This window comes from Pagrus pagrus (assembly GCF_965226575.1).
Source record: "Pagrus pagrus genome assembly, chromosome: 20".
NCBI classification, from domain to species: domain Eukaryota; kingdom Metazoa; phylum Chordata; class Actinopteri; order Spariformes; family Sparidae; genus Pagrus; species Pagrus pagrus.
In genome coordinates this window covers 3,480,560-3,551,044 of record NC_140207.1, presented here as the reverse complement: position 1 = coordinate 3,551,044, position 70,485 = coordinate 3,480,560, and the positions used below count along the sequence as shown (strand labels likewise).

The 70,485-nt window shown below is 43.1% G+C and overlaps 1 protein-coding gene across 3 annotated transcripts; it reads right to left on the bottom strand.

Annotated features, from left to right (window-relative positions):
• Positions 1–12,596: 12,596 nt before the first annotated feature.
• On the bottom strand, positions 12,597–62,008 carry rnf152 (ring finger protein 152). Of its 3 annotated transcripts, XM_084339815.1 has the most exons (3): positions 61,589–62,008; positions 36,050–36,110; positions 12,597–19,890 (listed from the first exon to the last, which is right to left on the bottom strand). In XM_084339815.1, the coding sequence occupies exon 3, from the start codon at positions 19,695–19,697 to the stop codon at positions 19,053–19,055; it is 645 nt and encodes a 214-aa protein (XP_084195941.1). In that variant the 5' UTR covers positions 19,698–19,890; positions 36,050–36,110; positions 61,589–62,008; the 3' UTR covers positions 12,597–19,052. The 3 variants fall into 3 exon arrangements, with proteins under 3 accessions (XP_084195941.1, XP_084195942.1, XP_084195943.1); XM_084339816.1 differs by lacking the exon at positions 36,050–36,110; XM_084339817.1 differs by lacking the exons at positions 36,050–36,110; positions 61,589–62,008 and adding an exon at positions 24,630–24,767.
• Between the last annotated feature and the right edge of the window lie 8,477 nt (positions 62,009–70,485).

Below are 70,485 nucleotides of genomic sequence, written 5' to 3'. Positions count from 1 at the left end.
AATGAAGGGTAGAGGTAAGAAATTGAGCCAAAAACAAGAGTGTGGGAGGTACTAACATCTTCTCAGAGGCCTGAGATGTGGACATGCAGGTCGGGTGATGACTTTGACGATGTGGGATTTACAGAAAACGGCTGGCTTAAGCTTTTTCCTCCCTAACTGATGGATTAGACAAGCCGGAGCCGGAGCTGCGATGAAAAGCGGACCTTTCTCACAGCGAGCGAGTTGTGCAGGTGTGTGTTTGCTTCTGTGTGCATAATTTTGCTTGTCTGCCTTTTATGATTGTGAGCATAAAAAATTGCACTGCTTGCAGAAATTGGCTTGCAGGCCTGTGTGATGATGGCACAATAAAGGTTTCCACAGTCAATACTTCCAGTATAGTCCAATAATTTGCACAGGGCCATGCATCGCTGGGAACCATCTGAATCAATAAGTGAGTAAATAAATTAAACCGGTGATGGGACGGTCGTGGAAATATACCGCCAAACGGCGAAAACGTCAGTGAAAATGAAGGGAGCAAGCGCTTTGCTCCTCCGCCGGCGCTGGCAGAATTAATTTCAGTTTATGCCTCTTTGAACTATCAAAACATGCGAGGCTGTTAAGAGCGTGTGGGTGGAGGAGAGAGAGCAAACTAAATCCACAACCACGTTCCTGATGTAAAAATATGCAAATGTACGTTTCTACCACCTACAGCAAAGGTCGTCTCGGTACAGCATCGATCCTGCCACGCGCGATCGGCCCGTTTTACAGCCCTGTCGCCACTGACGGCAAATAATCTGTGCCACAAATCTAATTAAGAAACAATCTAATTGAGGATGAAGTGCTTTGCCTGCTGGAAAAATACATTTAAACAGCCTCCTGGGACCAGCGAGGATCAATGCTGTCTTCACTGGCGCTGCGAGCTTTTTGCTGAATTCAGGAGAGAGGAGGAACAAATTTGATATGGCACCTTTTTGATGCTATAAATAATGCAGGCAAACCAAGATGAACGGATGAGACGCACGAAGAGAAAAAAAAATCTATAGTGGGCTGTCAAGACGGATATTTGCCAGATGAGTGTGTCTCTACATCAACACGTAATCAACACAGGCTCCGAAAAAAGGAGGAAAGATGGTGGAAAGATGGTTGAAATCCGGCGCCCAGTGGGACGTCTGAAGAGGACGAGTGGACTCGTACGAGGGCCGCTCGCGTCAGAGTGGAGGAGCTGAGATTTGAGCGATTACAGGCGCAGAGGGAAAAGAGTTTGTCATTCTGAGTGGACGGCAAAGGAATGAAAAGCTGGCTGAGATGTCTGGCGTCAGGGGAGGTTAGCTGTCGTTTGATGGACTGAGGAGAGAAAACAGGCAGGAAGACATAAGTGAGCGCTGAAGTTTGGACGACTGAGCGACTGCAGCAGCTGCATCAAGATCAAGAATCAGCCAGAACAACAAAACAACAGAGTGAGAGGAGGTCTAGTCCAGTGAAAATGGTTAAGTGTTCGTTGTACAAAAAATGTGTATATACTTGTTATTCAGCCCAGTCGCCAGGATAGCAAGTTTGCGCTTGATGTTTCTACAAACCACCAATACTTTCTCATTCGTACGTGTCCATGTGCCCCATTGACATTTCAAGAAAACTAATCATATCACATTCTCGTTACATGTTAATTACCCAACTCGCATTTCTGCAGGTGGAGGGGATGGTGGTGAGTCACAGGCGACCAAGTGTTGTAGAAAAACTACTCAAGAGTATTACTTAAGTAAAAGTAAATCGTGTTGTCCTCTGAGGTCAGTTTGTTTATTCAGTTTATTCAGTCATGAAAATAAAGAGAGTTTGTAGATTTAGTTTGTTTATACAGTGAAGATCTTTCTCTTCTGATTACATTCAGGTTGGCTGTGGTCGCACGACGTCATCGCAGCCCGCCTGGAGGCGTGGCATGCACGCTTAACCCCGACTCTGGAGATGGAAAAGCACCATAGATGAAAAGTCAGAGGATCACTAAAGCTATTACAGTTCATCCTGAGGGGAACATGAATGTGTGTAGCAAAATGTAAGGCAATCAGTCAAATTTCACTCAGAGCCTGTCAACTGTCAACCTCATGGTGGCGCTAGAGGAAAAGTCAGGGGATCATCAGAGTTACTGAGGTTCATCCTCTGGGAACCAAGAATGGCTGCACCAAATTTGAAAGAAATCCATTAAATGGTTGATGAGATGTGTCAGTTCGTACAAAAGTGGTGGAAACAACCAACAGTCAACAGTGCCAGCCATCGAGCCGTGATGCTAGCGTGGCTAAAAACAAAGAAAAAGATGCGCCACACATTCATTTACATAAAATTGTTTTTAATTACGACCATGAGTTTTTTTGGGAGCCATATGTTTCCATTATTTTAGATATGATGTTGAAGTTGTCTTGCCACAAGCAAAAACTCAAACAGCAACTCTTTGTTGGTGTGTTCAAGGACGCTCTGACATCTGACATTTCGGTCAAATGTCAAACAGTGACCTTTTAAATGTAGTAGAAGAATAAATTCACATTATCCTTCAAGGTTCATGTTTATTAATCTTGTGTCCACTGGGTAAAGTTGGAGAATACGATCGTTTTTGGCAGCACAGATTTGCCAACAAGATTTTATAAAATGGTTGAAAACCAAAGATGAGGGTAATAAAAAAGTCAGTTTGATGGATTATGAATCTCGAGCAGCTTCAATTTTCTCTCTTACTTTAAATCTATTTCGTCTCCGTTGACAGGATTGCCAAACTTTCTAAAAAGAAAGATCACTGCGTGAATTTGCTCTCTTCAAACCCTGGTTGTCATCTGCAGAGACGCAGCATCGAAGCCATGAAGGACGAGCGCTCCGTCACAAAGACTGACGCCAGTTGATGGTTTGCTCTCCAAACCACAAAGGTCAGACTGAAACAAGCCACTCAGCTCTTCTTGGCTTCGACCATCAGAGGAGCCTCATGGAAACACTCCAAGCAGTGAGAGTGTGTGAGAGTGTGTGAGAGTGTGTGGGTGTGTTCACACATTAACACACAGTTTAACTTGTTTTGAGTCGTACTAGCGCCGTGTTTGGATCGCCAGATTGGTTGATCAGTTGCTCAATCCATCACTTTGGTCCAGACTTCAATAACTTGACAACTACTTGATGCATTGGCACAAAACTTTGCACAAACATTCATGATCCCCTGGAGATGAATCCTACTGACTTACATGATCCCCTGATTTTTCTTTTATCACCACCCTGAGGTTCACATTTGTAGCTGTGAAATGTTCCTGTCACTGTTGGATAATCGCCATGAAGTTTGGTTCAGACATTCATGTTCCCCTCAGGATTAATCATGATAACTGTGTTGCACCAATTCTCCTTTTGGTATAGGTGGAAAAAAAACGCTCTGGATGTATTTCTGTATTTCTTTAAACCAATCACAATCATCTTCGCCCAGAATACAGCGATGGTGCCCCTGCCTGCAAAATAGCATCGCATGCCTCGATTCATTTTACTTTAAAAGTGCAAAAAATAACTTAAACATGCGTTTGATAAAGTAAATATCTGAAACTACATATTACCGAAATTAAACATGAGTTAATTTTAGCTTTTGAGATACAGCCACATCTGTATCAAACTAGAGGGTATTTATGTGTTAGTCACAGAGGTTTACTCGTTTTATCATCTTCCAAAAGAAAACGTAAGAGAAGAACAAGTTCCTTTGATCCCTCGTGACTAACGACTTCAAAAAGGATGTTAATAAAACCTTGTGGCCTCGTACTTTGACCGATTAGAAACATTTAAACAGATTTGTTCCTGGGCATGAATAAAGTATACTTATTTATACTTTTAGGTTAATTAATTGTTTATCTAAATGTCCCACTGTCCTCAAAGCCCGAGGTATCGTCATTTGTTTGTTTGTTTCTTCTGCGATTAAAGATCTTAAAGGATTTCGTCTTTGATGATATCAGAAAATCCTGAACCCTACATAATGTTTTGCATTTTATGTTAAATTACTTCAAAAAGAATCAATCAATTATTAAATAAAAGTGTTGAATAATTTGCTGCATCACTACTTTTAAACATCTCGCGGTGAGCGGGGCTGTTAAATGTTACATAAGAAGGCCCGTCAGCGGGTGAAGCTAAAGTGACGGGTTAAAGAGAAGCCTGCAGGAAAACAACACGCACTGACATCCATCTTGTCTCCATCTCCATCTCCATCACCGCCGACTATCCCTGCAAAGATTGACAGAACTCTCCAACAAAAGGGCCACTTCTTACACAAGCAACGCTCTCGGCTGTTTAAACTCCTAATTAAGCCTCCTCTTAACGGGTATCCCTCTGATCCTCGACACCCCTCCTGGAAGATAAGAAGACACTGATGGGCACGGAGAGACAGCCGAGGAGGGAAAACGAAAAACCATGTCTATTAAATCAGTAATTAAGTCGGAGCGGCGGAGTCAATCAGAGAGGTACAAACCTGGAGAATCCCGGGGCAAAAGGAAAAAAAGCGGCGAGTGTCAACCGGCGTGATTAAGTCCTTCAAGTGTAATTGCACGAGGGAATCGGGGTATTGTCGGCGTCAGAGAGGGATTTCCAGGAGTGAAGCGGGAGGGAGGGGATGGGAAATGACTGCCTGTACACACCTCAGGCCCTGGAGCTCGGGGAGGAAGGAAGCCGGTTCGAGGCGACACTCGAAGCAAACAATACTTAAGTTCAAAGAATAGCACGAAGGCTGAGCGGAGGAGCCGAGTGCTCGCCGTTGATAAAGCGTACCATCTGTTGTTTACACCCCATCGTTACCTCGCGGGCATCCTCTGTGAAGAAAATGAGACGAACACAAGGGAGCTGCTATATCCATTTAAATTACAAGCTCTATTTTTCTTCTTTTACAGTCCCCCGATGAGCTCTCGGTTACCTCTCGAACTTTCGTGCCTTTTCTTTTGTGGAGTTAGCGACGGCCACAAACTTCTCGCACTTGTTTCTCACACCAGATGTCGAGACGGAGGAAAAATTGGAGGCGTTTCAGGGTCTGTTTGGCCATCTGCCCCGCTCATGGCAAAGGCCACAGTGAGAGTTTGTCTGAGCGTAAAAGGTCTGAGGCTGTCGTGCCTCGAATCAAGAGGAAATTAAGGAGCAGGAAAAATGAGATGATCGTTTCCTGAGATAGGCATCAGGGTGTTCTGAGTCATCTCAAATGCATGTCAGCCCTTTTATCTATTCAAGCAGAGATATTGTTTTAGAGCCCGTCACTGTAACCCAGTTTTACTTCAGTGCATCAAAACATCATGAATACTTTAGAGTAACCTGACTGGCGAGGATATTCCTCTGGCAGGGAAACATTTTTCCCCTTTCAGGGCTGGTTTTCACCTTCAGTGTGAGATCTTTGTTTTGAATACATTGTGATTCAGAAAATCAGATCCGTTTATATATCACAAAGACTTGTACTCAGTGTGTGAAAACAATGGAGACAATAATCCTGATGGTGTAATCAGGCTTTTGACTCCTTATTTTATTTTTTAACAGAGTTGGGGGATGTAATAAAAGATGTTACTGAGTCGCTTCACGGGAAAAGCAGTTGTGTTGCAAATTTACGTTTGTTTAGGTTCAGTTTACTATTTTATCGGTCTTCACGGTCTGGTTAGGTTTAAGCACAAACACCAGATCATGTTCCGGCTTAAAATACCTGGTTTCGCACTTACAAATGTTGGAACACTGTCTCTCTTAACAGTGGTCCCCAGCTTCCTGTGTGAAACCAGAAGTCAATGCTAACTTATTTGAACGTCACGTACGTAACATTATGAACGAAACTTGAGTTAACTTAACTCATTTAAACCCAACTGTGATCTTTTCCCAAATCAAACGTAGTAGTAATTATGGTGTCTAAACCTAACCAAGTAGTTTTGGTGCCTAAACTGAACCAAACTGCGACCATTTAACAACATAAACTACATGATGATGAGGGTCCAGTCGTTGGTACTAAGGTATACGGTAGGTTATGTTGTTTTGGGAGTCCTTGGCAACCGACCTATTTAGTCATTTAAATATGAGGATGTGTTGGCAATTGGGTACTAATTATAAGGAAAAGGATCTCACTGTTTTATCAGCACACTTCTAATTGATTAATTCCAATACAGTGCTAGTTTTAAATCAATGGTCGTAGAGGCAGTCATGACAGATTTCAGTCGTTCCTTCATGCAAATTTCTTGTCAAATCAGTCTGAAAACAGAAGTCCAAACATAAGAACACTGTCCCTTCATTTTAGTTCATACTAAATTAAAAATACATCTATATTACTTTGTAACAAATGCAATTCATTCTCATTCTCTCATATAATTTGTATGAAGCAATCTTAAAGTAACTACAGCTGTCAGATAATTGTAGAGAAGTACGAGAATAAAGTGATGTGAAATGGTAATACTCAATTTGTGTAGTTTTTAGGAAACAGGAATACATTTTAAGTCAAGACACATTTTATTTGAGAGGAGACACTCGGTGTAATATGTTAAAACAAGTTGCACAATAAAAATAATTAGATTAGAAAATATTCTGACAAACTAAACCAACAAACTAACCCTTTTTACTTGTTATTATTATTTCACAACAACACCTATCTTCTCCCTTTGGCGCCATCAAATCACCATTTAACATGAATCTGTTGAATGACATTCACACTTAATTAAACCCGCCGTCAGTCAAACATTTTATTTGCTTTGCAGATCTGTTGCTACTAGCTACAGTCTTCTCTGGATGGATCACCAGAGGAGATCAATAACTTCATTTCACTCCTGCACGCTGGCAGAATAATGTACCTGTGAGAGAGTGACACGCTACACGAACTCTTCCCACGCAGCGAAAACAAAAAACAGGCAAAAACTCTCCTCACATTTCCATATTGTTTTCTGTTTTCTTGTGTTTCATGCAGCCAAGAAAATGAAGTGTTAGAGATCTGAAGAATTCTCCAACAGCTTGTTTGTGTGAAAAGTTGCAGCTTTGATTGGAGTTTTCTGTTTTTTTGATAACGAACCACCGGCTCCTCCTGGATTTATCTACCTACAGCAGATACGTTCTCAGCGGTTCGGCTGATCATTTGCATGTTTTGTTCGAAGTCAGAAAATTCCTGCTTCCTCACTGGAACGCAGTGTGAAATGCCAGGTTTGTCACAGGAACTGTTTTCTTGTATCACCACAGTATTATGTGAGCGCTCTCCAGGGTGTATCATGGATTGTTGGCATAAGCTTTGGAGACCGTCATCTGTTTAAGCCTGGCAGCAGATGAGACTTCTTTTCCTCACGCTGGAGGAAAAAAAAAAAAAAAAGTTATGGTTCTTATTTGTAGGAGGCAGCGTTGGGTGACAGTGTGCAACGGACTGAGTAAAAGCAATATCAATTTTTCAGAAAACACTCCTACAGTATGTCAGACAGCTGAAAAGTTAAATATTTGAAAGGATTAGAGGACAAAGTTTCACAAAGATGGAGGCGTACAGTATGTCGTAAGCGGAGGCAGCAGCTGGGAAGTCATTAAAGTAACAGTCTGTACCGGTGAGGGCGATGTGTTCTTGAGGGGAAACTATTCATGTGTAAAAATACAGTGAATATACTACAGTATTATTTAACCCGTTAACACTCACAGCAAAAAAGCATTCTCATAAACAACTGAAGAAGATGGGGACTTGTTTTAAAAGGTTAAGCTTGTTGTTAATGTTTATGCGGCTCAAAAAAGACGTGTTCCAGCCATGTATAAAACTGATATTTCTGACAGGGAGACATCTCCATCCATGTTTTGTGGCGACAAAACCAGGATTTTTTTGACAAGACCTTGAGAAATTTCCAGTGATGGTTACAGCAATAACAGCGGGTGTTTCTGACGAGACTTCTGGGCAATTTCCAGCTGTTTTTGTGGAGACCACAATCGGATATTTTTGATGGGAACTCAGAGCATCTCCAGCTGTGTTTGTGGCAACAAAAATCCAAATTTTTTTAATGGAAGGTGAGGATAATTTCCAGCCATGTATGTGGCAATAAAAACTGGACATTTTTGACAAGAAGTTGGGACAATTTCCAGCTGTGTTTGTGGACACTAAAACTGGATATTTTTGATGGGAGTCAGGACATCTCCAACTGTTTGTGGTGACAAAACCGGGTGTTTTGAACAAGACCTCAGGACATTTCTGGCAGTGTTTGTAGCAATAAAAGCAGGTGATTTTCACTAGACCTAGAGACAATTTCCAGCTGTGTTTGTGGAGACCAAAACCGGAGTTTGTGGCGGCAAAAATCAAATATTTTTTTATGTGAAGTCGGGACATCTCCAGCCGTGTTTGTGGGGTTAAAACTAGGTGTTTTTCACGAGGCCTCTGGGAATTTCCAGCTGTGTTTGTGGAGATTAAACTGGATATTTCTGATGGGAAGTCAGGAAATCTCCGGCCATGTTTGTGGCGACAAAAAACATTTTTTTTTTAACAAGACCTCAGGACATTTCCAGTGACGTTTGTGGCAATAAAAGTGGGTGTTTTTGACAAGACAGAGGGACAATTTCCAGGAGTGTTTGTGGAGACAGAATTCTGATATTTTTTGAAGGGAAGTCAGAACATTTGCAGCCATGTTTGTGGTTACAAAACTGTGTTTTTAACAAGACCATGGGACAATTTTCATCTGTGTTTGTGGAGACCAAACTGGATATTTTTGATGGGAAGTCAGGACATCTCCAGCCGTGTTTGTGGCAACAAAACCAGGTTTTTTTTTAACAAGACCTCAGGGTATCTCCAGCTGTGTTTGTGCAGCCAAAGACAAACAAGAATGATATTTGTGGCTAAGTCTCAGCAGACATTAGGCCGTAAGCTTTGTCAGAAGATAAAGACCAGCACTGTACAGTCGGTACTGTATGTCTGGGCTCTCGTCTCTGCTTCCAGGACAGAAGCTGCAGTCTGACACCGCGACGATCAAACAAATTGAAATATGACAGCGTAATAAAACGACCCCCACTTAGCAGCAAATTCAGCGAACAGACGAGGAGGAAAATCAATCCTGTTACTGCGGCGATCGTTCTTTGGGAGTGCAGGTGTGTGTAATGACAGGTTAATTAGTCTGTGTGTGTGTGCGTGTGTGTGTGTGGCTGCACTTGCATACATGCGACCCTCATTCTCAGGGTTTTCACAGTATGATGGTGCTCATTTGCATTTTGACAGCGTCCACCATGCATTACCAATCAATCCCACGCTCGTGAAATTCAGAAGCTAATCTTTTTTTTCTGGAGGCCAGCACCTGATGGAGAGCTCTTCATGGAGCACTTCAGATGTGTTCCTGGCTGTATCACTGTGTGAAATAAAAACATGAAGTGGAGACTAAACGTCAAGAACAATTTAGGTTTCAGTATTTTAAACCAGTCTTTAGAGAATCAGACCTCAGTGTTGCTGTGCCCTGTTGATTTTTACTCCCACTGACGGACCAGATTTAGCCGCCTGCTAATTTAAACGGTCGGAGCAGAATTAATAAACAGTTTCCTTCCAGATACTTTAAAAAAAAACGACACCCACTCACTAAAAATGAGCGCTGGCATTGAAGTAGAAACATTTTGGCTTGTTTTTTTTAAAGTAATGAGTCATCCCGAGACCTCTGCTCGCATGATTTCTTAATGATGTTAATGAGAGAAAATGTGTTTTAACATTCTGACCCGTGACACTCAGACTTCTTCAGACATTCAAACTGGAAACGCACCCTCATAAACAAATCACTTGAGTATTCATCGTGAAACTACTTGACACTGTGATCCTCGACCATGTGAAGAAGCTCTCAGCAGTTCCTGCACTCGTTTCATTTCACACTACGTGGCCAGAAGTATGCGGACAGGCAGCAAAAATGTGTTTTTAAAAATACCTGTGTTCGTGTAGGAGGAGAGAGAAACATCTGTCGTCACGACTGTTGAATTTTACTTGAAGGCCGTTGACTTCATAATCCAGGTTTGCCGAAACTTTTTCTCACGATCAGACATTCGTCCCTCGTTCTCTCCGTGGCACTTTAACATTTTAAAGCATTCATGTGCTTTACACCTGGAAACACTAGCTGAGGATCTCGCCGGTGATTAAACATTGTTCAGTTTGTTCTCGACTGTCTGAAGAGCTCGTTAGAGATATAACCGATCACACATCCCTCTTTATTGTGGCGGCTTCCTCTCTTATCGTCCCTGTGAGCCGCCGACTGTCCATCCAAGTCTCTGCTCGCCCGTCGAAACACAATATACCGATGACAAGCTGACAAACTACCTCCTCCGGCCTCAGCACGGCCGCTCAGCTGTGTAATAAATTACCTGCAGATTACCTCCAGCAGAACAAAAGGACCGACACGTCCAACGTTCACAGCATGTCTCAGCTTGAGCTGCTCTCCCACTTGATTGTTTTTTCAAACGTCCGTTTACAGCTTCAGACCAAAATTTAGTGATTGAAAGTAAAAACAATATAGGTCGACTGTGGAAGCAGCTTATCGTGCGGCGACCTCTAGTGGCTGTGGTAATTATTACGGCAGCAAAGGAGGAAGTCAGGCGGAGTAGTACGAAGAGCGACAAAGTCCGTATAAGTTAAAATGTGATTATTCTTGATAATTTAATCAGTTATGGTTCTGTGTCCAGATAGGATGGTGTCTGGGTCCGAACCTGGACTGCGGTCCACAATCTCAGGCAGGATGAAGAGGGATGGTCCCTGGACGTCCCTCGAATCATCGACTGTTCATAACTGAAGCTTGATACGGACAAGCTACTGTGCATACATGTGGAGTTATTTTAAGACTAACCACGATGCTTTCTCAACTAGTTTTGACTGTTTATCTCAAAATTTGACTTTTTTTCCTTATGATTCGACTCTTTATTTCATTATTTTGACTTTTTATCTCATAGTTGTAATTTTTTGTCATATTTTGACTTTTTATTTAATAATTTTGACTCTATCTCATAATTTTGACTTTTTAACTCATAGTTGTAATTTTTTGTCATATTTTGACTTTTTATTTAATAATTTTGACTCTTTATCTCATAATTTTGACTTTTTAACTCATAGTTGTAATTTTTTGTCATATTTTGAATTTTTATTTGATAATTTTGACTCTTTATCTCAAATTTTAACTTTTTTCTCACGATGAAATTTTTTCTCATATTTTAGCCTTTGTATCTCATAATTGTTACTTTTTCTCATAATAATGAATTTTTGTCATAATTCGACTTTCTCACAATTAAAACAGGTAATAATTTTTTTTTTAATAGTCATCTTAAAAACAAGTCGTTATGTGTCACAGCATGAAATCAAGTAATTAGCCGGATGTCTACAAACCTTTTGAAAAAGCTGGAAAAAATAATAAGTGAAACCTGAAAACATCATTAAATCGACACTCTTTCAGGGATAATTGCGGCGGTTGGAGATAAAACGCTGCTCCGCGGTCGTTACAGTGAACAAGCGATCATTAGCAGCGAGCAGCGACGGCTGGTTGTGGCTCTGCTGTCCGTGATGAGCCCGGTCATCATTAGCGGCCTCCTGTGAGGAATCGAGGTGTTTTTCTGCAGCGACGCGGCTGCAGTTGGTCCCCGGAGAGCGTTAATTACCTCCCTCACACTATATCAATAAATATTTGAGGAGAAAAGAGGCTCCTGAGGGTAAACAGAGAGAGGAGCTCACTCAGCCGTGAAGTGTGACTTCAGTAAGTAAAGCTACGAGGAATCCGCCTCCTTATCTCCGAGTGGAAACAAAGAAACGTTTAACGGGACGTTATCTGTGTTTCTGAGGCTGTAAATGTCAACGTGTTTCTCTAATACTGGACATTTATGTTAAAGCTGGTCCAGAATGAGACATTTAAACTGAGGCCCTGAAGGTGAAAACTACCTTTTTTCTTGCCCCGGTCAATTATGAGATCTGTTTTCAGACTCAGGAACAAAATGCAAACTAAAGTCATAATTATGAGATAAAAAGTCAACATTTAACTCATAAACATGACGTCTAATCTCATATTTTGACTTTATGGTTCATAACTCTGGCTTCTTATCTCATAATCTTCTCATAATTGACTTTTTATCTGATATTTTTGACTTTTTGATCTAATAATTTTGACATTTTATAACATCATTTAAATTTTTTGTCCATAATTTCAACTTTTAACGTCATGATAATGAATTTTTGTTATAATTATGACTTTTTTTTACTTATAATTACAAATTTTTATCTCATAATTTTGAGTTTGTATCTCAAATTTAAACTTTTTTCTCATAATAATCAATTTTTGTCCCATAATCATGGCTTTTTTCTCATTATTTCGACTTTATTTCTCAAATTTAGGCTTTTTCTCTCATTTTTTTTTTTTTCCATTTCATATTTGTGACTTTTTCTCTCATAATTAGTTTTCATCAATCTATTTTACTGGTGTAAATGGGCTTCCATCAGACTTAATTGAAAGAAAATCATCCATAAAACACGTGCAAATGAGGGCATATTTAATAAAATAGTCTCATTTGCTCATTTAAACATAGAAAACTTAAACTCTGAATGTGAGTGATCAACTGAGGAGGTTTCATGAAGATATCTGCCAGATAAAATGTTTCATTACATTCACCTGTCGTGTCTCTTGGTATGAAAATAAAGACGTCGGGACTCGTCGTGGTTCAGATTCAGAGCGTTTTGCTTTAATAATTCACCAAAAACAGCTGCTGCTTGCGTCGTCAGCCGTCGTCGACCCGACACAAACAGGAAACTACAACAGGAACTTCACGGCATTTTACAAACACACAGGCACAGAAATGACAAGCCTCCTTTTCTACTTCTGCTTCTCAAGTCGTCTCTCTTTTACGTTTCTGTAAAAAAAAAATGTCTCACAGGGCAGTTCTTCATTTAACAAAAGCAAAACAAGACTCACGGAGGACTGGGAGGAGATTCAGAGGCGTGATCTTCTCTTAAATCACAGCAAATGTGACGGAAGTGATGAATGTTTAAGAACAGATGGTTCAGTCGTATCCTGGATGTTTAAATTCAACAAGGAAATATATGAAAAGCGATAACCAAAAACAGCTGCTGTGCCTCTGTATACCTTGTGTTTGTCCTTGGTTTTGTGCCTGGCAGCGTTTTACAGAGTTTGCCTGGAATAATGATGGGATTTCACCGCCTTCAGATCAATAATCTCATATAATAAGCGAACAAACGAGGCGCAGTTGTTTCTCCACTTCCCCCCGCTCCCCCCAACTCGTGCAGAGCCTCGTTCATGATGGATTGGCAGAGGGAAAAGACTAAAGACAGGTTCATTCATCATGAATGGAGCGAGCCCAGTGTGTGGATGATCACCAAGGGCGCGTTCCTGCTGGTTATACTGGTTTCTGCAGGAAATCGAGCATTTTAATCGGTTATTTCTCCTGATTTCCTGTTGAAGTTTCTAAAGATAGCCTGAAGGTTTTGTGAGACATCTTTAAGATATCGAAACTGTACGTCAGAGATCTGCAAGCGTCCATGTTTTATTTTTATGTTGTCTGTGAACGCAGCTTATTATGATTTATGAAGCATTAAAGGGTAACTCCACCAATTCCCCACATTAAAGTGTGTTCACAGGTGAGTAAAGTAGGAAGCTGCATGTAAGCTGATAAACTGCCTCCAGTGATGTCACACAGTTGCCAAGATGCATTGTGGGTAATGTAGGCGCCAGGTTTTGAAAAGGAAGAAGAATGCGTGGAATAAAAAAAGGCGATATCTCTGATTCTGCTCTATCGATTTTGATTATTTGTTTTGCTGCTTTTCAAAACCTGGCGCCTACATTACCCACAATGCAACTTAGTAGTTGAGCTAAGTAGAGCAAAGTTTATAAAGTCTCTCCTAACTCAACAAATCACAAAATTGAGCGATTTTTAAAAGGGAGTCTGGTGACTTCACGGGCGACAAAGAAATACTTCTATATTTGGAAAATTCAACGTTTACCGTCAATAAAATGTTTCTTCTTTCATAAATTGAGTGTAAATGGTGAAATCAGTGTAAACAGTGTGTTCAAACAGCCGCTAAATGTTGGCAGGTAAGACTTTAGCACTTTAGACCCAGAAGCAGACAGGCTGGTACAGCCATGCTGCCACAAACTGACACTTTTTACAAGGAAACAACAAATTTAATGATTTGCATTTAATGCTGAATTTAGGCGGAGGTCCCATTGTATCAGAATTTGTGGTAGTCGTTTCACAAATGTTTTTTAGAGTTTCTCCTCACTCAACAACTCTGAAAATCAGACGATTTGTTAAGGGAGTCTGGTGATATTGCGGACATCACTGGAGGCAAATTATCAGATTACATGCAGCTTCCTCTGGAGCCGATGAAGACTCGGTACCACTTAATAGCACACTTTAATGTGTAAAATTGGTGTTGTTACCCTTTAAGTGATGATTACGACTACTAAAATGTGAAGTTACTCATTAATAAAACGGACATGTCACGTATCTTTCATCAAGATTTCCCCAAAAATGATTCATCTTTTTTTTAACTGGGATCTCTGAGTGGATCTCTGAGTGGATCTTGAGCGGCGACAGAAAACCACTTCACCCTCAAGTGCCGAGAAATTATCAAGTTTTCACAGAGCGCCGAGCGCTCGGAGCTAAAAATATTTCAACTTTTCAGCCGAGGAGCGCCGCACTTCAAAAGGGCCTTCAGTACAGTCTCATAGCAACAGTGGGAGCTGCAACCAGCAGGCATGTCCCACAAGAACCGGCTCAGATGAACCGAACTCCGTCTCTCGCTGCATCTGTAAAACAAGTAGCTGCACTGTTGTAGCCTGAACGCTCTCACAACGTGTGCAGGAAGCCTCGAGCTGAAAAGAGCTGCATTGATTTAAATGTCCAAATCTATTTTTCTCTTAATATATCAGAATTTTTTGGGTGAAATTAAGCTGAGATGAGAATAAATCAAAGACAAATTCTGCTCACTTTGTAAAGAAAAAAGGTTTTAATCTCTTGTTACGGTTGAGACGAGAGTAAATCTCAAGACTTTGCTTTGGGGGAATTAAGCTGATATGAGATCAAATCAAAATAAATTTGGCTCACAGATGATATCTGCTCATTTTTAGAGAAAATGTTCAATCTCTCTTTACGGTTTAGTAGAGAGGAAATCTCCAACTTTGCTTCGGTGAAATGTGGTGAAATCAAGCTGATGTGAGACGTCGAATCAGAAAAAATTTAATAAAATTTAACAAAATCAAAGACAAGCTCAGCCAAAAATGAGCTGAGCTTGTCTTTGTTGAGCAGAGAGAAAAGCTTTCCTGATACGAGATGCCAAATTAAAATAAATTAAATAAAATAAATCTAAAGTTTTAAACAAAATCAAACAAGTTTCTGCTCGAATACGAAAAGAAAATGTTCGATCTCTCTTTGCGATTGAGTCAAGAGAAAACCTCAGACTTTGCTTTCCTGATAAATCAAAACAAATTAAGTAAAATAAATCCAGTGTTTCAACAAAATCTGCTAATTTTAAAAGGAATTTGCTGAGATTTTGATGTTAGGCGGTAAAATCACGTTGATATGGAAGAAAAGCCACATTTTTATCCCTCAGTGACTCGATCCTCCACAGTTTAGACGTATTAAATAAGGTGATAAATGCATTTCTACATAACATTTTGGTTCAGTATATAATCTTTTCTCTTCTTTCTGTCCTCATGTCGTGCATCTGTTGTGTCATAATAACTCTGAGCGCCCTGAAGTGTAACTGAACACACACAGCGAGCTCCCTTAATCTCAAATCAGACTCTTTAAACAAACACGTCAACAAAAACCCCAAAGTTATCTGAAAAAGACGAGGAGATTACAATCATTCTGTACATGACGAGGCTGCTGTACAAAAGAGTTCGCCCTGTCTGTGTGCACTGTACACTCCGTCGCTTCAACCACACACAGTAAACAGACGAATCGCTTGCCTCAACATATAAAAGTGAAAAGAAAGAGAAACATCCATCTCTGCGGATGCGAGAGATATTCAAAAGCAGATAAATCGATACGGTCGTCATTAACTGGAGCCCTGCAGCGGCCGCCCACTCCTGACCCGTTACTGACCCATTACTCACACACACAAACACACACACCGTCGCACCGTTGAGCCCATATCCACCAGCTTTCTAAATGAGGGAGAGGTATGAAGATTGAGGGGAGTCGATAGCGTGTGGGCTGCCGGTGAACGCCTGGTCAAAGAGTGAAGAGTTGACGGTGGTGGTCTGCAGGTCGGGGTGAAAAGGAGACGGATGGTTAGCTGATCAACGAGAGCTAATACGCTAAGCAGCCGTGGAAAAATACAAAATGGATGCACCGCAAGAAAGGAACAAAGAAGGAAAGGTTTGCTTGTCCAATAGTGCTGAGGAGTAAGTTAGCATCTTCTGGTTCCCTTGTCTCAAGGTCAATGGGTTTTTGGTTGGATGCCTGAAATAAGGTGCAATATGTATGAATTTTGTTTGAAAAATGACAGTTTTTACATTATGATGTTGATATATTGTGTTGGAAAGCATGTTTAGCATGCTAGCCAGCTAGCCCCGTCCCGTTGTAAAGCTCCTGTGCGAGCCAAGCCCCCAGAAACTGGGTCGAGGTTTGAAGCCAATTTTCGTAGTGGCTGAACCGTGTGACTACAGCATCACGTGATACCCCGCGGCCCAAAATTACTTGTACTCGTAAGCTTACATGGTGAAAGAAGTCATAATTTGAGTCTAATAACATTTGGAAAGTCTAGAAGAAATTATTTTATCTTCATTCAAGTTAGCCGGGCGCTAAACAGGAAGTTAGCCGGCTCAGTTGGCTGAAGTCTTTAGTGCGTACACTTTATGGGCCGCACAATGCCGGTTTCAGATCCATGGTGCAAGCGGAGTACACATCAACACTTCTCTGGGCTGCTAGCAGCATGGCTAACTGAGCTAACTAGCCAACTGCAGTATTAGTTAGCAGGTAGTGCGGTTACAGTGGTGATATTTGTTTGGAGTGTGAATTCGGAACGTAGCCAATTCTTACATATTGCACCTTTTTAATACCTCATTCGTGAATTTCGAGGCTTTTACGTGCCTAAAAGGAAGTAAGTTGCTAACAAGTGGCTAACTTAAATGTCATCACAATGACGTGTTTCATACATTTTTGTTTGTCACAGTGCAATTACCCAAAAAAAACATTTGCTTTTTGTCGAGGGAAATGGGGCAATGCTAACTTCCTGCAGCACTCTATTTTCAATGATGATTATTTAAAGTATCTGTTGACACTACGCTTATTGGTCCTTTCTCACCAGGAGTTAATAGAGATCAATATCACTCTCATAGAGCTACAGCCAGGATGTGATTAGCTTATCTTAGATTATCTTAGCATAAAGACTGGAAGCAGCGGGAAACAGCTAGCCTGTTAAAAAAAAAAACATACTTCTTAATAACACCAACAACACCTCTTAAGTTCAGAAATTACTTTAGCACGTTTAATCTTGTGTGTATAAGTTGTGGTTTTATGGGAAGTTACTGTAACTACCACACAGCGTTAGCATGTAGCACGTCCCCAAACTGCCTGGGTGCAGGGATAAACAAAAAGCTTTGCTTTCTTCAAAGTTCAAAAACACACCTACGGTTTTCTGTAGTTTGTTTAACGTGTACAAAAAAACTAAATCAGACTTGAAGTTGTGGTTTTAAAGTTATAGGCAGTTATGTGCTGTAGCTAACGTGGCATGTAGCACCGAGCATGACATTAGCGTACAGCTCTGTTTGTGCACATATTAAACAAATACACATGAAGATACAGCATAGTAATAAGTGGACTTGAGAGGTGCTGATAAATTGTAAAGCTTTTTAACACTTGAGAAAGCTAAGCTAGCTGTTTACCCCGCTTCCAGTTTATGCTAAGCTAAGCTAAGCTAATCACCCCCTGGCTCTAGATCCGTATAACGCACAGACATGAGAGTGGTGTCGATCTGACTCTTGCGCAGTGCAAAAAAATGTATTTCCCAAAATGTCAAACTTTTCTTTGTAGATTTTAATCTTCACCCAATTGTACAAACAATATACTAGTAGATGTCTGCACACAGTTAATTCAAAACAGGACACTGAAAAGATTAATCGTTTATGAAGATATTTGCCAATTCTGAGAGCCCAATTATTATCTTCAAATTAGTTGTGTTGTCCAACCAGCAGCCCCAAACCAAATGATACTGATTTTACAATGATATAAAACAGAAAAAAAGAGAAAATTCTCATATCTGAGAACCTAAAAACAACAAATGTTTGTCCTTTTTTTGCCAAAAAATCTCTCAGGACTCTCCAGCTTCTAAGCCCTAATACAGAAACTCACTACTAGCAGTGTTTTGAGTGTAGGCCTGTAATATGCTGGCATGAATGAACAATACAATCCATGTTTTGTCTTTTTTTTTTTTTTTTTTTTTGACAACAGTCCCTTTACTAACCACACAGAGCCATCTCAAGAGTTTGTGCTGAACAGGAACAGGTTGTGTAAAGAAAAGAAAAACAGAAAATGAAAGCTGTGTTGATTTTTTAAGTTTCCCAGATGATTCAAACGGGGCCCAGAAGTGGATCCTGCACAGTTAATTCCTGCAGCACCAGAGAACGAAGAGCAGCCAAGTCCGAACTCTTTGTACCGCAGCACCAGCTGGAGGCGCCGCACTTAGAACCTACACTCAGCTAAACAACACTATGATAACTGATGTACTTCTACAAACCACAGACAGCGTGAGTGTCAAATCGGCTCTGAGCCAAAAAACATATCAGCGATCCAAAAACATTTCTGGAGTAATTCCCAAAGCGTTCTTTCAGAGGAGATGGAGGACGGGAAAAGGGGCGAGATATTCAGGGCCTGTTGGACAAGAGGAAAGTCAAGGTTTGTTTCTGTATTTCCATTTTAATTTCAGTCCCCCAAATAAAAAAGAAAATTGGGACACAATGGCAGACCAGTTGTGGATCTCCTCCCTGCCCTCTTCTTCTTCTGTTCTCCCTACGTTGCTCTGCAGTTTCCTTAGACGCCCATGATGTGAGTTAAGTCCGCTCTCCTCGGCAGAGTCCGGCCCTGAGGAGAGGCAGGGCTAGTGGGGGAATCCAGGGGGGGTCCGCGGCAGTCCGAGCAGCCTCCCCTCGCCCTCAGCCGCAGGAGATGACAGTGAAGCGTTTGGAGATGCAGGACATGTTGTGCAGCACGATGCCCAGGAGGAAGAGCAGCACGCACGCCACCAGGATCACTGTGCACACACCGGACCATGTGGAGCCCTTCCCTCCTCCGCCCCCCGGCCCGGTGACTCTCCTTTCCCCCTCGCCTCCATCCAGCCCCATCCCCACACCCTCCAGAGCCATACCCAGCCCCAGAGGCTGCTGCTCGGGCACGGTCACCACCGTCACCCCCTTCTGCTGCCCGCCGGGCAGGAAGCGACATCCCAGCTCCCCCGGCAGGCCGAGCGCCCGCTCCTTGGAGACGGGCAGTGGCAGCATGTAGCAGCCGTTGCTGGGGAGGCGGATGAAAACTGGCGTGTGCTCAGAGGCGTGAGGAATGGCGATGACGGTGATGATGTCCGGGTCGTCCGGGAGCTGGGAGACGGACAGTCCTGGCGGGAGCTTGGTGACGCCGCGGCACCAGGGACAACGGATCTCCTTCTGGCTGCTGCGCATCTGGGTCAAACACACCGAGCAGCATGTGTGACGGCAGTCCAGGAGTTTGGGCCGCCGTCGGGGGCTGTAGTAGTTAAAGCAGATCTGGCACTCCAGGATCGAATCTTGGGAAAGAGTCTCCATGGTCTCTTATTGTATTTCCCCCAATAAGAAAAAAACAGCAAACAAACAGATCTTGTAGAAAGGTTGCACAACTCCAGGCGAAGCTATGAAATCACAGCTGGCTCCTTGATGCTTGATGTACCTCCACCGTCCACGATGTCACAGTGATGTCACAGTGATGTCACAGCTCGCCACTGGCCACATGGTCCGTCACCTGCAACAGAAGTGAAGAGAAAGGACTGTTGAGACGAGGGCAATCACAGTACGAGATACAAGTACCTTGATAAAGACAAGAAATTGGTAAGTCAAGGAGATCCTGCTGACAAACGACAAATATAACCTCCTTGGCGAGGGTAATAAGATAAATCAAAAACTTGGAAACATGTTGACGTGGTCCTTTAAATCCCTGTAAATGATGCCAAACATCCCAAACATCCAGTAAGAGGAGCAAATTGCACTTTACAGACGACTCATCTCCACAGTCCTGGATGAAGCAGTCAGATAAATAAACATCATTATTCTGTACATCATACATTAAACATCTCTGCCTCCAGCCGGCTGCAGCAGGGCTGAGTTCATGAGACCCCTTCGCCTCAGTATCTGTGTTAAGTATATCTAATTCTTTTAAGCGTCTCCTTCAGGCCACAGACTCCATAAACAATCTATTCCTCCTCCTACTCCTCTTGCATAATCGCGTCTACCGTGTTAATCCATGCGGAAGCGGTGATAGTTTACTTTTACAGATGATTAAACCCTGTCAAAATAGCACCAAGGAAACAATGAATACCAAACAGGGCCCTGCCGACTTTTTATTTTATTTTTCTGCCCCAAATTGTCAAGTGTGAAAACTGCTGAAGAGGAAATACGAGTAAATTTTCTCTTTTTCCGTCTCTCTGCCGCTGCCATCGCAACCGAGCCGGTGTCCCTCCGGCTGATGGAGTGAAGGATGAGACGGATGGCGGAGGGGGAGGCGGAGAGGAAAGTGGTGTCAGAAATGGAAAAAGGTGACCACTGATTGCCCTGCGACACTGTACATCTCAGTGCTTTATCAAAAACAAGATCTCAGGCAATTAAACTCCCCGCGGCACCCCGTGGGGACGTGGCAATGACAGATAAGAGTGTGTTCACACCAGGTGTGCTGGGAGCAGTTTGCTCACACTGGACTCCTTTTAGTTTGGTTCATTTTTAAAAGGCGAGAGGATGAACACATTCGACCTTGGGCGCTCGTAAATAACCGTAACAAGACAAGGTTTAGGATTCTGCTTATCGAGCCTGAATCCTTCTGAAAACATCTCATCGATCGATCCGTCAATATCCAGGCGCCTGACGTCACTGCAGCAGAGTAAAGATGATAGCCGAGATGCCCTTGTTGGTAGCTACGTCCTCCAGCTCTTCCTGGGGGATCCTGAGGCATTCCCAGGCCACATGGGATATATAATCCCTCCAGTGTGTTCTGGGTCTGCCCTGGGGTTTCCTCCAGGTCGTCCTGAACAGAATAACTGCTCCAGAGGCATCGGATCAGAAGTCTGAGCCAACTCGACTCTAGGCCGAAGTCTCTGCAAATGGAAGAGATCCTCAACACACATAGTATAGCCCATATACAGTATGTTGTTTTGGGAACAGTTACATACAGTACTTTGTTTTGGGAACAGTTACATACAGTGTGTTGTTTTGGGAACAGTTACATACAGTGTGTTGTTTTGGGAACAGTTGCATACAGTGCTTTGTTTTGGGAACAGTTACATACAGTGTGTTGTTTTGGGAACAGTTATATACACTATGTTGTTCTGGAACAGTTACATACAGTGTGTTGTTTTGGGAACAGTTATATACAGTACGTTGTTCTGGAACAGTTATATATAATATGTTGTTTTGGGAACAGTTATATACAGTATGTTGTTTTGGTAACAGTTACATACAGTATGTTGTTTTGGGAACAGTTATATACAGTACGTTGTTTTGGGAACAGTTATATACAGTACGTTGTTTTGGGAACAGCTATATTCAGTATGTTGTTTTGGGAACAGTTATATACAGTACGTTGTTTTGGGAACAGTTATATACAGTATGTTGTTTTGGGAACAGTTATATACAGTACGTTGTTTTGGGAACAGTTATATTCAGTATGTTGTTGTGGGAACAGTTATATACAGTATGTTGTTCTGGGAGATGCTGGCTATTTAGCTGTATTGGTATAAAGTTGTGTTGAGACGTGACCTTTGGATGCAGCGTTTCATGGGAAAGATGGTCAAAGTAGTCTGTGGTCGACTCAACCACCTGCTTCAGCTTCATGTACGTCTCCTTGCTTTGCCCTCAACAGCAGCACCATCAGCCTCCCCTGGCGAATCACTCCCTCCCCTCTCAGGTCCAGAGGCCAGACCCTCCACTCCTCTCTCTGCACTCCCCAGCTGACCTAGTTTCTCCACACCGTTACCGAGTCAAAGTCGGAAAAAAAATCCTGGCAGTTTTATGGACAAGTTAGGAGAGAAGGAATATGAGCACAGGAAGCAGAGAAAGAAACCTGCCCTTGAGGGGGTGAGACAGCCCTGGGTATTACTGAATCCTTTCCCCAAAGATAAGGATTAGCTTTGATCTGACATAAATGCTTTGTGGCTCAATATTCCCATACACCCAGTCACCCTCTCTCTAGCCTTCCTTCTTCCTTTTCCCCTGACTGAAAAGCTTTTCCTCTTCTACTTTACATCAATTCTTCATACTCTTCAGCGGGTTATTTCTTTCCCCTTTTCCACCTCAGTCCTTTCCTTTTCCGAGACTACCTCTTTGACCTATTTTCTTTGTGTCAAGGACTAAAATAAAGCTGCACAATAAAACGAGAGACATATGGAAACAGCGATATTAGCCACAGTAATAATGAATCACAAGAGGAAGTGTTTCTTGTTTGAAAAGCTTCATTTCTGACAAATTAAACTCAAGCTCATTTTGTGCTCCAAAAATCCAAAAACCAAGTAATAAATCGAACAAATTATTGAGCAATTCTTTCAGGTAATTTCCCACACCGATGACTTTATAGAGAAATATGATGATCACATTAGAAAAATGGTCCAACTAGGGCGAAATTAAACAGTAGGGCTGCAACTCTCAGTCTGAAACTGAAACTCTCTGTCCTGCTGTGTGTTCAGGTCCGTTATCTCTGCAAACCAAACACACCACAAGACTCTGCTGCCCACCGGTTGCTAACAGCTAACAGCTAACTAGCTCTCTTCCTGCCAACTTCATTGACTTGTTGTTCACAATGTAGCGTTACCAGGGGGAAAAAAAGGTTGCATCCGCCATCGATAAAGTTTACTGTGTGTTTTTAGGTTTGAACGAGTCACATTTTTCTTAGATCTTGTGCCAAGGAGCTAGCTAGAGACTTTGATTAGCGCTGACAGCGCTGTAGCTAGCGCAACATAACAACATAACAACTCCTCATAACAACATGAGGAGAGACGCTTCGTTGTTGTCAACACTCTGTTTCTCTGAACTGAAACTCTCAAGCTACATTCTCAACTCAACTCAACTCAACTTTATTTATAAAGCACTTTAAACAGCAACAGCTGGGACAAAGTGCTGTACATAAATGAGAAATAGAACGTAAAACATAAAAACATAAAACAATATAAAAACAATAAAAACAAGAAAACAGTAACCAAGTTAAAACGATAAAACACTAAAACAGAGCAGAATCTCATGCTGGGTTGAAAGCCAAAGAATAAAAATGGGTTTTAAGATGAGTTTTAAAAATGGACAGTGAGGGGGCTTGTCGTACGTGCAGTGGGAGGTCATTCCAAAGTTTGGGACCGGCGGTAGAGAAAGCTCTATCCCCTCTGAGCTTCCGCTTAGACCTCGGTACCTCCAGGAGCAGCTGGTCAGCTGACCTGAGGCACCGGGCAGGAGCGTAGGGATGGAGCAGCTCAGAGAGGTAAGGTGGGGCAAGACCATTTAAAGATTTAAAAAACAAATAAAAGAATCTTAAAATGAACTCTAAAATGCACAGGCAGCCAGTGGAGGGAAGCCAGAATGGGAGTAATGTGCTCCCTCTTACGTACTCCGGTTAAGAGGCGAGCAGCAGCGTTCTGGACTAACTGGAGACGTGAGAGGGAGGACTGGCTGACTCCAAAGAAAAGTGCATTGCAGTAATCCAGCCGAGATGTAATGAAGGCGTGGATTACTGATTCAAAGTGCTTTTGTGCAATAAAGGGCTTCACCTTTGCCAGCCGCCTAAGGTGAAAGAAGCTGGACTTAACAACTGCGCCAATTTGCCGATCTAATTTAAAATCACTGTCCATCTTAAAACCCAAGTTTGAGACTGTTGGCTTCATATAGTGTGCCAAAGGGCCCAGATCAACAGGGGGGATGTACATTAGCTCCATTAGCTGTTAGCTCTGTTAGCCAAACACACCACAGGACTCTGCTGCCCACCAGCTGCTAACAGCTAACTAGCTCTCCTTTGGCCGAATTTAACACAGATTTGTTGTTCACAGCGTAGCGTTATTAGGGAAAAAACATGCTGCATCCACTGTCGATCAAGTTTAGTGTCTTTTTTTTATTTTAACATCACATTGTCTTAGATCTTGCGCCAGGTAGCTAGCTAGCGACTTTACTAGCACTGACACAGTGCTGTAGAAAGAGCGGTAACTAAAGTAACAGCAGTAGAAGAAAAATGCAAAAACCCAGGATGGAGTTAGTTTCTAACCAACAGTCAACAAAAAAATGTTTGTTTTTTTGTTATATATCATTTAAGACTCTGAAAACCCACAAATATTCACTTTTAAAAGGCTGGAACCAGTTTTTAAAATATTTTGGGTATTTTTACTTTACCAAATGTTATTTAAACGATCGATTAATTGTCAAAATGGCTGATTTATTGATTGCTGCAGTTCTATTGAGCAGGATATAAACCACAACCCATATCAGTGTCATTCAGCCGTTGTATCTGAGGGTTTTATTTACAGTTTTTCTGTCGCTGCTGCTCTCGGCCTTGGTCGGAGGAGATCATCTGAGGCAGCGATGAGAACACGACCACTTCTCTCCCTCTCTCGGCGTCTGAAGAAAACAACTCGTCTGCTCTCGAGGAGCCCTCTGAGGTCATGAAACTGCAGCGAGGAGCGACCGAGGCTGCAACTTAACAATATGATTTATCGGTTCAACTGAGCTGTAACCAGGGCAACACTGCTTTTCCAGATAAAAGCTCAAGTTGTGACCCATTTTGTATCAAACCTACATAGAAACACGACACAAAATCTCCTCTTTAAATGTCCGGGAGCAGCTTGGGACAAGTGTCCTGAACAAGTGGAAGATTTGATTTAACCTCGATCTGCTCTATTTTGGTAAAAACGTGACTAAACAGTGTTTCTGTGGCGTCATCGGGGGAGCAGGGAAGGACGTCTGATTTGGTAATGAGGCAGAGTGACCGAGCGCCGGCCTCCACTACCCCGACATGCCTGTGGTCCACTGGGAGTGACCACGCACACACACACATAGGGAACAGAAACACACACACACACACACACACACACACACACACACTCCCTCAGGGCCTCCACACACACACAATCAGCCGAGGAGAAAGTGCAGTCGTCCTAGCAGACAAGTTAAAAATAGCCACCACAGCCAGAAGTACACACATGCACAAACACATATACACACACTATACACACACACACACAGCTCCACCCAGCTCCATATAATAAACTACCTGGAAGCAGCAGGGGGAGGTCGGCTGTGAGCAGCATGGAGGAAGAACTTGTTAATCTGCAAACCCTGAGGTGGTGTGAGTCGGTGAAATGTCAGCGAGATGATGATGTAACTGTTCATGCGCTGGTTCATTAAAGGACACGAGTTCACATCGAGCAGGTGCAAAGCAGCTACATGATATGTGCGGAGGGCTTTCAGGCAATATCAGCTACAATGACTCAGTTCCAGCTTCACTGATACCGGATTGTTTGAGGCAACAAGGACGTCAGGATTTGTTGTTGTTGTTAGTTTAAAGAAAGATCCCTAAAATTCAGCTAGTTAAAAGGTGCAATTTGTTAAATTATAAGCAGAATTCGAAGGCAGCTCCAACAATAGACCAAATTTGTCATGTACGTAACCTAACATAGTGTAAAGTAACATAACGTAGCGTAAAGTAGTACGTAATATAGCGTAAAGTAACATAATGTAATGTAAAGTAACGTTATGTAGCGTAAGGCAACTTAATGTAGCGTAAAGTAACATAATGTTGGTAACCTTCATAATTGAATTCACATAAGTAACAGTTATTTTAACTAAAACCACAAGCTTTGGCATGTACGCAACGTAACATAAAGTAGCGTAAAGTATGTAATATTGGTACCTTTGTAACAACATTCACATAAGTAAGTTATTTTACCCAAAACCACAAGTTTTGTCACATATGAAACATAGCAGAAAGTAAAGTAATGAAAGTAACGTAGCATAGAGTAAAGTATGTAATGTTGTTAACCTTCCCAACTGTATTCACAAGTTACGTAGTTATTTGAACCTAAACAACAAGTTTTATCATGTAAGCGACGTAACGTAATGTAGCATTAAGCATGTAATATTGGTACCTTCATAACTGAATTCACATAAGAAACGTAGTTATTTTACCCAAAACCACTTTGTTCTCCTGAACCTAACCCAACTGTGACCATACAGTGAAGGTCCGGTACGCCTGGCGCTGGTACGCTGCAATGGTCATGCTGTTTTGGGAGTCACTGGCAATTTACCTGCTCCAGGGCTCCAGACTAACTTTTGACACTGGCTGCACTTATTCATTAAGGTGCACCCCATTATGTAAATGATAGGAATAAATCCGTCTCCTCACCCAGTTGGTGTTTGTTGAAAGTATTTTTATGGTTTCTGATTTTCTGACCTGCTGAATATTAAGGTGCACCGGTGCATGCAAAATAATCTCACCCTGGAGCTCCGTATTCAGTTGTTTAGGTGTGAGAATGTGTTAATAAACGCTTGGACTGGTGCCCATATTTACCTTTTCCGTCATGAGATATGACTCCATCAAAATTAAAGCTGTCGCTCAACTCTCCTCTAATACACCATCCTTCATTCCCCGAGCGTTTTCAGATATCTTTCCCTCAGCAGATATGAGACACCAGAGAAACTGGCAGGAGCAAACACATTTCCTCTCACTTCTTCTAATATGGCAGGAACAATGAAACTCGAACAGCTCTATTTGGAGTCCGTCCAGGCGATTTGTGGCGCTCTGGCATCGTATTTCTAATGAATCACGCTCCAGCGGACGTTCGCTCATTTCCAAATGACAGATAAATGCATTGTGCTGCGATGCAGGTGTTGCATATGTTGAATTTATGCTAATTGCTCGTCACTGAAGCACTGTAAAATATCCTTCTTTTATATTTGTGACGGGAACATTTCATCAGCGAATAAAAGCTGAGCTGGTAACAGAGCAGTCGATTAATCTCCGTGTGGTTTTAACCACAGTTACGGTACAAACGGGTCGAATCAAACGCGCTCTCGTCTCCGTCTTGACTGTGGGCAGTGTGCTGAGCAGAACATTTGCATATAGTTGATGTGCAGATTTCTTCACCCACACATCCAGAAACTTTGGATGGGAGTCAACATCTCATCCAGAATACATTTAACAGCTTAAAGTAGTGAAGCAGGAGCAGCAGCAGCTCCTTCACTGATTTTTTTTTTTTTTTTACGCTCCACAGTCCACTTACAGAGTGTTTTAATCCAGCAGCTCATCAATTAACTTGAACCGCAGCTCATTTTTCATATACGTTTAATGTTAATGTCCGTCCTTGACGAAGGTTACAGCGGGAAGTGTGGATGTGCGTGTGTGTGTGTGTCGTGATACGTGTTTAAAAGTGCTGTTTCAGGATTAACTCTTTATTTTAGGACATTTATATTTGCGATTACTGCAATTTTTGTAATTCTTTGTTGATATGATGCATGTAAAGCAATTTATAACTTGACTGTTGGGACACCATTGGGATGGACTGTAATGCCAACTGTGAGCTGGACCCGATGCCGACGTCAGCGTTGGAGGTCGGGGAATCGAACATCTGGAGCGGAGGAAGTTCTGGGAACAGATAAACGCTCACTGTCTGGGTTATGAGAGGAGCTGAGGAACGTGCGTATGATCCTGTGTCCTGGTTGAGGATCTTATCTGATAAAGTGCTTTTTGTTGTATATTGTTGCGTTTGCGTGTCTATGCACCACCGCCCAGTATGACGTGCATCTCTCAGCACAGATGGAGCCCCTGATAGAGGCCTGTGCAGTCGACCACTGCAGGACACATTATGGCAATTTCCAGCTCGAGGAGCCAGCGAGCGTCAGAGCTGGCAGTGCCGGCCGGATGAGCCCGAGCGTGACTCTCAGACTCCTGCACCGCTGGGACGCCGCCCAACCCGGAGGAGGTGTGCAGAGGACAGCGGTGTTCATCCAGTACAGCTCTCCAGGTACCCGCTTTCATTCTCTAAAGCCAATATTTGACTACAGAAGACCTTTTTCCTGACTTAACAACAAATTCACCCGGGACGACGGCGAGGAGAGGGCGGAGCTGATTGAATTACCTCTGCGGTCAGAGTGTCCTCAAACACACACGAGTCCCACGGAGGAAACTTTCTTTAACAAGACTGTTTTTAAGTTGGTGCTTGTGTAACAGCAGCAGCAGCAGCAGCCTGTTTTATAAGAGCCAGAAACACATTTTCATCAAATTAAGATATCCAAAAAAAAGTGTTGTTTAGCGATCAGATTGGCTCCAGTGTTGATATCTGTCCTCGTTAATAAAAACTGGAACGCTTCCTCCATTTTCGTTCTCCCGTACAAACGCCCACGTTCATGTAGAAACAGCATTGTTTAACTTTATTTAATCTGTTGATGACACGGACTCAACGTGATGTAAAAGCCTGTTTTCACTACCTACATGAAGCAGCTACTAAAACCTCTCCTCAGTCAGGTTTTATAACTGGTCAGTACTTTCTGTAAGAGTTACACAATAGAAAAGCAAACCTTCACCAGTCAGTCCCTCAAAAAGCGACTCTTTCCTGCTTGTTTTTAATGTATTTTAATATATTCTATGCCTCTGTAAAGCACGTTGAGATGCCTTGTGTTTGAATTATGCTATACGACTAAACTAGAGTTGTTCTGATTCTGATACCAGCACTGGAAATGTCGCTGATACTGCCGAAAATGCAGGTATCAGTATCGGCGAGTACGTGAGTCTATGCACCGATCCCACGCCACGTAATTTAGAAACGAGACCCTGCTACTTCCCAGTTAGCTCCGTTAGCTCTGCTTAATGTTACACACTGGAAATCAATTCTTCTTCCCTGCTCAGGAGCTAAACTACTGTTTTTAGACCAGCGAAGAAGCTGAAGAAGAAGACAACATGAGGGAAAAAGTCTTCATGTTTAACCATAAATGTTATCACAGCTGTGGAATATCAAATAAACAATCCGTCTTTCTTGCGCTCAGGTGTGCGTAAAAAAGCATAAAAATGTTGGTCTATTGTCGGTTATTTTATCGGTATCGGCCATGACAGTCAGGTAAGTATCGGTTATCGTTTCGGCTGAAAAAAATCGTGCATCCCTAACAAAATGTGACTCTGTATATAATCTGTATATCTAAGAATATCGGCCGATATATAAGTGGAATTTTTTAATCCCAAATATTGCCATCAGCCCAAAAAAATCGAGCATCTGTCGGGCTGTGATTATTTCTTTTACGTTTTACTGAGTGACTTTTCAGAGTATCCTAGACATCGTTTCTAGGAAGAGATTATTTTCATCTAAGTTTTCACCACAAACTAAACTCCAGTTACCTCCATTTTACAGAGATGAAGGCACAAAATCTCAGAGATCGTACGTCAAAACCTGCACAGATAAAACCAAACTTTTCGGATAGAAACCATTAAAGATAAGAAAGTTGTATGTTTTCAGAATTTGGGTGGCCTTACCCTTTAAAACGAGGTGACGCTCCATATTTTGGAAAAAATTAGAAATCACACATCTTAAAAAAACCCTTAAGTGAATAATAAATATAAGGCTTTTGAGGATTTTCCTTCATTTCACTGCAATTCTGTCACATCTATTATTAAAGGACCAACCCACTCAAAATTCAAATCACCAAAACGTCAGCTGTGATTTGTTTTGACGCTCCGTCGTGAAAACTGGAGGAAGAAGACGAGTTGACAGAGGAAGAAATGCATCTTCAATCTTTCCTTTGCCAGTTTAGAAAGTGATAAAATACACAAACCCTGAACTTTAAAAGAAAACAGTCACACAAACTATAATATTTAGTGTATTTGCACCACTCACACACCTGCCTGCATGTGAGTGACAGGCTGTTGGTGGCTCGTACACGATGCCATCAATCGTCGGCGAGGTCACGCAGAGTCCAAAAACTCTCATGAGCAAAACAAATCACCGGCCCCTCTGAGCTCGTTGATGAAAGCCGTCTCTACGCTGAGAAAGTGTGCAATTTTCAAAAGCAGATGAAAGAGGCGAACGCTGTGATTTTCAGCAGCCGGAGGCCTGATCTCCATCTGCAGATTCACATAAAGATCCTGGAGACCTGAGATAAAGACGAGCACGGCAGCTCTGCCCCCCGACTTCAAACAACACTGACACTTTTAATTAGGCTTAATCTGCACCGACGCTGAAACTGTAAATGAGGATTATTTGAAAACTATTAAGGACAAAGGTGTCGACAACTTCGATTCCGTTTTCGCAATAAATAAAATAAAAAAGATGGCTGCTCCTGAGAGCGTTTCATAAGTGAGAGTGGTCTCATAACTTTAACTGGAGGCAATAATGTGCTTTTTCCCTCTCATGCCAGAAATCATTTTGTCAGAGCAGGTCTCATTTCTTCAAATGGAGTATATCTCGGCGTGGAATGAAACACTTTGATTCACTTATTAAAGAGTTCAGCGCAGAGAGGGTGATAAAACTCACCGCTAAGGACGGGCCGCGGGGCTCGAAGACAGAAGTTTGAGGGATCGCAGGCGACTTCGACGGCGAAATGTGTTTCCGTCTGGGTCTGTGCTCGGTGGCGGTAAATAAGAGTCATACCTGAAAAGACAGGTTTTAACTTTTTTATGCATCTTTTTTGCAGCTGCTCGAGTCGATTGAACGCAGCAGGCGGCGAACGCACCCCGACCCCTGTTCCTCCAACTGAGGTTGAGATCACTCGCACATCAACGAGCAGCACAGTGTGTGTGTGTGTGTGTGTGTGTGTGTGTGTGTATGTGATCATCTAAAGACCCAGCTTGAGTTTTTAAGAAGCTCGGCAGGTAAACGTTCAAGAGAAAAGCAGCTTCAGGAGCCTGATTAGACATTCATCACGTCTTCTGTTCACGGCGACGCTGCCAGCTAACGCTTTCAAGAGTCTCTCGGTCGATTTGCACCACAGAAGGCGGCACATCTAGCAGGTTACTCTAAGACAGACGATGTCATACCGCAACTGTTTTGTCAAATTTTTTTGCTCTGAGGAAGAAGAAAAAGACCAGAGGAAGCAGAAGTGACGAGGTGACGGCACGGCACATTTTTAGAGTTGCCCTCAAACTGTTTCATGTCACCTTGTCACCATTAACGCCTCGATGTCTCTCACTGGAGCTCTGACGTGTTAATTATGGGCTAACCCAAACAAATGAGGCAGGCGACATCATCACACACTCACACACACACACACGTTTGTGTGTGTTTTCAGGAGGAAGTCTAAGCTGTCAGGCGAAGAGAATCAGTAACAAGCCGGAGGAAAGCGTGGATAAGCCTCCCTCAAGGGATATTTTTTGATAAACTGCGTCTTTGGTGGCTTTTAACGCTTTCTGACAACTAGATTTTATTTAAGTCTTAATTATAGAGCAAATGTTTACATGTAAGCTTATGTTTTACTGCAGAACTGAGTGGAGTTGTACAAATCTGATGTCAGACAGCAAAAAATTAAGATGAGAACAAGAGGTTTGAAATTCGAAGGTAAATTTTGCATCCGTTCAACTCATTTAACTCAGTTTTAAAACATGAACGTATTCTTTTTGAGGCTAATTATTAATCATTGTCATCTAGACACTGTACTTTGTATTCTCACTATAAAGGGGCAGAGAAAACCTGTCCGCTATTAAAATCTGTTTTGTATGTTCCTGGAACGAGGCGGTACGACGCATCCTGAACGAGACGTCAGAGGAAAATGGCCACTTTGAGGTCGAAGCATTGTCACTCACGTTAGCTAGAGTCTGTGAGGTAATCAGAAATAATAGATACAGTCATGAACGGTAAATAACATGATGTACAGTGTTAGGTTAACTGTGTGACGTGAAGTAACTAAGGATGAAAAAGCACAAGCGATCACAAACGTAACGTTAGTCACTATGCCGATACATCCAAAGCTGTACGCCGATGAATGTGTGCTGTTTGCAGTCAATAGAGAGCTGAGCTGAGCAGAGTCGTACCACCAAACGATCCCAGATAAAATGTTAGAAATGCAGCGGACACACACAGGCTGTCTTTGACAGAGGACAGGCTGTGTGTTCAGTAATCCACACTGAGTAAACAGTCTGCCTGCAGTCATTAAAGAGACACACGAATCAGCACACACAGTAAACAATTAGCCTGCTTACTGTTCGGTCCGACACGAGCCGTATGAAGAAGATGTAAGCAGTGTTTATCTGAGCCAACACGACTGAGGATTAACACGGCCGGCGTTTACAGAGAAAAGCTTCATCTGAGGACGTCAAATGTGACAAATAGATTCATCAAAAAGTGATTCTTAATGCCTCCAACCACACTTTTACTTTCACATTCATTAACATATCTGGTAGGTTTTTGTGTTCACAGGTCACAGAGGAAGCGAGTGCTGCTTTGACACTTGCTCCAGGGCTCTCTGTTCGGCATCAACAACAACAACAACAGGTTGTTTTCCCTCCAGCTGCTCATCTCTTCTTTTCTCTACTTGGCAAAATCCAAAATGAGTCAATTTGGACGGACGGAAAATATCCGAAACAACAGATCAGCCTCGGCCAGGAGGGAAAACACTGCTTCGGTTCAGTTTAGGGTCGGGTTATATGACTGTACGCTGTGTTTACAGTAAGACAACATGCATTTGAGATGATAGTAAACAATCAAACAACAAACAAAAAGTAAATCATTCGATAATTACCAATGCTTCTTAGCAGCGAGTGGACTACAAACATTTCCTGGTAAACCCTCTTTCCTCGTCTCAGCTTCATTGTCCTTTTTCACAAAGCTGTTTTTTCTAATAATTCCGTCTTTCAAGCAATGAAATAAAATATATTCCTTTATTATAATCCTTAATCCTTTGAGTACAAACCAATTAAGCACATTTAATCCCTCTATTTAAAGTGCAAATTGAAATCCCAAAAACAAGGAAAACTTGCGGAAGCAGCCGTATAGATAGCAGAAATCATCGAGAGGCAGCTGTAGTGCTCTGGTAAAAGGACAAAGAGAGGAAAAAAAAACAGACATTAAAAGGAGCTTGAATTATAAAGAGGCTGACGATAAAAGGCCGTAAACGAAGGTAAAGTAAAGCCAGAGTTCTGCGTGTGCTGAGCCAAGAAGCGAGGCTGCCGGCTGCCGGGCCACCTGCTACTACAGCTCTGAGTTTGAGAAATGGCCGTGATGTCTTCCATCGGCTATTTTCACACCCTCCTTCTCCCCCCTGCTCATCTCTTTTAGCGAGACAGACAGCAGCGAGGCTGAGGACACGTTTGACGCTCGGCCAAGGAGAGGAATATTTCACCCACACCGATGTCAGCGTGGACACCTCCGGCTGGCGAAAACACAAATGGGTCGATACGCTTGATTGGCACGAAGCTGCCGAGTCACGGGCCAGGTCCTCCCTCTGACGGACGGAGACAAATCCATCAGGACGGACCGCACACTGATACTATACGTGCCGACTGGCTGGCAGCCCCGCGCTCATTTACGTTTCTACAGTCGGGAACTCACCGGCGGCGTGCTGACGGCCACTCAGCGGGAGGTCGAGGGGCTGAATGTTAATCAGAGAGTTAAAATTCAACAGTTTCTCAACCAATTAGCTACAACTTGCAACTCAGTTAGGATCAGATAGAAAAACCGTGAATTAAGTTGTGTTTTTAAGAGAAACAGTGGATGAACTTTATCAACATTTAATATCTAAATATCATTGTTATGGTCAAAAGTTAATCTTCAGATGGATTGGTGTCACATGTCATATTTTACAGATACAGTAAACAGTAACTAATATCGACTACTTTTTTGAGAGGTCACCAGACTCCCTTGAAAAATCACACAATTTTGTGAGTTGTTGAGTCAGGAGGAACTTTATAAACTTTGTGAAACACATTTTATAACAAAATCTGAACTATTGGGGCCTTCTTGTAAATTCGGCAAATGTTCTACATCAAGTTCTTTCTTTGTGTCAAATCCTGAGAGCGTTAACTGACGTCAAGTGACGGACTTAAGAGTTGTCCACTTGTGACTCAGGGTGGATGTTAATACCGGGTCCGAACAGCCTCTAACTCGAGCAGATGCTACTGAAAAAAGTTTTCCACAAAGGTTGAGAGTTGTAGGTGTGAGCACATAATTATTCTCACCATATGCTCTCAGTTTCCACACAAACAAACACACCAACAGAGCCTTCAAGCCTCTGCTCCGGCTCCAGAGGAAACCCCAGTGAAAACACCAGGGTGGTGGTTTTTGGAAACAAGAAGCCGCTCCTCGCTCGTACACCGGGGGACTGTAAATAAGCTTTGAGCTCAATTCTCTCTGGAGGAACGCCGGCTTGCTAATTCCCACTACGAGGACGGCCTTCGATAGTTTCTCTTCCAATCATCCTCCAGAAAATGTCCCCATATGTTGCCAGATAAAAAACGGCTTTGATATTCCTACATGCCTTATCCCCGGCTGGCTGGCGAGCTCGCAGTCTTTTAAAAAGGGAGCGTGGCGTTGGTGCGTCTGACAGCTGAGCGGGACCCTGTGATGCCGGTAACGACATGAGGGATGACAACAGAAGCTCCGACATCAAAGCCCTGCAGCACCGACACACACACACACAAACACACACATTCACACATATTTGCAGCAGATTACGGAGGCCAGTTATTCATCAGCGCTTACACGAGCTGGGTTACGAGTCAGAACACATATACGCACCACAGTGCAGCTCGGAAACGACTCCCGCAGCTCATTTGTACACGAAGAAGAAAAAGAGCGCGCCTCTCAGCGTCCTATCGACACTCACTTAAGATAATGGGGCCTGTTGGGGAGGATATAGATTGGAGGACGAATCCGGGAGCTTCTGTACGCCGCTGAATGGGCAGGCGAGGCAGATAAAGGGCTTTAGAAAGAGGATCTCCAGGACGCGTGGTGGCAATTTGTCAGGATTAAAGCTGGATGGTGTCTGTCACTGTGTGTGTGTGAGTGTGTGTGTGTGTTGTTGCAGCGTCAGGTGTTGTTCATTACCCCGAGGTTGCCCGGGGAATCGAGGCGCTGATCTGCAAGGTCATCTGAGGCTTTCATCCTGAGCATCCTCAGCACAACCTCATGGAAAGCATTGTTTTCTCTATCAGCTAATATGTTGATTACTTTATTGGTTAATTGATTAATCACATGGTTTATAATGATGATAGAAAATAGTCTAAAACCCAAAGATATTAACTTTGTAATGATGTAAAATGTAGAAAAAACAGGACATCCTCACACTTAATACTGATTTTTGGGATATTTATGTTAATAAATGATTGATTGTCAATTAATTATCTGTCAACAGACTAATCTAAACAACCAAGTAATCAAGTCCATGTAGTTAAGGACATGTTCTTGATGGTAAACTAACAAAATTTTACAAATACAGTAACATTCATTAATATAAAGCTACTTCTGTGTCCCCTGTGGAGAAAGTCACCAGACTCCCTTACAAAATTGCATGATTTTATGAGTTGTTGAGTTAGGAGTAACTTTAAAAACATATTGAAGCGCTGTCTAAAACAAATTCTTGATTATTTTTCCCTTCTTGTAAATTCGGCGTATGTTACAAGAGGTTCTTAGTTTCTTTGTGTAAAAAAACACAAGGTCGACGCAGGAATAGCAAGTTTTAAATCGACATGTCAAACGTGAAGCTACAGAACCGCAGCTCGACTGAAAGTGTCGTCAATTAACGACACGGTGTCAGACTGCAGTGGAACAGAGAGAGATATCTTTTGCGGTGTTGAGTGTGAAGTGGGTTGTGAAGGGGAGTGGGTGGAGAAGAGAACAGACCCAGAGAGCCTCGCATGATTGTCTCTACATCCACGAGCTGAATGACGCCCTCCGACCTGCACCGACATCAAAACGCACGGCATCGCTGACGAACCTGTGATTACCTCCCTCTCCATCTCCAGCACTACTCACCGAGCATCGCTTTGAACCTCCGCGCACACACTCGTTCAACACGTTGCCTGATACGAGAGCCCTGCAGCAGAGAGAAGAAGAAGAGAAAAGACAAATGTCAAACATAAAACACACATACTGTACATACACAGCAGACAGGCCTGACCTTCAGCTGGAGTCTCCTGAGGCCAAACATGCGAAAGGCTACCTGCGTTCGAGGTCCTCCGGCCTGCTGCACATGCTTTCAAGCTACCTCTAATGAAATTGGTTCGGCTTCACAATGCTTTCCCCTTTTTCTGAGCCGATTTCCGCGGCTGAATGCGGCCGAGGAAAAAAAAAAAGGAAAGAGAGAGAGAGAGCAATTGGTTTCCACAAAGCCGTCAGACCTTCGAGCTGATAGTGAGAGCTGTTGTTGCGGTGGGTCAACAACATGTAGCCGACATTAAAGCAACATCTGAGCACAAAGGACGCGCCGTCCGCCCGCCTGGCAGAAGGTTAGGAGACATGTTGGTGTTATGCAAATAGACTCTCCCTCTTTAATTCAGCACTTCTGCCTCCTACACACTGTGACACCGAGCCATTATGTCGGATACATTCGTTACAGTAGCCGTCTCTCATTGAAGACGAAACAGCGAGACAGTGAGGACGAAGCTGGAAGATTCACATTCTGGATCTGAAAACCCAAAATTTTAAAGGGTAATGCCACTGAAATGATTAGTACATTTACATTTTCTGGTTCCAGCTTCTCTAATAAGAAGATTTATTTTCTTAGTTTTACATAATTAAGAAGAATGGGGGTTATTTTCTCTCTGGTTACCTGATTTAATCTATTAATCAATAAATAATTTAAAGGGTTGATTAATAAAATAATTCTTAGTTGAAGCACTACTTCAGCTCATAACAGGATGAAGCTAATGACAAAAACTCCTTTGAGATTCGATGCTAACAGCTGAAGACAGCATCTTTAAAATAACATGCTAAACTTTAGCATGGTGCTTTTTTATTTATGCTAGAATAGCATACCAACGTGCTGTACTTTAGCATGTTACGATTATAATAATGCAAAGATAACACGATAAACTTCTGCATGTTGTTCCTGTAGTCATAATAGCTAAGGCAACACGCTACACTTTAGCATATTCTTTTCAGAAAGCATAAAAACATGCTAAACTTTAGCATGGTCCTTTTGAGTAAAGCTAGAATAGCAAAACAGCATGATAAGCTTTAGCATGTTACTTAGCCTCATGGTAGAATAACAGACTGACAACTTTAGCATTTTGCTCATAGCATAGGCAACATGCTACCCTTTAGCATATTAATTCTGAACAGCTTAAAACTTGTTAACGTAATCGTATTTTAATTCAAGAATAGCTAATGCTAAACTTTAGCCTCTAAACAGTTCACAGTTCACAGATTCTGCATCGATATTTGTCTGCTTGTCTGATATAAGTTTGCAACATGGAGACTGATGATGAAGTTTTGTTTTTCAGGTGAATTATTTGGAAGAAGTTGCAGTTTTTCATACTTGCTATCTTGGCTCGTGCAGACTTTAACAAATCGTCTCTCGCAGCTGCCAAAGAAATAAACCTGAAAGCGTCTCTGGTTAAGCTGCATCTTCTCCATCACATTTACACATCACACCGTGTTCTCTGACAGCAGCACAGGTGTGGATGGACCGTTGTGAGCGAAATGAGCTACAGTAACACCTGGCGGAGCATTTTGCACGGTAACCTAAATGTTAATGACTCGAGCAGTTGGTGGGCAAATTGACAGGATAACAAGCTCTGATGAGGCCCGCGGAGTTAATCAATGCCGATGACATCCGAGGAGATGGTCGTAAAGCAGCAGACAAACGCACAGAGACACAGTCAATGGGAGGCAGGGCGCAGTCAATGAAGAGCACAATGCAAACTCAGCAAATGAGAGTCGAACTGCCTCGAGCATCGCGAGGGTCAAAGTCGAAACACACACCGACTCCCCTGCGCAGAAAAAAAAACACTCTGGTACTCCGCAAATGGAAACAGATGGGAGAGGAGTTTCACAGCAGGAGCGTCAGCGTGCTACAGAGGTCATAAATCAGCCGCTTGGCATCGTGTGTCGTCAGTCAGGCAGCAGAGTCAGACCGTGGGCATGTTTCAATCAACAGGCCAACAGACGAGCTGACAGCACGAGACGAACAAACCGAAGGCGCCCAAGGACTGCGACCAGCTCGCCTGAGATACGAGACACCGGAAAGAACGACATATATCAAGCGTTAAAAACAGGGGAAGACGGAGACGACAACTGAGAAAAGGGGCTTCTGAAACACAGCAGAATGCAAAGCGAGCCTTCAAGTCAGAGATATGGGTCATATGTCTCTGAAGATGATAATCACAGCAGCTTTAACATGCCGTCACACATATTACAGCGGAGAGGACTCATGAATATTCTCTCAGACAGATCCTTCATCTCCTTTTCTGTCTCTCTTTGGCTTATCGGTCCCCTCAGGAAGCCCTCTGCTCTCGCCATCTGAACTCTGATACATCAGCCGTCTCAGAGCTGCTTTTATCGGGGCGGACTTATCTGATCGAAGCGGGGAGAAAGAAGAGGATTTCACTGACGACGTCACGAAAATCTCACAGGGAATTATTCAAGTCGAAAGCTCAGACTTGACCTTGACCAGTTGTTGACAAAACAAAACAAGGTCCGTGTAGAGACTGCTCTGCTCTCTCGCTTTAAAACACAGCTCCATTCTTGACCTTTGATTTCCGTACGGATGAGATTACGACAACAAAGCAACCCCAAATCTAAAGACGAAGCACCTGAACAACTACTAAATGGACCTTTTAGTGAGATTACTCAGAGGTGACCAGCTCTGTAGGAGAGTCGGGTGCAGAGCCAGAACTTCTGGAGGAATAAGCCTCAAAACATCCTGACTGAGGCCTATAGGCGAAGTCAGAGACACTGCATCGATATTTGTCTGCAGCTGAAACTACAAAGCCTCTAAAGTGTGTAGAAGAGAGTCAGGTGCAGATCCAGACCTTCTGGAGGAATAAACACCTGGAGTCACATCAGGTTCTGCTCTGATCCGACGGGAGGAGAGCTCAGAGATGTCGTTTTAACTTCTGGGATTAAAAAGTGGATTTATCTTCACTCCTGTTTATCAGCCTGACTGCAGCAGTGATCCGGAGGCGTTTCTGTTCTGTAATGTCGACTGCTGACTGGAGCTGGAGGGGAAATGTACTGTAACGTTAGAGGGGAGAGAGAGAACCAGAACCAGAGCCAGAGTCTCTGCTGAGTGCTATTGATTGCTAGCTTATGGCTAATGCACAGTGAAGTAATTCAGCTGCTTGGGGAGAATAAATGTTAGCGTGAGTAACGTGAACAGACACAAATGATGAATCTTGATGAACACACCATTAATCAACCACCACTGCCATCAAGAATGAACTCAAATGAACCCCAAAATAATAAAGATGGAGTGCTCATTCATTAACACCAGTTCCTGTGATTCAACACGTCCAAACAGACACAAGAATTTAATTCCAACAAACAAAGACAATCTAAAAATCTGTTTTAATTAGTAAAGGCTTGAACCATCTGAATTCAGCAGGCCTAGCTGTGGATTTAGTCTGATCTAATGGGCCTGATTATACATGAATATCCCGCCTGGTTCTGAATTAAATAAACACAGCCAGAGGAGACGCAGACACTCATTTTGAGGCGAAGTCTGGACATCAGTCGACACTATCCTATCAAATCCTGCCTTTGGGATTTCAAATATAGCGAGTGCACAGGCAGCCAGAACAGATTCCTCGAAGAGATTCAACAAAAAAAAACACGTCGATGCCACTTACAGATTCTGAGATTAACCGAACCTGCGGCTCACAAAATGAAAACCACCACCTGCCCCCCGGCTAACCGCTGTTCTCCACCTGTGAATTTTTTGGCAACAAGGCGGAAAAAATTATTTATTTTGCAAAGAAAGTGGGGAGGGGAAGCGAGGAGACGGTTTGTTTGATCCGACAGCCAGCTCAGGCTTTTCGCTCAGGCCACCCAAGGAGTGGACAGATTATCATCAGCTGTCGGGGAGGAAGCGGAGCTGCAGGATCAGTCCCCGACCCGGCGAGGTCAGGCCTCTGGATGCAGATAAAGCTTTTGCTTTTTTTATCAAACGCCTGGTGGAGAAAACCAATCCCAAAAGCTGCAGTGTGGCGAGGCCGAGCTGTCAGACTTAATGCTGCAAAGTGGTTAAATTGTAAGAACGGTAACGGCAGCGCTTTCAAAGGGCACCTCAGGAAAACGATGCTTCTCTCGAAATAACCAAATTACTCTGGTAAGAAGTGGCAAAAAAAAGATGTATTTCAATTTTAAGAAATGAATCGCTAGGAAAGGAAACATCAATACCCAGAAATCCAGCAGGATGACATCAAGTAAAATCAAACACAGCGATCACAGGCAACACATCTGACGCTGGCGGGAGACGCTCACAACTCTCTGATTCCAGCTCGTCCTTTCCTGTGAGCGAGGATGCGTTTCAAAACACACGCCAGGACTTCATCTGGAGGGACTCCATGTTGACTCAGTCGGTGGGAGTGAATGAGATGCACAGTGTGCCGCCTCCTGTCGTGATTTAAGCTGATAAACTGGCGGCATTTTTACATTAAACTCATCCCAAGTGCAGCTAGAGTGAATTTAATTTCCTGTATTTACATGTGGTGTTAAGATTCTGTACATGGATGTGTTAGCTGATCATTTACACCTGGTTTAAAAGGTGCATTATGTAAGAATTGGCCATCTGTTGAATTCATGGTAATGGTAGTTGTTGCTCGTTTAAAAAGGGATTCATCAATGTCATTAGGTGCAGCCCTCAGATCACTGGAGAAGATTTTTGGGAAAAGCTCTTACAAATGTACATTTTTTGCCAGAAGTTACATGAGAAGATCCAAACCATTCTCACATCTTTCTGTTTAAAAGGTGCACTATGTAAGAAAATGTAGGTCAAGCCAACAGCTGACTAAGCTAACTGGCTAATAGCAGCTATAGTTAGTGGTACCTTTGCTGATATGTCTGAAGTCGGAGCCAGGAGCTGATTAGCTTAGCTTAGCATAAATACTGGAAGCAAGATAAGATGACGAGTTGATAGGATCCATACCACTTTCATATCTATTTGGAGCCAGGGGGTGACTAGCTTAGCATAAAGGCTGGAAGTAGGTGGAAACAGCTAGCTTGACACCGTGTAAAGTTGAAAAATACAAGCCCGTCCTCATCAGGAAGTTTATGATGACTGTGAAAGCAGCTTGTTACAACTCATATTGACGCTTCTTGTTAGACGGCAACCTCTAGTGGCTGTAGTAATTATTACGGCCGCAAAGGAGGAAGTCAGGAGACGTAGTGTAAAGAGAAGTCTGCATAGAGAGGAGGACGGAGCATTTCATTCAAGAGGCTGTGTGAACTTAAAGTCGACGATGAGTTATTTTAACTTGCTAACGGAGGTTTTACTAAACCTAACCAAACTGCTGGTAGTCCACGTCTTCGGTCGTTTAGGTGTGAGGATGTGTTGAAATTACGCCTCCCAGCACCTCTGAAGCTCTCTAATTAACAGCTTCTATCTTGTTTGATTAAGCTAATTGCCTCCTGGCTCCAGCTCCGTAATTAACACCCCAGACGTAGAAGATATGACTTTTAATCTTCTCATCTCAGCAAGAAAAAACACATTAAGGTGTTTTCCAAAATGTGAAATTATTACTTTTACCAGACACAGTTAATATCAGGTGTCAAATGTTTCTTCATCCAAGCAGGACTCCTCTTAAGAAGCCATTCCAGGTGAAGCTCTTTGTTAGCTCCACTGAGGGAGCAGCGAGCTCGACAAAGACACCGGTATGGACACCTGTGAGCCGTCCTGTTGTCATGATCACCAGCAGCAGCAGCAGCAGCGTTATCGTCACCGGCTGCCGACGGGGACTCAGCGCTTCCTAAACAAATTAGCTCTTCGAAAACTGCTGAGGCCCCAACCCTTTAATTACATCAACCTGAAACCAAATTATCGTCCCCGAGTCTGCTGCGCGTTATAACTGATGCACATGAAACAAGCCTCCTCCTCCTCCTCCACTCCCCTCGTCCTCCTCCATCATCAGTTTGGTACATTTATATCGGGGTATTCACTCCCAGGAGAGACGGAGAGAAATGTCAAGACAAGGGAGACATGGCTTATCCTCCCTCCCTGGCCTTTTCGCTTCCCATTCTATCACTCCCTCCATTCTTCTTCCTCCTCGCTCGCTCTCCTCATTCATTCGCCGCCACACTGTCTCTTTTCTCTTTTTATCCTGTCATCTACATTGTGAGGAGCGTCTTGCGGTTCCCTCCGAGCCTCGGCTGTGTAAGCAGAGCAGGCGAGATGAGAAGCAGAGGTGCTGTACTCAGAATAGCGAAGCACCGAAAAGCTGGATTTTACAATTCTGCCACCGCAGGAGCAAAATGAAGATATCTCCTGCTACTTTAAAAACTGGTTGTTGGCATTCAAGAACAAAAAAACCTTAATTTTCCAGCAGTCTTATAGAGATGGAGGTGTAGAGGTCACTGTATTCTTTATGGTCGTAGACTTTAGCTAAAGGTGTAAACGGCTAATGTTGTTCCTCAAACATTAACACAAAAGTCAAAAATGTACCCAGATGTCTGTTTTAAAACACTTGGTGGGTTTTTTTTTAATCAATCGCTGCTTCCCTCAGTCTCATCTCCTTACGTACAAAATAACGTTAGCGTTATGGTGAGTTCAGACTAAACACGACGACCAGTTGTCTCCATCTGTTTCCACTGAGTGGTGGTTTCTCAATAGGTGTGTTGAAATCAATAAATAGTAACTGTGACCAGCGAGCGCTGGAAGCTGCAGTCATCCAGACGGTGAAATTCACTGAGATGAAGACCGCGAGAGGATAAATATCTGTAAAAAATATCATACTGTTTTACCTGTTCATGTTTGGCGGACCCTGCCACCTCTCCAGCTTCAGGACAGCTTGTTTATTCACTTATGAAGAAAATAAATAAGTCCGTATTATTACCTAATTTATATTGTAAATATTACAATTCTGAGTTTGAATTTCTTCTCAAAAACTACATAATGCCCCTTTAAGTTACTGTTGGTGAAAACCCAACATTTTCTGACTTTTCTTCCTCAAAGTAAAGGAAATGAAATGTGTCTCATCTACTCATTAGCGGAGCTTTGTTAGCGGTGATTCCTCGTTAGTGCTGCAGGGAGGAAGAGTATTTACGGCCACTACTGTAGACGAGTGAGTCGTCAGCTAAAGATGAACTTTCAAGCAGGTAGCTCTGCTGTAGCGGAAACAGAAATCTCTGACGCACTTTGGTTTATGTTGAGACAATGTTGTGCTTAACGTCTGGTTAGGTTTAAACACAAAACCCACTTGGTCAGGGTTCAGAAAACCTCGTGTTTTGGCTTTAAATATCTGTTTTTGTCGCCACAAATGTTAGATAGTCATGGTCAGATACATTTTCCTTTTCTTTAGTTGTATGATGTTGGTTTGTCCTTTTTTTTTTCTTGTATGTTGTAATAAAAGTCAGACCCTGAACTGTCCTTCGTCAAAATTATCCAGTTGTGTCACACTTACAAATGTTGAAACGTAGTCTGAACAGTTCCCCTTTCATTTTTCTCTCAAAGTGCAGCAGATTGATGCATTTAACTTTAAAATGTGCACAATTATCTTCCGGATTTTTATGTTCCTGGACCCTTTTACAGGATCCAAGGTGCAACCACCAAAGCTACTGTAAAACAATTAATCAATTACTCAAAAAATGCTAATAATTAACAACGAGAGAACAGTTCATCTCAGGCCTGGATTTCTTCCTTTTCTACAATATTTACATTCAGGCTGACGGTTTAATCCGAAATGAAAATATGAAAAATATGTTTTCGGGGAACGTGTGCCGCCGCTCCTCCCGAAGCTTTTATCGATTTATTATACATTAAACATTAAAGTTTTTTTTACCTATTTTGAGTAGAACAACAAGTACAGCAGCCATGTGAAGGCAAGTCATATTGTTTATCTTCGAACCATTACAGCGCCATCCAGGCACTGAGGCAATTAATTACTGAATTATACCATGCTGGTGCACAATGAATGCAATAGGCCCTGGGGGCTTTTTTCTCATTACCAGGTACACACTGTCCTACACAGGCGAGGCAAGGGAGGCTTTTAATAACATTTAGTATTCAGATTAAACTGTTGTTTGCAGCCAAAGCTCTGGCTTCCAGGGTTTCAGCTCCAAAGTAGGATCAATTTACAATCCAATTAATTCAAATTGTGTGGAAGCATGCTCGCAAGGAGGAAAACAATCGTCAGGCGAAGACAAACCGGGTGTGGAGCAGAAAGAGGTGGACACCTGATGTGTCTGACATGACTACTGTGATGATCCAGAACCACAATAAAGGAATAAAAATACTTAAATGTAGAGTTCTTCTATCAAACTGCTACTGGGTTTGACAAGTGCTTCAAATGAGAAGTCCGTGATCAAGGAGTGAGATTCATCACAGCTCGACAAACACATTTTTAAAAATCAACCCAAATGTTTCACAGATAGCACGAAAAGGGAGCTCGAACACATGAATACAAAAGATGGAGCGCAGCAGAAAATCTTTATCTCACGATCTACCTTCAGTCTTTTATTGGGACATTTCTGTCAATCATTCCCGCTCCGTTGTTTCCTGTCACTCAAACTTTCATTCATGAATTCTTACGTCTCCATATCAGGTCGATCTTCTCTCTGCCTGCATTTCTTCCCCGTCGCTCTGTTATCGCACAACACGCAGCCGCCACCACCACCACCAGCAATCACCACCACCACCAATACCAATCACCACCACCACGATCTACAGGATGTACCATTTTCCTCCAACTAACTCTATCAACACCACCAGCAGAACAGAGATCCGAAGGACTTTGTGTCGTCTTCCTGTCCTACTCAACCCGCCAGAATAAATGTTGCAACTTTACGTTTCTTTAGGTTCAACTTTCTATTTTATGTTGTGACATCGCTGTGTTTATGGTCCGGTGAGGTGGAGGCACAAAAAACACTTGGTTAGACTTAGGAAAAGATCATGTTTTGGCTTAAAATAACCGTTTCGGTCGCAGCGACCAACGATCAACGTCGCCAACTTTAACCAACCTGGCAACTACCAAGACTGTTGATTGCTGACGAAACACAGATACCACGTGATCCCAACGGGGTTATAATATTGACTCCCAAAACATTTTGCAATTCTTAATTCACCAGCTAACTAGCTAACATTAATGTTCATTGTGGTAACGTTAGCTAGCTTACAGTAGCAACGTTAGGTAGTGCAACAAACTGGCAACCACTTAAGGGGCAGTTACTTCAAACAACAGCGACGGTTTGACGTGGCTGGAACTGGCTGAACATTATGAATAATTTATACATATTTTGTCCAAAAAGTGACGTATATGTTGATCTTTTTGCAGAAGTGCTCTGGCACTTGATATAAACCTGAGTTTATCTGCATAAAAACCTGGAAAATATAAAAGCTTTACAATGAAGGATCACTTTTAACAGTTTTTAACACTCTGTCTTTACAAACCTTCAACAGGGTTTATGAAGAGTCAAATAAACGATGATGATCAACGTGTTTACAGAAATATGAAATCTTTCCAACCGTCCCTTTTATTTCTCAGTTGTTCTCCATCTTTGTGTTTGTGTGTGTTTGTTGAAGTGTGTGTGCGTCAGAGGGGTCAGTTCCCGCTGCGCCACATGTGACCATCAACCTCCCCGTCGGCAAGGTGCCGGGGCGAAGCCGTCGCCGGCTGCCATGGAGACACACAGACACCGAGACGCCTAATGTAGCAGAAGGGAGCGCTGGCTGGCCCAGTTTGTCATTCTGCTTGTGTGCTGATTCAGACTTAAAAACAGGTAAAGCAAAAAAGAAAAGAGGGGGTGAAGTCAGTGAAGCGCTTCCCCGTGGCAGTAAAGACACATTAGAGGCCCAGTGGAGGATCTGTGATGGATGAAGTAAATGGGATGCTGCTGCAGACTCCCTGGCGACCAGGACGATATGAGGACATTTTTTTACTGCTTTGCTAAGTTATCTTCTGAAGAGCATGTGTGAAATTCTCAGAGATGTTTTTCCTTTTACTGGATGAAATAGAAAAAAACAGCATGTTTAGTATGTGGATCGGCAGCTCATGTGACAGAGTCGTCTATCAGAATCAAAGGCAATCACACACATGACATCTCATTTTCGACAAACCTCCGTCTCTGCGCCTTCTTTCCCTTTCTGGATAAAAAAAAAAAAAATGAGAATAACTCATTTCAGCCACCCGTATCTTGTTTTACGTCCAACAATGATCTGTGGAGCTGCTGCCAAGCAAATAAATTTGGCTACGGAGGACGGGCTCGTTGGCAGCCGTGAAAACAGAGCGAGCTGTGGTGAATCCAGAGGTCTTTATTATATGGTGTGAATGGACGGAGATACGGAGAGGTAGTAGGAAAAGGAAAAGGAGTATCGTGTTTTCCATCTGGGATTGAAACCATCGCCTGTAAACGTAAGTCGGAGGAGGCGCCTTACATGTAAACCTGCGTATAATACAATGTGTTTCAGGGGTGGAGGGTGATACGACCTACAATATATGTAACAGCATATTTCTTTACTCCACTTAATCCTGATCCATCTTCTTCTCACTCTTTTGGCAGTGTAACAAAACAAGGGATGAAAATTCGGCTGCCTAATTAACAATTAATCGTTAATAACGTGAAATATGTTGAACATTTTTCTTTTAGCAAACTGTTTTAACCGCTGACACGATCTGCGTTCGATGTAAAATCAGAGTCGGCTACATTAGGAGCTAAAAGAACAGAGAAAGTAAACAGAAAGTTATTGAATTTAAATGAAATAACCAGAATAATGACGATATTTTGATTGTGACGCCTAAATCCAGCCAATACTGAGGCGACGACATGGCTAAAATGTGATCAATATACGGTTACTTGTATTTTAATTAAATACATTTTATTTGGATATATTGTAAAAACAAGTATCTGAAATCATCTCTGATGGTCGTGCCCGTCTCTGATCGTCGATTAAGACATTTTTAATCATTAATCATGAACATCTCTAACAGAAAATATCTCAAGTGTTCGTTAAGACATCAGGATTCATCCTCTGGGAACCACGAACGCAAAATTGCCATCAAACCAAAATTGTTGAGATATTTAACTCGGGACCGAAGTGTTGGACCGGCAGACTGGTTAGAGATCAGATAAATCCCCCCGCTGCTCAGCTGCCTTTGAGCCTCGCGCCGTCTTTCTTTTACCGGCCCCTCTTTTCCTTGATCGTCTCCCTCCTCACCGGAGCTCATAGCCAAGGCTCCATCAAGCCACATCCCCTTCAGGGGTTGTGTCCTTGTGTACTCGAGGAAAAAACTAAACAAAACACAACGATCTCAATCACGACGGGCTGTGTGTTGTGACTCCTCCACCCTACAGACACAACACAGCATGCAGCCTTTTCCAACACAAAGTCCCCAAGCAAGCTCTGCCAGGTTCATAAGGCGAGGTCACCCTGGAAAAACAAAACAAAAAGTCATTTTAACAAAGACCCTCCCCTCCGAGGACAACAACCATATTAACAACTCTCCTCCCGGGTCCCCAGCCTGCCAGGAAAAAATTAAAAATAAAAAAAACACCCTCCTGCACCGAGCTCAACCAAAACCACCACTGCAAGCCCATTTTTTTTACGAGGTGGAATAGCTTTCGAATTCAATCCCCAAGTCGAATCTGAAAGTAAAATTAGATACCCGTGGCGAGGAAGTGTGGACAGAGGCGGGGAGATATCTGCTTACCTCAAGACAGAGGATGGAAACAAATTAAAATGTAATAATAACGGTGGATTTATCTTTCATAGCCGGTTAAGTTACAATATGCTGCAGCTGCTGTTGGTACTCCGTCTCTCGTGATGCTCTCATGTAGAGCGGTTGTCACGGATTGTGTCACGTCCCTGTAATAAATAATGAAAGCGTGTGAGAGCCCGGCGAGGCAGACAGCCGCAGATGTTGGAATAAAAAAAGGGAAGTGGGTCAGGTGTCTAGCTGATGCTAACCGCACAGCTACGAGACGAGCGAGCAGACGGCGCCGAGCGCTCGGACTAATCGGGACGCAGCGGTGAAAGAACGGATGGTAATGGTTTAATGTAAATGCAAACGCTGGTGATATGACAGCAGTCAGGTCACCTGAGGAGAGCCGGGTGTCACCTCAGTGTGTTGGATGTCTGTTTCATTTTAAAAGGTCAAGAGGTCAGATGTCAAAGCAGGACTGAAAAATGAAGCTGAAGTGCCAAAAACTGCAATTTCTTGAGGCTGGTTTCATGTTTACAGCCTGTTACAAGCACAGTTTTGGTCTCGACAGCGTGGAGACTCCTTAAAATTATATTAATGTTATGTGTATCAAAAAAAAAGGACCCAAAGGCAGGCAGGTAGAAAAACAAACAGCTGTGTGATCCAAAAACAAAACTAAACTGGCAGGCAATGAAAATAAAAGAGGCAGTCAGGGGCAAATCTGAGAACAAATGAAGTGCAATAATAAAAAATAAAAACGCGGTGCAGCCCGACAAATATTATGGCTTTCTGTGCGGTTAACTGGGCAGCAATGTGCTGGATTAACAAGCGACCTTGGTAGGGTTAATCAGCAGATAGTTGCTTGAGCTGGCAAGCTGGGAAGGGAACATCTGTGGGTAGAGCCCAGAGCCTCTGGAGGAATAAACAGCAATAAGGTATCCTGGCTATCTGGGCCGGTTGAACCCGCAGTCAAACTCGAATAAATGTGATGTGTTAACCGACAGACAGCTGGTGAGCTCTGGAGGAGACAGCTGTGGGCAGAGCCTGGACCTTCTGGAGGAATAAACGCCCAAAGATGAGGACAGCAGAGTTTGTTTTTAGGATTAAAAAGTGGATTCATCTTCACTCTTGTTTGCAGCCCGTGTTCAGCAATGGTAGCTTCCATCGAGGTTGGCTTGTTGATCCAACTAGGCTCTTTTCGGCTCCACCCAGGATCCGCGTCCCGATACCACCGACTTTGACCTTTGGGTGGCGTCTCTGTGGTTCTGTCCACTGTTTCTACAGTCGATGTTTGTGTCACCTGTGTTTGTAAATGACTCCCAGGGGTCTCCAATAGCTCTGTCAATACATCATTCACTGTGCTGGAGGGGGGTTATGTACTTTAGACCTTCACAGCTCAATGATGTTACACAAGCTCATCCATCTTAAATACCACACATCCATCACCATCCATATCTGCCTCAGATGTATAACCCCCCACCACCACCCAGGTCCAGCATCCCATTGGCATCTGATCAAAACTGACACATAAACCTCAACAAACACTCGACAGCCAGCCAACATTGGACCGTCATGCCAGTCCCGGTGTTTACGACCTCCCACTTCCTCTCCCGTCGTAAATCGACCATAAACAATCCAGCTCGTCAATCATATCTGCACCATTTGACGAATCACGCACCGCAACCTTGTCAAATTAAGGCTCCTTACCTCGGGTAATAACAACAATTATCACTGCGAAGAGTCTCCTTTGGTCTTTGCTCAGCCATAAAACCCAATTACACACAAGGTCTGAGAACGAAACCGGCAGTTATTAACACCTCTGAAAGTCTTAAACTACATGTCTCATGACCAGAAGGACCGTGATATGTTTGGCAGTTATGATCCATCTCGCAGTAAACAACACTTAAACCCTTACGGGACATGAAATATAAAAGATTCTGGAGGTATTTAATGCATGTTGCTGAGGGTTATACACGCCTGCACGCTGGTTAATAAATACAACGAGGTCAGATTTTACAACACGGCGAAGTTCATCATTGACCCGACTGTCTGCTGCCGTACGGCCAGACTTTATATTCTCAACGCTTCTCACACACATTGAGGCAAAAACTCCCATTTAAATAATTATTTGCGGTTTTAAAATTGCATATCGTTGTGGAATATTTATAAGCAATTTGTCGGCATTAGCCCAAATTAAAATATAATGTTCAAGATGTCAGTCAGCAGACCCACTGGGGCCCAGAAGAGAATCAAATCGGTGTTTTTTAAGTGTAATTATAAGAATCACACCTGCACGCATTAGTATAAGATTTACTGTTATTGCCAGGTATTTAATCCTGCCCCTCTCCACGCATCTTCTCTTTGAATACCTGCAGGAGAAGTCATTGTCACTGAGGTCGTTGGGTTTTCAGTTGGATAAAAAAACGCCATAAAGACCCGGAGTACTGAGGTGTGATGGCACCTCGCAGGTCCGTCCTCGGGGAGAGGACGCATGACCCAATGACGCATGTCTGACTCAGAGGAGCAGAGACCTTCATCCTGAAGGCTGAAACATGCTTCGTGCACAAAAACATCCACACTCACCGAGGTCTTTATCTGCAATAGATGGATCTCTGTGCTTTAGCGCAGGGCTCCACGGTGCGCCTGAAATGTAGCTATTTGTTTCTTGAACAATTGACAAGGTTGTCGCAATTTCATGTTGCGTGTGCTCTGATTTAAATGAAGAAAAACATGCATTTGCACCTTTTTTTATGTTAACAATAATTTACACTAGTTAGCTAGTTAGTTGGGCACACCAGTGCAACCACTGTGAACATTTAAAAAGTTAATAAACATATGTTTTCTGCTAAAAAGACACTTTCCAACTTCCTCATTTTAAAATATATATATAAAGAACAGGATCTAAAAGGGACAGTTCTCCCTAAAATCAAAAATACATATTTTTGTTTATCCAGTCTAGATTAGTTTTTTGGGTGCGAGGTGCTGAGTTTTGGAGATATCGGAGACCTCGTTCCAATATAATGTACCAAGATCGCCCTCAGCTTCTGGTGCTCAAAGCTAAAAAACAATAAATACGTGTGAAAAACTCAACAGAGCATCACGACCCGTTTACTGGAGATTAATTCACAAACTGTATCAGCTAACGCTGAAGCTACGTTAGTCCCGTTTACGTCGGGGCGTAGAGACGTCTTCCTTCTCTTGAATGTAATAAAACCAGATGGCTTTAAAAAATACAAACTCCGCCGCTCACACCAAAACAATGTCGACGGATAAACAGCACCACAGGTGAGAGGATAAATGTGTAAGCGTCCTGTTTGTCTGTGGTATAATTCCCTCTGTGCAGCTGTGCTGTGAAGGATAGCAGCCGCATAGCACACAATGATGTAATCAGCAATAATGTGCCACACGCAGCTGGCATGTCCACAGACCATACTGATTTCAAGAGGCCCGCAGCAAAGGTCTGATACGTAATTGTGCACTGATGCAACGATGCCGGAGCCTCCACTCGTTGTTTTTTCCCTCATAATTACACATCCAAAAAATGCTATTAGACCGTTTTTTAATGCACCGAAGGAACAAAGTGGACGAGAAGAGGCTGCAGACATTGTGACGGAGAAGACCACAGCTGGAACCGACAATAACAACAGCTGCATCACATCCAGCATCTGTACATCAGGGCCTTGGTATTGTGCAAGCAGACTGGAAACCTGGTCATCTTTTCTTTGTCACACAGGATTGTAAATTCAGTATTATATGTTTTATAATCTACTCGTATCCAAAATATAGTCATTGTAATCTGTATATGTTGCATATTTATTGCATTTCTGTCCATCGCATAAGAAGCATTTCTTTTCTTTTCTTTGCTTTCCTGCTACAAGGGCGTTTTTTCCTTCCTCAAATCAAGTGTACAACTTACAACCCTGAAGCAATGTGACTTGTGATTTTGGGTTATAAAATAAATTTGAGTCCACTGAACTTGGAAAACATGCAACCTGAAGATGTTGCCTCAAAAGAAATGATGCCCCTTTTTGCAAATTTCAACATTTTCTAGTCTAACCGCTCTATTTATTGATTAAACAAGTAATATTCACAGATTAATCAGTAACACAAGTCATTTTAAGTTGCAGTCCTGTTGATTCTTTTTGTTCTGGATACAATTTTGAGGTACTTGTACTTTACTTGAGTATTTAATTACATTTTGGAGGCAAATATTGCACTTTTTAGTCTTTAAACTTTGATTAAAAACATGCTGAATACTGGATCTTGTAATCAGGACCTGCTGCTAAACTCTGGAGGAGAAGGTCGGGTGCAGATCCAGACCTTCTGGAGGAACAAACTCCCTGAGATCTGGAGCCGTTCACTGACGGGAGGAGAGCCGGAGATTACTTTTTTAACTTCTGGGATTAAAAAGTGGATTTATCTTCTCTCCTGTTGATCAACCTGACTGCAGCAGTGATCCGCGGGGATGCAGTAGTCGGATAGGACAGTTTAGCGTCCTTCACTTTGTTACTTCAAACTAGAAAGTTTGACTTCTAGGTGTTTTTTTTCCAGCACCGCTCTTGAGCTCAAACGTCTGCTGTGGAAAATGCTCTTTATATAAAACAACATTTTGTCCACACATCACCACAATGACTCCCCAGAATGACACACAAACCACATCTGCTGTCATCATGCATCCAAAATGGCTACTGCAGGATGCATTACACCACCACACTGGCTGTAAAAAGGAGACCAAGCTCCCTCTAAGACTAATTCAGAACAGACTTGGCTGGTTGTAATTTCCCACATTGCAACACAGATGAATGTACATAACGACACGTGCTTTACGTGTAAACTGCAGCGTCCGCAGATTTCATCCGGCCTACAGTCCGTCAGCGTCGCGTACGAAGTGAAAGCCGCTCCGCAGATCCAAGTTTTCTTCTTCTCATCAACTTAATGGATTGTGAAAGCAAGGTAAATGATTTTCCTCTCACAACAGAGGATGCATTAGCCTTCACTGTTCGTCACCATTTACAATCCATCCTGCAAACGGAAAATAACGGCATCTATCATCGCAGGAGACACCCGCAAAACAACGGGAACACCGGGGGGAAACGGTGATTGATTCAAATTGGATCCTTTTCAGGAATCCCAGCCAGATACCACAGGTCCATGGCTTTTTCCCCCGCTAAACAAAAAACTTTCAGGCCTGTCATTAAAAGGATAGATGGACGAGTCAGCGGCGTATCAATACGCCTGCATGCATGCAAGGGAGGCCTCATTTTAGATAGAGCTGCGAGACAAATCGAGTGTCAGGCGGCAGGAAGAGAGCGAACACGGCAGCATCGGCTCGCCAAGGCGGCTGCAGACAATCAAAACCTGGAGATCAGGAACCTAAAACACGACGATAACTGCATTAAATAACACATCCGGTGATGTGTGCAATTCTCTCAAACGCTCTCAATTTGTGGGATAACCTTGGAGGTCGAAACACTGCGAGTTACTTCTGTCATCTTCCCTCAATTGCCACTTTAAACCTCATCCTCTCCTCATCTCTTCTCTGCCGTTTCCAGTTTCTTTTTTTTATGGCAAATTAAATTTACCCAAGCAATGCAGGCCTGTATTTCAGCGCTGCCCATTCATTCGCCCTCTCGCTCGCTCTCTCTCCGTCTGCCGGCTGAGAAACCCCCCGCCGGCGGATGACGGGAGACCTTACCTCATTACAGAAGGTCAACGCTGGCACCCCATCAATTGTCAGGAAGCTCTCAAAAAGGAGCTTGAAATTGATTCATGGCCGACAGCTCTCTCTGAGACGGGATCATGTGACCGTCATTATGAATAGAAATGCACAGATGCAGCGTGATGAAGATGATGAGGAGGAGGAGGAGGAGGAGGAGGTGAAGGCCAGAGCGGAGGAGATAAAATATACGCTCATAAAATATTGTTTCATGATAATGAGATTAATGGAAATGAGGGAGTGCAGCCATTTTAGTTAAGGTGTTCACAAGTCGTCCATTTCAGCAGCCAGAGTGGTTTTTAAGTGTTGTTAATATTTATTCATTGAAGGAATAAACAATTTTAAGAAACTTTGTTGTGTCACTCAACCTTTATGTCTTCAATAAACCAAAAAAAACATGTAATTTCATTTTCTCCAGGTGTTAAAAGCTGCATTACAATCAACAGACGCAACTTTCTGAACATATTTAATGTAAAATATACAAAATAAATGAGTGCATATGACGTATATTGAGATTCGATGTATTGTCATTTGTGTTTTTGCATGAGCCGCAGAAAACCTGTCTGACGTGACTCCACACAAATGTTCACAAAGGAGGAGATGCTTCAGGTTTATTCACGTTCTCCGACTTCCTTCCTCGCTCTCCGACTCTCTCCTGGAAGTTTTTAGGAACAAGTGACCAAATGAAACACCGTTACCTCGAAAGAAACTTGGTTTCTTGTTGGAAATATAATCATCTGTGTGTAGAAATGTCACAGTGACATGTACAATACAAGATCCCAAAGCCCCAATGTGACATCTTCAAATTGCTTTTGCCAAACTATCACTCCAAAAACCCCCAAAATATTCAGTTAATGATATAAAACAGAGAAAAGAAGCAAATTCTCACATTGGAGCAGCTGGAAGCGGAGAGTGTTGGACTTTTTATGCGCGATAAATGACTTGACAGCTAATTTTCTTTCATTGACTAATCCAGTGGATCCCGGTTTAACGAAAGATCAAGAATAAAAAGGTCCAATTTGTAAGAGAGTTTGATTTTTTGAGCCTCATTCTCATTCGGGTCGGCCGCCGTCAGGTAAAGTAGTTTTTGTGACTCGTCAGGTGAATGAGACGTGACGTCAGATGGTTTTTGTGTCTAAAAAAAACTGGATTTTGTTTATCTTTCTCCAGCATGAAGCAGTCCAGACGATTCATGGATGTGCAGCCTCAGAGAGCCAACACAGTGTTTTACTGTTGATGCTGAATGTTAAACAGCAGCATGTTTCTGTATGTTTCGCTCTCACGGGGCTGCGACTGGCTCGGCGCTCTGCTGAGACCGAAATGATTTTGTTGTCTTCAGGTAGCGCAGACGTAAACATGGCTCTCATGTTTGACTCGACAGGCGTCTCAGTGTTTCCTGTCACTTCCTGTTTTGGCCTCGTTTAGACCTGACCACTTCCTCCCACGAGGCCTTATCTTCGCACAGAAAGCAGGTCGGGCTGCAGAGAGAAATTAAAACCTCGCTGTGACACGGTAGGAAGTCGGAAGTTGTTTCTCGTTACTCGGACGGATATCGGAGAGCTTCTAATTGACAGACGAGCAGGATGAACTCCACCTGAAGAAAACAGTGTGTGGAAAAACTAGATCAATATGGTAAAACTCCTGACACAAATTACCCAGGATCCCATAAAGGCCCGCTTTCTCCCAACAGATGGGAACCAATTAGCCACCTGACTCCCAGAAAACACTTGGGCAGTCGTGTGGAGCCAAGATGCAAATGAAGCAGAGGGAAAGGTGGAGGCGGACCCGCCGAACGTCCTGGGAGAGGAGAAATTAATGAGTGAGACAGCGGAGGGCCCGGTTTTGGAAAATGGAGGGAGAATAAAGTGGGACATGATGTATGGAGGGCGCCGGGAGCCGGACTGAAGGTCTCCGGAGAGGTTAGAGAAACAAACGGACGGAGGAGCAGGAATATCTGCTGATGGAGAGAACATCTGTGAATCCTCCATCAGCCGACGTCGACATCAGCTCCACGTATTGATCTGGTTAATGAACATCGCGTCATATTTGTTTAATTGCTTCGCCGACTAGTCCAGAGGCTGAACGTCAGGACTTTGAATCACAGGTTTGAGGATGAACAGCGGGTTAAGACGGCCGTGCTACAGTCCGAACCGTGATCCAGTCTGAACCGTGATCCGGAGCATGAAGCTGCTGACCAGGATAAACTTTGTATTTAGATTATTCAAAGTTCAAATACCTGTCAAGAAGAAGAATGAAGATGAAGACAATGAAGAAGAAAAAGAAGAAAATGAAAAGAAGAAGAAGATGAAGAAGACAAAGAAGAAGAAGAAGACGATGAAGAAGACGGAGATGACGACAACAAAGAAGAAAAAAAAGAAAATGAAAAGAAGAAGAAGACGAACAAAAGACAAAGGAGAAGAAGAAGGTCGTATCTCAGCCCATCAACTTGTCTGAGCATGAAAAGAACGATCCAAAACCTGCAAGAGCTGCCTGTTTCGATCTGACACAGAATGAAGCTGAAACCGTTTTGGATTTCCAAACCGGCGTCATCAGATCTCCGACTCGTCTCACGTCCCTCCACAGTAAAGAGAGGCTGGAATAAGATGCCAGGACGAGTTTCGCTCGTAGGGACAATTTGAAAGCTCTCGATGTGTCTGAAGCTCGCTGCCTCGGCAAACTCAAAGGCGATGTTTGCCTTCATTCCCTGTGACTGCTCACACAAGGTATCAGGCGGCTGTTAGATAAAGCCAAGTAAATATTGGGAAGTGTAGGTGATACGAGGCGACGCGTTCCCCGGAGGTTCAGTCGCTCCGGCTGGATTCTGTATGTTCCTCAGGAGAAGCGGGTCAGAGATATTTCACTGTTCTGAGAGCGTCAACAACGGTTATTTACTCTCCATCCATCCTTCATCTCCATGGCCAGAAATAAATGGACACGTGAACATTATCTCCTGTACGTGATTGTTGAGCTTCTTATCCCAAAACATCAGGCTTCATCTGCTGGTGTCAGACTTTCAGGAGGTTTTCATGGAGGTATCGTCGTGTTGAGACAGGAAAGAGTCATTAACTGTTTTGACGTCCTCTTTATTTCTATATTTCTACTTCTTCGATATTTGGACATTTTTAATATCAGTTATATATCAGTATCGGTATAAATAGAGCTGATAGAGAAGAAGAAGAAGAAGAAGAAGAGGAGAAGGAAGAAGAAGAAGAAGAAGAGGAAGAAGAAGAAGACAAAAATGTGAAACCATCGGTTATCTTTTCAGTATCGTCAATGAGAAGCAGGTGATTATCTGTTATTGATCGGCTGCATCGTGATGCTATCTTTCGGCCGGATCACCTGCACCTACTGCTGATAATGTTAACGCAGCCATAGGCCAGAAGCGCACCCTGTCCACATACTTCTGGCCATGTCGTGTTGCTTATCTCATTCATGCTGAGGGTCACGAGGGCGTTGGAGCCTAATCTGGCCGGTCTGTATCAGTTTCACGTCTTCAAACCGACCGAACGGCGACAACAAGCTCTAACACATCGTTGCAGAGCTGCCACCAGATGATACAACTTCCTCAGAGCGTTCATGATACGCACGCTCTCCTCATACAAAAGGTAATTGCTTCATAATTTTTTGCGCAAGTCCGTTTCCTTATCTTGTTCCAACAACTTGAGCAAATCCAGCTAATGCGTTTGATTAACTGAGATAACTTCTTCTCCCTGCAGCTGCAGACCTTTGCTCTCCCTCTCTCTCTCTCTCTCTCTCATGTTGTTCTGCTTTTTCCTCTTTAAAAACAAAGAGCACAATGTTTCAGCTGAATGCCTCAGCGGCTTTTTAAATTACCGAGGACCAAATCTGTGAAAACCGGGTTTTCTCCAGGTGAGAAGGACGCCTGTTAGATGGGAGTCATCGTCCAAGACTTGCCAGCAGAAATAAACAAAGTGTTACAGGGTGAAATCCTTCTTCTTCTTCTTCTTCTTCTTCATGTGTTCCTTATCTCAAACTGTATAAACACACTCAGTTCAAATCCATCACGTTTCACTCAGAGCACAGGCAGACTTCTTTGGGACTGCCAAGTTCCTGAAACCTGGCGGGTTGACAGGTTAACACGTCTCCGTCCAATAAATAAGCAACTTATAATTCATGTGACTGTTGTTAAGAGGACTCAGCTTTAACGAGGCTTAGACAGAAAAGCAGCAGAGTAAACGTTTCCTCCAACACTTTGGTCCAAAGAGTATAAACTGTGCATGTGAACCAGGACGGACTGAACTGTTTGTCTTCCTGCGTCCTTGTTGTTGTTGTTCCTGTAACGTGTTTGTACTTGTTTCTACATCGTCTCCTCGTGAATCACCAACACTAAACCTCCTGCCTCCTCTCAAGAAGAGAAGAGGGCATTCTGCTGATTTTGTTTTCTTCTTGGGACTCAACCTTTAAGAGACACAGATTAAAGTCAACACTGATGCAGTGAAGTCCTGATTTCTGCTCATTAGCAGCGGTCAAAGCTACAGAAGCTCATAATCTTACACATCCAATTATGCAACTGACCAGCATCCACGTCTGTCGAATGCCATGCCCTCAGGCCTTCCATAAAAAATGTAGTTTTCAAGGCGAGGCCGAGATAATGAGCATGTTTTCACCTCCAACTCGTCAGACACTGTAGCTTGTGCGGCCTTAAAGGGTAACTCCTTAGTCGGGCTGATGTCTGCTGAGTTGGTACATGACGACGTCTACAGTGAAACTTCTTCTTTGTCTTCGTGATGGATGGACGGTGATGTCATTGTTTTTGTTTTCCACCGTTGCTCTGACATGAATCTCCAACTGTCTCACCCTGCAGAGGAAACTATCTCCCGTTACCACCGACATACATCCTTGTGCCAGGTTTGAAAGCGTCTAGCCAAGGAAGCTAAGCTAAGAAAACTATGTATATAAACGACTGCAAATTCAAACATGGACATGGAGACGTGATGTTCGTGCAAAGAGCAGCGACATACTTCTTTTCATTTCCTCTCCCCACAATCAACAACGACTCCTGTCCTACGAACACGATGGCATTTAAGCTTCAAGAGATGGCGCCCTACCTAGCACCAGGTTTGCACGCGAAGGGCTCCACAGTCAAGTCAGCAATAAAACATTATATGCAACGTCCGGTTAGACTTTCAAAATAAAGCTTGCTGACAAACAGTTCACATATTCTGACTTTTTTTTCTGTAACGTTGTGAAACAGTCACGTAACTTACGTAAAGTCCACCTTGTTTTCTTACAGTAGCCCAGAAGGGACAAACCTAACACTGACTCTAGAGAGGGTCAGACGAGGAGGGATATGATTGGTTGCAATCTGCAATCTGTTTGACACTGTAGCTACAGCAGGCTGTTCGATATTAAAGGACCACTGTGTCCTTCTCTACAGTCGGTGTTTGTTTTATCCCTTCTGGGCTCCTGTAGAAACATGGCGGACTGCGTCACGGAGGACAAGCTCCCTCTGTAGATACAAAAGGCTCGTTCTGAGGTAACAAACACACATTGATTCTGACCTTTAAAGGTGTCAGGATGTAGTTTTATCATCTTCATTTCTTTATCTTCCTCTCATATGTTGCATATCTTCAAACTGATTTAAATAAAATTATCTGAGAACACATCCAAGGGTCAGGAGGTGTCACACACTGTAGAAACCAACGTCCCAGTGGCTAATTTTTGCAGGTTACTGTGGCTGTGAACGCCATCTTTAAAAGATAAAAGAGACAATGGTCGTCAATACGTTTGCTGTCAATTGATTAATCGACCGCTCTTAACACAGTTACATCATCACCTCGCACAGACAATAGATGACAGGTTTCCATCGATGCAGCTGTGAGAGAGGAAACCGCTCGCAGAGCAGTAAATGTTTACTGCTCGCCAAACAAGAAATCAAACTGACACAAACTCTCGTTCTAACACAGTAATCCTGCAGGCCGTTGAGTTAGCCGAGGAATTAAGTAAGCGTTGACACGTCCTAAATGTTGGATGAAGTCCAAAAGCAGCAAATCAGGCTTTAAAAAAAAGAGAGAGAAGAAGAAAACGCAGGAGGATTACAAGGTTTCTCAGATTCATGGAGGAAAGAGACGACCTGAATAGAAACAGAGTGAGGAGTGAAGAAGGCAGCATTCACCTGAGAGCACAGGATGAAGACAATTATTAAAACGTCTCATAACAAATCCTCCTCATCTCCCTCTTTCATCAAACTATAAAACAATGAATCTGTCTGTCTGTTACTCACATATCTCGAGAGCAGCTCATCCGATCTGCTTCACACTCGGCAGGTTTGTTGCCGAGGACTCAAGTCAGTGCAGTGTTGAATTTAGTGCGATAGTTCAATATTAATAAATCTTAAACAAACATCAAACGCCGCTCTGTGCAGCAGCGGGGGGCGTGGCTTCATGACTCTGCAGCCTGACGCTGGGCTCGTACGTGATCCCGTGGGGAAGCAGACGTAAACAAAATGGAGGCTAGCGCGCTGCAACAACTCGCTGTAGAAACGCTAAAACGTTAAACGAGGTGAGATTTAAAGCTTCTGTCAACAGCAGTGTGAAGCTAATGTTAGCTTTGAGGGTAATCATCCAGACTTTAAATCGTAATTATCAAACATGTTTGATATTATCAGGGGCAGTTCAGGAAGCTTAAGACTGGATGTGTAAACCCAGAACATTACCAGATAATCTTTACTGATGATTATCTGGTATCCGGTGTTACAGTTGGGCCGACAGGAACTAGAGCTGCACGATACATCGTTTCTTTCTGCTACGACTTTTTAACTGCTCGACACAAAAGGAAAACTCACTCCTTGTCACATTTTCCACGACTAATCTACAAGATAAGTCGGTTTATTATTAAATAATTTAGTCCGGGTTTGTGGACACGAGGGAGTTTGTTGCGTCTGAGGGTCCCTCCCCTACAAAATCACCCCAATCACTCTGGAGTGATTAATTAAAGTCATCTGGTGAAAATTCAGCACAGTTATCGGCGTATATCTTGTCTGCTATGGGTCGATATGAACTTCTTTTATTTATTTTTTTACCAATATAATACAGAAAAAGATGCTTGGGGTCATTTTTAATCATTAATTTCCCAGTAAATGTTAAAATGTATTGTCAAACTGTCAAATATTCCACCTCTGTTACGTACGTGTCTTTTTCACAAGTGTCTGATATCCACATATGAACGATCGTTGCAAAAAATAAATAAATAAACACGACTATTTTGAAATTAATAACTCGGCTGACTGTTAACGAAAGGTTAAATATACAAGAGCAGCATCCAAACGCACAAACTCAGATCACACTGTCAAATCAGGCCGTGCTGATTTCATAGGAATCGAGATCTTTGTTGCGTTTGTGGCTTCAGATGGTTTTGAATCATGTTTTTGTGACCAGAAACTACTTGGGTGTGTTGTTTTCTGTGAATGGTTGCCCCCCCCCCCAGGGCAAATATCTGCTCAAGGTGGAGCTTTAACGCTCAGACTCTAAATCTGCACAACAAAGAGAGGAAACAAGACGAGTACATTTCACCATCGCCTCACACTTCAAGAGAATAGAGGTGCCAAAGTCAAAAACAAATATCCTGTTTATCAGAATGCAGAAGTGAGGCAGAGCTTAAAGTTTACAGCACAGCCCTGTAACAATGGGTGACAATGGCATTAATGCAACTGGCAGAGAGGCTCCACTGTAAGCTGAGCGGTGGAGGTGCAGGAATCCAGATAACAACACAAAGGAGGTCTGACAGTGAAGCATATTGGTCCTACACAGCAACATAAACGCCTGTGCAGCATTATGAAGACACAAAAATGTGACAAGTTGATAGAAATCGGCGCACACTTCTCAAATATGTGTTAATATGTTTAAGCCATGCATGCAAAAGTGTGCAGACACAAAGACACAAACACACAGATGCAACAAAGGAAATAACTTTGTTGCGTTTTTTTTCCTCCCACCAGACTCCATTCAATAAATCATCATTTTTAACAGACGGAGATCCGGGGCTCACCTTTTGTTTGGTTTCCTGTCTCGGATCGCAGCAGCGGTCCTTGCTCCGTCTGCGGGAGTGTGCGGGGTGTCTGCTCCGCTCCGTGCGTGTAATCTTGGCCAGCAGCAGCAGCAGCAGCAGCAGCGGCGGTTGCGCCTTGTTTGGTGGGCGATGTTTTCTTCCTCTTGTTTCAAAACCAAAGCGAAAAAAACAAACGAGCAGCCCTCCCACTCCTCCTCCACTCCTCCTGGACTGGCTCAGCCTCTGTGTGTGTGTGAAGAAACCCGGGCGGAGACGCCCTCTCTCACTGGACGAGGAAGGAGGAAATGTGCGCACACATGTCGGAGGCTTCAGGTGGAGGCGCGCCGCGACTGAGCGGCGGTGAGCAGCCCGAGCGAGGCAGACTGGAGTCCTGCTGCACCGCTGCCTCTCAGCGCACTGCAAGAAATGTCCATCCTCACAGGCTGCGTGGTGTGACACACTTTTAAAGTCACCACAGTGGTGCTGAGCGCCATTCATGCTTTTTATGCCCCGATTAGACCATGAAATGTAGTTTTTGATGACCCAAATCTCAAGTTTCTCCTTTGACACATCCTCAAACCTTTAAACTGATAATCTGGAACATTTTCATGTCAATAAATGTCTGTTAGGTCAACATGTATCGCTGAATGAGGTTATGCTTTGGTATTAAAGGTTGCTGTGATACCAAAGATGCACACCGGGTGTCACAAAATCACAAGCGGGACACAGTCACACCGCTTTTCTGCCAACATTAGCGGGTCAACGCGCAAAAAGATCACCTATTGACCCCATTCACACTTCCCGCAGCATTTTTAGCATCACAACCTCTACGACATGACTCGTTTCAGTGTCAGAATTTGGGCCATTCGGTCCAATAACATTTGGAAAGTCTAGAGGAGCCAAACGATTCAATTATTTTATCCGAAATTCAAGTTAGCCGGCGTTAAAGAGGAAGTTAGCCGGCTCGGTTAGATCCAAGCCGAGGTGATAAAAACCTGTGTCTACTGCAGAGTCGATTGACCTGGGTGTAAATGCAGAGAGTGCACATCGCCATTGCACACAAAAGCCCGTGCTCTTAGCGGGTTTAAGTGTGATTTCTGTGACGCGTTCACCCAGCAGTGAGCAGTGGTCGGTCGGCCAGAGAGAGTAGGTGGTTCTCACACGACGTAGCAGTTTTGTTTTGTCCTGGTCTCGGCTCGCGTTGAACGGTCACAAAGAAAACACCGATAACAACGGACGGTGAAACTTTGAAGAAAAAGAAAGCAATCAGACGTTCAGAAGGCTAAAGGTCTACAAAGGAAAGCAATAGTCAGCGAGGAAGAACCAGAGTTTGTATCGGCGTGTCTTACCAAGGTGGAGATACAGATACCAGATCCCTCTGGTTGGTCTAAATGTCCCTCTGGTCACCTCGATGCATCTCTGGTCAGCCAAAGTGCACCTTTGGTCACTCAAGTACCCTTCTAGTTGACCCAGTTGCCCCTCTGGTTGGCCAAAATGTCCTTTTAACCACCCAGTACCACCCTCTGCTTCTCTTAGATGTCCCCCTTTTGGACTAAGTTCCCCTCTGGTGGGACAAATACCCCCCAGTTAACTGGAGTGCTGCTCCAGTTAGCACGAAATCTTTACGGACTTCCCTCTGGGCTTCCCCCTAAACGCTAAGTAAAATCTATTTATACACACACACACGAACTGTGTTTCAGTTGAATAACAGAGAAATTATGAAACGTTTCAAACATATTTAGTGAGTTTTTGACAGTAAACACATCAAACATGACCAGATCTGCAGACCCACGAGAGCACCGCTCCTACGTCTGCATTCACAGGCTTGTATCATTGTGACGTATTGAGAATAACATTTCATGCTAATCAGGTCTTTAAATACACTTCAGTGACTAATTCATTAGACGAGCTTCAGAAAGCATTCGTATGTTGAGACTGGGTAGCCGTCCTCAAATAATCCAGGGAGATAAATCAGAACCAACTCAAAGTGCTCCAGTTCAAACTGCAGCTGAAGATGAATTTATCAAGACGAATGTAAAAGTTAGGAAACAAGAAGCATTTTTTAATTTCTGGCACATTTTAGATAAATCCTCCTTAAGCTTTAAAGATTACAACTGGAACATTTTGCTCAACACATTGCAGATTTAAAGCATTTTTAAGCAAAACAACGTTAAAAGTCTAATTTGTAAGAAACGGACAGAATTTGAACGTAGCTCTAAAATTAAAGGGGGCAGCATAACCGCTAACTGCTGCTCACTATACCCCTCTGTAGCTATGGCTGTAGCTTCTAGCTGTTCTTAGCAAGTAGCTCAGTTAGCCGTGGAGCTAATGCTGCATTTGACCTGCTCCTCGGATTGGTCCCACTTCCCGAGTTGGGAAGTCGTTCTTCCGACTTCGGTGTGTTCGTGTGTGAGCAAGATGTTTAGCATTTTTTTTAGCGTTTAAAAAAATAGTGTTGACAGCTGTTTCGAGTATTTGAGTGAAAATGAAGTGCAAAAGGAAATGAAACACGGCTTTGGTGAAAGTTTATTACCATAAAAACACATTTTTCCGACAGCACATGAACGAAGTCTGCAGAGATCTCGACCTCGGATAAAGTATGGATGCAACTTTTTGCTGAACAGGTTCAATCCAGAGCCACCGTAGTTTGATACAACTGTGTGTTAACCTCTGGTCTTGTTTTCAGGAATGGATGGACCCAGTATTTATTTTTTCAAGAAGTGAAAGGACGACGAAATCATCTTCACTGCTTCACAGCTCTATCTTGTCTCGTACTGCAAATTTTCACAATGAAAACAAAACTAAACACATCAGACGTATTTTTAGAAACATTTATTTAAAACCGTCTTGGTGTGCAGAGACGATGTAATCACGCTCATCTTAGTTCAGTAAAAGAGAGAAACTTGAATTCAGACGTTGTTCGGCTGTATTTTTCTGTTTAGTGAGGAAAAATAAATCCTTTCTTTACATTTTAAGAGTTTATTAGCATGTTAACTTTAGCGTCAACACTGTTGTTTCTTCACAGTCTGCTGATGATTTTTGAGTGTTTGACACTTAAATTCTGGTCACATCTTACAAATATCTTCGAGCAGCAGAAACTGTGATCTCAAAGTCTAAATTTAGCTTCACTGACCTTTTGAGGTTGACATTTTTTGCAGTGTGCGGCTGCTCAGACGCTCTGTACACAAATGTGAAAGTGTTTCCTCTCTGATAAGTCAAGTTAGGACAGATTTGCCTTATTCGGGCTGATTATCGCTCAACCGTAGACGAGCGCTTCATGCATTTTTAGTCTGGAGGTGTATAAAACCGTCGTTTGCGAACATAAAGCACCTCTGATAGGATTTCTTTAAATATAATCGACTAAACAAGAGGAGAATATTCCAAATTCCTCAGAGGAGATAAAAAAGTCGATGTTAATTCTCTGTCGGGCGGCGCAGACGAGTCCAACTGTTCCTCTGAGAGCGTCATAACGATCTTCTGTCAGCGGAGGAGCGAAGATTTGCTCTAAAAATGATTTCACCGCCATCATACTTGAAACACTATAATTAAATGTGGTGACCAGAGTATAATTAAAAGTAGTGGCAATTAAATTTTTTGCAGGAAGACTGTGACGACGAGGACGGCTCACAGTTTGGGGGGTTAAATTATTAAAAAGGAACCTCGAGGATGCATTTAACAAGATGCTATATTTATATTTATATGTGTGTGTTTGAATATCTGAGAAGCCACCTGGGCTGCAGGCCCGAGCCTCCGTTCCCTCCGGAGTTCGCTGACAGTATCGCTGCAGTGTAAGCGCTCTTTGATATATTTGCTTTAATTATGGAGGATAATGAATTTAAATTTGTGATGCATCAAGGCTCTGAAATGGCATCGCACCCCTGGAGCCCGTAAAAAAAAAATGCCTGATACCGCTTCAGGCTCCAGGGGAGTTTGGGGAAATCTTATACGAGACTGAGTTGATGAAAATAGATAGGCGTCTAAAATGCTAATGTTGACTTTTGGTGGCTAAATCTGGCTGCAGCCTGTGGGACGCACACCACGCTGGTGGGGGGGGGGGGGGGGTAACGCTAACCTTTAGCGTACTCTCAGATAAATGCTGCACATTTTCCTTTCAGACAAACCAACAAATTGTGCTTCTGAGATCAATCGCATGGAACAAAAAGAAAAAGAAACACTCACACCGCTCGCTCGGATCTTTAATCTGACTCAATTACTCACCCTTTGTTTCACAAAGAATTATCAGAAGCATGAGTCGCTCGCTCGCCGTCCACATCCATATTTGCTCTGTCCGCCCACGTGTAGCCGAGCCGCCGGCAAATTAATTAAAGCAACCACATGCGCCGCTCGGCCCGGCTTGTCAGGCCTGCCAGTCATCAGAGCGCCGTGACAATGATCTGACCATCACCGGCTTTAATTGGCATTCGGAGGACACGCTCTCCTCCTCACTGTAGGCTAAATAAACACACAGCGGCGGGCAGGATGCAACCTTCAGTCCTCGTTTCTCCTGATCGATAACCCTGCAACACCACTTCTGACAGGCAGCAACAGCTGCAGGGGCTTTTCTTTAACCTCTGAGTTGTGTTGACTGAGCAGGTTTGTGTGATTTTTGCACACAGAGGAGCAGCCGAGATCAATTAGAAACGTCTTCGGAGGGACAGTTGAAATTCCCATGAAGTCACAATCGATGATTAAGTGTTTTATCGCATACGTCAAGTTCTGTATCTCACCTGAACGCCTGGAAACTTTAAGAAATGTTGACTCATCCTGCACTCGGGGGAAAGTTAATGCTAATGCTAACGTGAGCTACCTTCCCCACGCTCACGTGTCTTGAAGATGTGCTGACAAGTTTATCTTAATTATTTATGAAGTTGCAGTTTGATCCATAAACAGCTTCAGGATCTATATTTTTTTATGGTGCTTTCCGATCAGCTAATTATCCTCCCGTCCTCGCTCCTCCATCCTCCGGCTCATGACTCGAGTAATGAACAAAGTGTGCTGTGATGGAGGAGTTTCCAGTCCATTTGATGTGACATGGAGCTGGGAGGAAGGAACCAAAGGTGTGTCCTAGGATAAGTGTTTTTTACCAAATGGACCGACGACCCCCGGCAGGTTCAAAGCAAAGCAGGAGCCCCCAAGTGGCTTGGGGGAGCGGAGGCCTGGTCCCGTCCCACAATCCAGAGCTTGAAATATGTCGCTCAGCAGAATGGATGTCAGATGCTAACAGTCCGAGGGAGCGTTTTACACACGACTCTTGCCGTTCTTGACCTGGACCCGCAGCTCTGGGATGCAGGGAGTGGGTTTAGCCCCTAGGATAGGCCACATGTCATCGCCCAGAGCCAGGATGTCGGCGAAACGATCGGCTCCTAGTCCTGTCTCAGCCGTCTGATACTGTCCTGCAATAGTGAGTAAGGTCCACACACAGCATTGATGTTGGTTAGCTGCTAGCTGCAGGCTAAAAACAAAACTACAGCTACTTATACAGTGATTGAGGCTTTAGGAACAGTGTTGGGTCATGCTAGTTTCGACGGGAGGCCGAGACAAACGACAGAAGCTTCCCAAATCGAACGTAGCAGCACAGTTGGCAGGAGCGAGAAAGCTTATTTTAATACTGAAGTCCTTAATTGTTTAATTCTTTAATCTACACTAAAAATTACAACCATGTCATCAGCTATGCACTGGCTGCACTGGTTTCTACCTGCCTCATCATCCTCTGTGGTTGTTTGTTTACATTAATGTGACCAGACAAAGTCAGACGTCAGCGAGGATCCTGTCGGGTCCAAGGCCTTTTCTCCAGCCGTCGACCTGAAACAGCGACAGATACACAAAAACAACGACGTCTGCCTTTTTTGTCCCCTCCGGTGCACCTCCCTCCCTCCCGCCCTCCCTCGCTGCCTCGAGTACGAATGAGCGATAAAAACTCGGAGCTCTTGCATTCCTGGAAAATTAGGTCAGCTGCCGAACGAAGCAAAGTCTCCAAACGGGACGGAGGCTGAGATGAAAGCCAGCACACTTCTGCTCCTGTCGACTTTTTTTTAACATCACAAAACATCAACCACCTGGTACCGCTTCAGGCTGGAAAGAGAGCAACTGGGGTGGGGTTTCTTCTTCTTCTTCTTCTTCTTCTTCTTCTTCTTCTTCTTGTGTGTGCGAGTGTGTAACCGTTGTGTGATTGCGCTCATGTAAAATAAAGGTGATTGTGATTTTTCTCAGACTCCTTCAACATCCTCATCTCACCCGTCCTCCCCCCTCTCTCCCCATTATATACACTGTGTTTCCTCTGCTTCCATGGGAGCTTCTAATTGCCTATTGTTGCTCGCTGCTCAGCTGTCTGGCTGATGTGCAGTGACAAGCCGCATCCTCAAGAAAAAAAAAAAACTGATGTGTTACTCCTGAGGTTCTCCGGGAAGCTTTATCTGCCTCTCACATGATTCCTCTCCCACACAAATCCCCCACAATCCTCCCTCTATAGCGTCTGCTGTAATGTAAAGTACGTATGTCAAGTCGAAGTTTAATATACGTCGAGTGGAAAGTGAAGCTCGTAAGACGCGCGAAGAATAAAGAAGTTGAGCAATTTGTCAGTGTTTCCTGACGCTCGTCCGCAGAAGTTTGTTCAAAAGTTTTTCTGTCTCCGCTCAAATGAGTTTGGAAAGTGTGAGGATGGGAAGACAAAGGAGTTGTATTATCTCTGCGGGAGGATGTCGGTGAGATTCTGAGGACGGGAAATGAAAAAAAAGGAGCTTCTTTAAAAACAAATCATATAATCAGAAGCGTAGTTACATTTTAAATGCAGTGTTTTGAAGTCAAACTGCTGCAGCTGCCATCAGTTCGCTTTCTGGCTGAGAGTTTGATGAGGGGTAGAGTTTAAGGCTTTGAAACAACATTTAGATGCATAAACAAGAATAAAATGTGACATTTGGGGGATCATATTTATAAATAATTTGAAAAGTTGACTGTTTTATTAGTGGTGAGTGAAACGTTTCTCTTCCAGAGGAATTCAGACAGAACAACAGCATAAAAACAACCGAGGTCAGCAGTGGCCGGACAGCAATGGCCGACATGAAGCGATGCTGGAAGGACACACAGTGACTGAACGACGATCCGTCCTGGTTCTGGAATCCAGCAGAAATTAAAGCTCATCCGTTAAATTAGTGCAATCAGTGAACCTCTCTGAGTGGCTCATCAGAGGGATCTGCCCCCCCGTCCCCCATCTGCTCCCTGCCAATTCCACTCCAGCGCCGCCTCGGGCCGGCAGACAGATAGGACCCCACGGGCCTGGCACCGGGGTTCAGCCACCATGATGAGGACATTTACATTTTAAGCATTTGGCTGACGCTCATATCGTAGAGTGATTTACAGTGAGCCGGACCTGAGGGCTCGGGCTGACCTTGTGTGAATCACCGGGTCCTCTTTGTTTTACGATCTGAGCTGCTCATGTTGTGTGTTCGACGTTATCTGACATCAAGAGAGGAGCCGGAGGTTTTCCCACAAAACATCATACGTTTAAACACTCGGGCTTCTCCGGAGTGAACGGATCAAACGATGAAATGTGCTGCCGAGGCCCGACTAATGAACATGTATATTAGAATAATGCACTAACTGTTACTTCAAGGTTCGGGGAGTCTCTCCCACCAGTGACTACAACACATTTCACTCCGTACATTCAGTATTTACAGCTCGATCAAATAAACAATGCATCATCCGAAGGGACTCGTCTATAATTCAAAATAAGAGCCCCACTGTGGTGTTTTGAAAGGGAGTTTATGTAACTTCCAGTGAATAGCGGTCGCTGTGGCCACGAGAGATAATTACATGGAAAATACACACTGAATGTCCGATCACTCTCCTGAAACACTCACTGAATGGCACGATTATTAGCCCACCGCGGCGGCACAGAGAGAAAAAGAAGCAAAGTCTCTTCCCTCCTCCATGTGTTCGTTTTAAAAACCCATTTGTGTTTGTGCCATGAATGAATTATGATGTTTGTGAGGTCGAAACATTATTTTGCAAGTCAAGAAAGTCAGAGTTTGTCCTGAAGAAAGTATTATTTAGTTATACGTCACCTACACCAACATGGCCGTCAGAAAAAGTATAACAAAAAAGTCCAAACGAGTCTGGACGTATAAAAACGACCACACAGTTTGATTGTGAAAGCAGCTTATTACCGCCCATATTTACATTTGTTGTGAGAAGGTGACATCGATAGTGGCCGGAGTTGTTATTACGTAGAAAAGAAAGAAGTCAGACGAAGTAGCATATGATGGTAAACATCACCCTTTGTTATGCTCGTCAACACGGACTAAGATAGCGAGGTTTATTTACTTCATGATGATACGTTGAAGCAGAAAACTTGTCTATTGCCAGTTTAAATAAAAGTAGCAATACCACACAGTTACAAGTAAAAGTCCTGCATTGAAAATTTCAAGTTGAAGTTACGATATAAAGCATCAAGGTGGAGCTAGTTTTGGCTATTTTATACATTGCTGGGTATTTTTTTTCCCTGGCACCATCAAGTCTTAACACTAAATTTTGCGGTGTATAAAGTACATACTTGCCTCTGAATATTTGTGCAGGCTGGAAGTATAAAGTAGCCGAGCAGAAAAATGACATCACTCAAGGTTAAGTCCATGTCAAAATTGGATCTAAGCACAATCGGCCCAGTCGAGTAAATGCAATTGGTGGGTTCGGTGAAACGAAGCTGTAGAAAATGACCTTAAACTTCTCAGTATTATCCCACCACATATATACACAGGCTGAACATTTTTTATCTCCTGACACACCAACACCTGCTGCAGTTTGAGCCCTGCAAGAGAAAAAAAACCTACTTTTCCACCTTTAGCTGGAGATCAGAGGAGGATAAGAGGATAAAGAGTAATGTCTTACTAAATCATCACTTTTCA

Excerpts from the sequence above, each read along its gene's own strand:
- rnf152 (XM_084339815.1), bottom strand. The coding sequence starts at position 19,697 with ATGGAGACTCTTTCCCAAGATTCGATCCTGGAGTGCCAGATCTGCTTT.